This window comes from Dromaius novaehollandiae, chromosome Z, assembly GCF_036370855.1.
Source record: "Dromaius novaehollandiae isolate bDroNov1 chromosome Z, bDroNov1.hap1, whole genome shotgun sequence".
NCBI classification, from domain to species: Eukaryota; Metazoa; Chordata; class Aves; order Casuariiformes; family Dromaiidae; genus Dromaius; species Dromaius novaehollandiae.
The window spans coordinates 33,382,933-33,455,021 of record NC_088132.1 but is presented as its reverse complement, the minus strand read 5'-3'; the positions used below and the strand labels follow the sequence as shown (position 1 = coordinate 33,455,021).

Here is a 72,089-nt window from a genome sequence, read left to right as displayed (position 1 = left end):
TCAGACACCTCTGATTAGATAGAACTACAATGAAACATGAGCTCATACTTTAATTGATACTGCAGAGAAAGCTCAAGTCATTTCTTACTTCCTGCTCTTTCAAAAAAATACATAGTTAGCGCACACACACAGGAGACCAAAAAGTAAAACACACGGGAAACCAAAAGCTATATACTGTTGTCATATATTACAAAAGTATATACTTACGTTCAAAGGAGAGCATAAGGCTCATAACTCAAAGGACATAGGTCCAAGCGATGGAAGCCTTGCTAATCTGTTTCTAGCAGTACACACTATAATACACAGTTCAATACGTGAACTTTCTGTACTGTTAAACGTCAGCCACATAAAGAAGCATAAACCTCCTAAGAATGCGGTTTAATTTTAAAATGTCCATTAAGGTTTCTAGACAGCAGTTAAAAAAGACCAGGAAGAGGCTATAGTTCGTAACTGCTCAGAGATGCCTTTACCTTCCACCTTCTACATTCCTCTCTCAGCCTCCCTCACACACCTCTGTAGGTGCCAATCCACACTCACACCTAAAGCTTGTGAGTATAAAGCTTAAGCACACCCTTTTTATTTTCCTTTTTTCAGTAATCTTTGGGGATTATGATTTTCCCTGAGGCACACAGAACATGAGCTTAGTAAGTATCTGTCTATCTGGCAGCCTGCAAGAACTAGTAGTGTGCCATGCACAGCAATACAGAGAATGACTGATTCCAGTGAGGCTTAGTATAAACACAACACACAGTTGTGGATCACAGTGAAAACATAGATCCTCATTTGCTAAAATTGGTTGTTGTCATGCACCTTCCTACTCCTCCTCTATACTAACCCCTTCCTTTTCCCTCCTGTTCATTTCCTTCTGGATTGTCTCCATTCCTCCCCTGCAAGGATCAAAAGCCCATGCCTCCAGCATTAAAACCAATATTCAAGCTGAAGGCAGTCAAGTCATCAGGAGCTGCATTTCCTGCAACTCATGCCACACACTGTATGAAGTAGTAAAGGTGCAGCCCCACCTCGGGGAAACACTCAGGATTATGGTCAGGATTGCAGGACTATTAGTGAGGAGCCCCGAGATCTTGCCGTGAATTCAGATTTTTGCTTCTCCGCAGGTACGTGCAAAGTGTTACACTTAGTACACTACATTGCAGACTCTTTCTTGACACAATAAAATTCACCCCCAAGAAACTCCAGGCTTCCAAGTGTGGACTGTATTTTAGATAGTAAATCTAAAATTGGCTCTTTTGCACCTAGAAGGAACTTCAGTCTGCACTGCAAATACACCTTAAGCACTGAAGTCATAAGCTAACATATTTTAACTTCATTGAAAATACTGAAGTGCCCTCTTTGCGTAGACCACAAAAGAGCAACCAAATTATTTTTTCATGGTTTACAATGGAACACTTAAAAAAATTATTAAATCGCCAGAGTGATTTTACAACTATGTTCTTACTGAGAATTAAATAAACTAGTAAGAATTATAGCTTGGTTTAACCAATACACGTCTGTCTGGTCTAATGCCTGCAACGACTCACCAGTATCTCTGAAGCCAAACTAATCAGTATTAATTCAAGTTTAGCTTCTTGAGCATCTGCATGTAACCCTTTATTCTTGTACCTGTATAAGAAAACTAGAAAATCATTGACTTTTTACATCCCTCTGCACTTTTTTCTTTAATCAGTCATTTCAAACACCATGGTATCACAGCTACGTGACAGGACAGGCTGTGTTCCTCAGAAAGATTCTAAAGGATGTCATGGACTGCCTAGAAAAGACAATCAAATTATCTGCATACCTCCGTTCCACATGACCTGGGTAAGTCATGGCATAGTCAGAGGTAGAACCCTAATGCCCTAGAGGCTGAAGCTGTAAGCACATTCCCACAGCCAAGCCAAACAGCTTGCTGGATGCAGTACCTTCTCCTTCAGGAAATTTGTCTGAATTTTATTAGTAATGACCAAATACAGTCACTACCTGGGAAACAACTGGAGAACTATGGAAAACAGTATTGTTATTTTAATCTATTTGAGTCAGTGGAAACAGTCATTAAAAAAAAACCAAAACTAACATTAATCCACAGCATCCTCAGCAGCAACACCCAGGTAAGAACCAAGGAAGGATGAATTGTTTTCAGGCTTCAGGTTGTTTGCTCTCGAGGTGGTCAAAGTGTCCTGACAAAACAACATTTGTTAACTTCCTTCAAGCTGAATGAGCAGCAAAGCAGTTAGACTCTGTATTTGGTAGCACACAGGTATAGATCTAGCATTAAATGAACTGGCTTAGTTACCAGAAAAACTAGAGTTGAGTCCTTTATTAGCTCTAACTACAAGACTTCTAAATCTTCTTGTTGACTTTAATTACCAGTCCTTGCTTAAAAGCCATGCTAATTCCTTGACTTTGATGACATCTGTAACAATGAACCCCACAATCTACATGTATTTTATTTCAAATGAAAAGTTCCCCTTTATCAGTTTTGAATTCACCACTTTGATTTAACTGAATGAAACCCTGCTGTTCCTATATTACAAGACACAGACCATCTGTACCTTCTACTTCTGTTACAGTATATGTTCTTATGATATACTACCTTGTATATCCCAAAGCTTAAAGAGTTAAAAAAAAAAAAAATCCTTTTTTCAGTCTCCACTTCTAGGTATTTCAGTACCCCTAAACATTTTATCTGTAATCCCACTCTATCCTTCTTGAGATGAGCTAAATCATACTTCTGACAGTAGTCCAGATGAGGCTGCATCATTACAACAGTTGTTGATACTAGCATGTGTAAGTAACAGGATGAAGGTAACATCCCTCTTCTTTGTTGTTTTGACCCCAGTATCACACTGAGGAAGCTGCCTTCATGAATGCCTGTTTAGAAACCTACAAGCACAGGACTTTTGCCCTCTAACTTTTAACATTTGTTTTTGTCACAGCTAAACCATGACAGCTGTTAATACATTTCCTCTTCACATAGCTTATCTGCTTCTCTCTGAAGTTCTTCATAGCTTGCTCTACTCTCCTCTAAGTTTTTCAGCTGTGAGTTTTGCCACTCCTTCATTTGCCTTTATTCCAGAGCATTAATAAGTTAGACAACCCAGCACAACCTTAATAACAACTTTTTATGGACTGAAATACCACCACTTGATCCTTGTTCCCCACTAGTGTTTTTTTGATTCACTATTACTTAGGTCCTTCATTAACCCTTCCTTGACCCAGATCTTTTGAAGCCTCAGTTACGTAAAAACGATTTTCCTTGTTCTGTTGCATTTTTTTTGCAGATGTAACAGGCTAAAACCAAGAAAGTTCTTTGAAGAGAGTAAGCTTAGTTTAAATTTAGGCACAGCCTACGTAAAGGTAAGGGAGAGCCACATGGTAACAGTAGCTCTTTAGAGAACAGGATGAAAGTATAACTAGGTTGCTGGGATGCTGGATTGGCATTTTTTGTTACAGAAGATGCTGCAATCTGAGTTTCTTACTGTACAGCTGGAAGACTGGATGAGAAGGGCAGGTGGGGGCCCCGTGGAGATGCTGCATCAGAGGCTTCGCAGCTAGAGTTCACTCACTACAACATCGGCACTTCTTGTCCTCGTTTACACTTCAGAAGCAGGGATGCCAACACAGTACTGAAGGAGGGCGAGCGGCGCTCAAAACCAGGCCGGCTCCACCCGCCACAGCGCGGAGCACCTGCGAGGGAGGCCCGCTGCAACCCCCCGCCGCCGCCCGCGGTACTCACTGCTTGTAGGGGTCGTGGTAGGGCAGCGCCAGCCAGTCGCCGTGCATGGCGCGCATGTAGCCCGCCATCTCCTCGGCGCTGTGGTCGGACGAGATGAAGACGACCTCAAAGGGCGCGGGCGACTCGGCCTCCTCCAGCAGCTCCGTGTAGAAGTCGCAGAGAACGGGGGTGAAGTCGCGGCACGGGGCGCACCAGGCGGCCGAGAAGTACAAGCCCACCACCTTGTTCTGCAGGGCCTCCTCGGGGTCCACGCTACGGCCGTCCTTGTCGACGAGGAGCCGCCCGCTGAACACATCCACCATGCTGCTGCCCCCCGCCCCGGCACCGCCGCGGGCAGGGCGCCGCCGCCGGCCACCTGAGAGGACACAGCAGTGGCACCAGGCACTAGGAGACAAGGCGCCCCCCGTGCGCCGCCACGCCGAGATCCCCCCTTCCCGCCCCGCAGCAAGGCAGACAGGGAGCCGCGGCGAGGCAGGGCTCCCCCCGCGCGCCGCTCACCCCGCCCAGCGACACGGCTCCGCGAGCCGCCCGCGCTGCAACCCGCATCCCCCCTCCGCCGCGCGCTGCCCACAGCCTCACTCCGCCCCCTCACCGCCGCCTTTTATAGCCGCCCGCCGGCGGGGGCCCCGCCCTCTTTCACTGACAGCAAGGCTCGCCAATCGGCCGCCGCGGCAGGAGGGGCAGCGCCCCGCCCCCTCCTCGTGCCCGCGGGTCGGGGGGCAACGGGCCCAACGGTCGGCGAGTTTGAATCCCAGCTGCACCGGCAGCGCTACACGCTACCTCACGCCCCGCTAGAGCCAGGCGGGCCTCCAGCGCAACAGCCCTCTCTGTGCCCCTCTCAGCCCATCCTAGTCAGACCCTGCTGGGGTCCAACACATGGGTACGGCGCACCCAGCAGTGTGGGCGGGGTTATTTTTAACCATGTAGGGTCAAAACTAAATTGCACTCACCTGTGCCTTCCTAACTCTCCCACCGAACAACGTTTATCTACAGCTATAACACCTACAGCAAGCAGACACTGCTACTGTAGTCCAAGTAAACATAGCATTTTTCAAAAGAGTTTTTGGAAGTACAGCTGCTTCCTGTAGATTTTATCCTGCTAAACCTTATCAAACAAATAAGATTAATGCATAGGCAGGCACTAATAAATAGACAGATCAGGTGATTATCTAAAGCACAGGGAAGTATTAAGGTCAGTGAAATGTTTAGGGACAGGGAGCTGTGAAGGTAAGGCATTTGGCCAGGAAAGGATTGCCAGAAAAGCCTACTTGTACAGGGTGGTGTTTTAGAGGCTACATAGGATCAAGTGAATTCAAGCTGATTGTTTCACAAGAGGGAAAAATTATCCTCTTCATTCTCCTCATGAGCATACAATATTGCCTTAGTAGGCTATTACTTAAAACACAGCTTGATGAAAATCTGATTTTCCTCATTTTTCTGTAAATGCATAAAGGCAAAGTTGCCTTTTTGAGAAAGGAAAGTACATTTCAAGACTTCAGAAATTCAGTATTTTCAATAAGTTTAGTAAGTCAAACAGTCCAGTCTTTCTCACACCAACCAAGATCTCTGTCTTTTCACAGAATTGAACCTCTGTCTCTTGAAGATCTCATCCTAAGGGCCTGGATCTGCTTTGGCAGTTTTTGCTGGATGTACGCCACGAAATCTGCTTGTATAAGGGGCTAGCTATTCTCTATCCAAGCAGAAGGGAAAGTCTCATTTTATTCCAGAGCATTTATCATGTGTTTGGGTTGAATGTCTTTGTCCCACAACTGATACTGAGAAATTAATAAAAATATCATTATATTACACTTAGGCAATCTTTTTTCTGCCAAAAGCAACCTGGATAAAGGAAATTAACAGAGCAAGATTTGGCTGTAAGAGACTTCTAAATTTTAATTAAAGTGAAATGATGGCATGATAACCATACCTGGTATTGTCTCATTTTTGTCAATTACACAGTGACTAATTAAAAAAAATTTGAGAAATATCAATATCGCACAAAGAAGTGCTACTGCTTATACTAGATGCTTCAAGTTTCTAATCATGAAGCTACTATAGAAGTTTTTCAACTACGGATCCAACTGCATTCTGAACTTTGGATATTCGGTTGGTGTCCCCTCCCCCTCCTTTTTTTTTTTTTAAGCTGTAGCCCCTCAAAAAATCTGACAGTTTTACATTTGGAGACAACAGACTTGAGCCGAGTGTATATCATGATACAAATACTGAACATTAACCAAACACTTGTCATTATTGGCATTGGTTCCAGCCTAGATACACTGCAACAAAGTTCATGATAAAATGACATCCAATTTCTACATCTGACCATCTACTGATCATACAGCATGCTCTGGAAGAACTGCGGAGCCAGAAGTCAAAATTTTGAATTTCATTTAGTACAGAAATAAACTGAACCCAAGTGTTCTCCCTCTCTCCACCCCTTCCTTTTTAGACCTTTTTGAAATGTTCCCAACCCTGCCTTTGACTTGTTCCAAACTTATGCGGACTTAGCTACTCCCACTTTTTCTCCTGAGTGAGACAGAGAAATGGGATGAGCATTTTAAGAATTTGAGCATCTCAGAAGTTGCAAAGCAGCACCACAGAAGTAACACAGCTGCATTTTTTCCAATAGGCTTCATCAGAAGGTTCTGTTCACTTGTAGGACAGTGATTTGGGAGATGCATTCACCTGCCCATGCCCTTTTTTCCCCCCTACCCCTCCAGGCCCCCCCCCTTTTTTTTAAATAGTAGCCATGGATAATACAGATATCCAGCTAATGGAAATAGTGCTTGTTTCTTGTGCCCAAAAGGTCACACATCTTTTTTTTTTAAAAAAAAAAAAGCACAAAAATTTAGCCGGTATTATTCTGTTATAAAAGATTGTATATATACAGATTAATCTTTAGGACTCAGGGCCTTATTGCTTATGTCTTCGCCTAAATAAAACTTTTGCCTATGTCCTACATCTGACTAATCTGTAATTATTGTTCTGATATTTCACTGAACAGAAAAAGAATGGATTAGGTGTTTGGAAACCAATGTTTTTGATTCAAGTGCAATATTTCTCCATTTTCCTGGACTGTTAATGAGCTATGCTATTTGTCTGATCCAACTCCTCTAACCCAAGTATCTGTTTTGGAAACAGAGTGACATTTAAAAGCAAATAATCCTCCTGGCTCTCTGATACTTCCTTTCTCCAAGCTGTGACCACTGTTTTGCGCTGTTCCCCTTCAGACTCATCTGATGTCAAAAGCAGAAGACAAGTTCAGCTCACCTGGGCCTTCGGTTTGCCAGACTGTCTGCCTTCGTGAGACTGCTTGTGAAATAGGATGGAGTCATAGCCTTGATAGCCTGTAGAGTCACAGGAAAATTGAAAAATGCTCCCATATAAACTCAGGCTAACATAGGTTCATTACTGATTATTCCTGCTGATCTTTCCTTCAATCAGTGAAAGCCTTTTTTCCTCATGTCTTAAGTACTGAAGTGAAGATCCCATCTATATCACATCTACAGGTTGGAAAGCTGGTTATCCAGGTACAGTACTATACCATGAGACAAGGACATACCAAGATTGTCATTTAGGCCTCTCCTTCCCTGTGGGCTCGCAGGGAAAACTTCCCAGCTATGTCCAACTCCACGGCGAGAAACAACTGGATGCACAAGGGTGAGTGTACAGCTGTCTGTACTGAGGTTGCTGAAAATGTAACAAGGAGAAAAGTAATCTAAGCTGGCAGTGCATATAGCTAAAGTGTGATACTTTGCTGCTTCCTGTATTTGTAACTTGCTGAAAGCCTATGTGCATGCAAAGGCAACCACCATTTTCTGGTATTTCTCCTAGCTAGTACAAAGGAGAATCTCATATATGAGAAGAGATCTGTACTACCTTCCATAAATTGTGTCAGATTATTATAACACTTCCCCCCTCCCCAAGCATAGAAGGACTAGAAGAAAAAGGTTTAGAATTTGTTGTAAATTTTGTACGGATGGCTGTATGGCCAGAGCCTCATCCTGTCTGTGTAGGAGGCAGGCACATGCACACATTTAGCATATAAAGAAAACTAAGTTATTGGCTGATGTGCTTCAGATAAGTCTCAATGACAGTCAAATTAAACTTCTTAAAACTACTTAAAAAACAGCTATTAAGCATGAGAAACCAGATGCTCTTTTAGGGAGGCTTAATGTGATCGACTCTGCCAGGCCATCACATAGTCACAAAAAACCCAGCGTGAAATCACAAAAATTAAATCTTGCACCTACTTTTGATTTGATTGCAAAACCAGTTCTCTATGACACCAGCATGGACCAATATACAAAGGTTTGACTTGATAACTTATCTCAATCAGGCTATAGCCTGTTTTGGCTATGCTTGTTGTCTAGGACTATTCTTAAAGGCATTAACACTGTTATTTATTCCATTCCCTAATCTTCAACTGGACTGATAATAATGGAGCTATTTATATAGAGCCTGTGATCCTTTCTCAAGGGAGCATATTAGCTTTAACCAAGATGGCACTGAAAACTTGTAAACAATACTCATCCAGTGGAAACCCTCTGGCACATTCCAGGGTAAAATAATTGAGATAAAAAACTTCCTACCATAAAATATTCCATTTCTGGTTTTGCTAGAAAATAAGCTTTTAATTTACTGTACTATGTTAATGTGCCAGCAGCTAGTTCTATATTTTAATCTAAAAGCAAGACTTTCATTTTATTTGTACTTATTGCAAGGATGATCCTGCTTCCCTTGGGTATTTTGCTCAAGTTACCATTTAAGTTGATTTGCTTGTAAAAACCTGGGCTTATAATAAGAATTAAAAAATCATGTTTTCAATGATATACGGTAGTGCATTACAAAAGAGGCATGAAAGAAATGCAAGCAAAAATTGCTTAAACTAGCCAATACATTGCTGACTCCTATATACTGTAATATACACTCAAAGCAGCATAAGTCCATACTCCTGTAGTTGCAGAACTAATATTTCTATAAGTTATGTACATGTTAATATAGGAGAAGACCGAAGATTTGTCCAGGTTTTTTATATTAACATACCCTTTACTCTCTCCTTAGACTACCTTCTCCGTACCTGGCACTGTTTTGGGTAGTAAAGGATTTGATCCAATAACTATTTCCAGTAAGGAGTTCCTTAAGAATACATAAAATCATTTGCAGTGTGTGCACGACACTGGATTTTTAAGTGAAAGGGTGATAAAAGTTTCAGGGCAGATGCACAGGATTTCAGTTTGCTTATAATTCTCAAGCAGTTTGTAGGAAATACATACCTATGTAACACAACCAAAATTGACAAATCACTTATGCTTTTAGTGAAGTGATGAGTCCATCTCTAATAAGGTAGTAGCAATACACCTTCAATACCTTGAAAACAAACCTGTAAGGTAATTATATATCAACAGCTTAACCCCCTTCTTTAGTTCCTCCCCCAAAGCCAAGCCAAAGCAGATGAAATCTTTCCTTATCACTTCATCTTTAACTTTCAGGTGCTTTAATTACCATGAGCCACATGTACAGATCTTTTTGAAACCTATAAAAGTCTCCAAAGATAATTGTAAATAACTTTACAGCATATGTGAAGCACTTGCACAATAACAAATGTTATCTTACAGTTCTGTAGGGTCAGGATTCTCTCCTTAAAATTATGAAGAAGTCCTGTTCTGAATCCCAGTGGGGACTTTACCATACTTGAGATGTGTGCTGTTTCCACACAGATGATCTTTTATAAGGGTCAAACAGGTACAAGATTTTGGCAGAAAACCCAGATTTGTAAAGAGTAGTGGCTGCTTTGACTTATAATTAAGTAAACAATACCTGTTTTAATTTGTCCAGGGAAGCTGGAATGCTAGAGGGCATCTCAAGACAGTAACTCCAGATACAAACACCATAGCTCCTCTGGGACAACCACTCTCCGTGAATGTGTTCCCTTCATGCTGTCAGTGGATTTCTAATACTTCAGACCTGATTCGCAGAAGTCAATGGGAGATTCTTTCTGCAAGTGTTGATTGAGTCTTCATGGGAGGAAGAGGAGGAGAAGGAAAAAAAAAAAAAAGGCAAGTATTTATGTATCAATACTGTTTTAACAGCAAATGGAAACTCTTCTACCAGCTGGTGATTAAACTCACCTGAGAAGTGAGCAGACCACAGATTCTCAGTACTTTGGACATCAGTAGAGAAGATGAAACTGGAGGTCAGTCACGAACCAATTTGGAGAGGTTACAAACCTCACTGTCTTTCTCTGCTCTAAAAGGAGGTGCAGCCCTCACCAGCCCCCAGCTAGACAGTGGCTTTAAAGTACAGCAAACGTGATCTGAACTACATGAGGTTTCATTACTGCTGCTGTGTAACTGAAAGGGAGATGGAGAGAGCAGCCAACAAGCCAGCTAGGTAACAGACTGATGAAGATGCTGCCTGTGGACCAACATCTGACAACCTCAACAGGACTCCTGGAGGAGACTGAGCAGAGGGGGAAAGGTAGGGGTGTGTGTGTGGGGGGAGGGGGGGGCAGGGGGAGTTTACTTTTTTTAAAATCTGTATAACATGAACATATGGTTTGCTGATGTTCCAAGTTTGTGACTGCATGCTTGGGATGTTGATAAACTAATTAGCTGCTTAGGAGTACGTGGTAGACAATAGGCATACAAAATTAATGATACAACACAAAAACTGATTAAGTGTACTCAAAGGGGAGTGTTACTTGGATGAGAGCTTGTTGGACCTGTATTCAGTTTACTCATCAGCACACAGTTACTATGTACTCAGAGTACACAATATGTGTACTTAATTATACTCTAATTAAAAAATGAAAATGACAAACCTAATTAAGATTAATTTTGTTTGGGCAAAGCTAAATTGAAAGTAAACCTTGAAGAAGTCAGATTAGAAACTGACCTTGGAGCATCCACTTATGTGTGAATACTAGCCAGTCAGAAAAGCTAACCCCAACAAAGATGTCAACAGAAGGAAGGCCTAGAATAAAAGAAAAATCCCAGGGGATTAAAGAGTTTATATATATAGCGATGGTTGATAAAATTAGATAAACTAGTTGCTTTTTAATTCACTTTTGCAGTAGATCTCAATATGCTCTACAGGAGACACAATGATTATTTCTGTTATGAAAAGAAAGCAAGTGAAATTCTTTTCCACAGTGTATGCAGTGACTTACAAAAGAGAAAGAAAGCTTTTTAATCTCAACCCAATACATTAACTAATAAGCTGTGAAAAGAGACCAGTGTACAGAGAAGAAAATACTGAGCCAAAAAACTCTAATTTATTATGCACAATCTGTCAACTAAAATAGTTACTGGATGTTCATAAGGCTCCTTGGATCTGCCGCATTTGATGCACCGTTTCCTCAGCTGGGATCATGAGACCTAAACAAAGGTTGTTATTGGATAGTGAGCAGTAACAAGTACAATTCCTTCACAAATGTTCCTGCCTCTACTTTCCCTATGTAACCTGAGCACCCTCCAAACATGAAAGAAATAACAATGTTTTCTTAAGAAAGAAAAATAAGCCAAATAAATAGCACAAGAGTTCTGTAAATTATAATTTTATTACTATTATTCAAACTGCCAAGCATGTAACAACATACTGCAGCCATAAAAGGCTATTGTAAGCAGAGTCTTGCTTTCCCTGGGGAAAAGAGGTACTGGGACATAGCTCATTCTTACCAGGAAGAGATCCAGCATCAAGTAAGGATTGAATAAAAGCTGTAATAGCTGATCATTAACCAAAGCAGTTCATTATAGAAGATACCACTTAGGTAAGAAATATCCTCTTTTTTGAAGCAACAGATTTCATAACCCTTATAGTAAAATTTGGGATGTATCTGTGGGTCCCAGTTTCATATTCATTCTTGGCATAAGCAATCAATAGCACATATAGCAAGAAGAGTGCCATTACAAAGACTTATAAATGAGCCGGATTTAAGAGATTGCCAGGAATATTTTTCTTTTAACCAGAAAATACTTAAACCTATTAATAGATTCTCACTAAGCAAGAAATCCTTTATAAGAAATGCAACAAAACCAGGACTACATTCCTAGCATTGCTCCGTGGGCTGGAAATTACAGCAGCATTGAGCATTGAGAAATTAGCATAGGTATACCAATTTCTCCTTCCAGAACATAAAGCCCGATTCAGACATCCTTTCTGTCTAACTTTATCCTTGCTAGTGTGCATCAAATTGCCAATTAGTGTTAGATACTCTAAATGTCAGTACTGTACCATTTTTGAGTTCCAAACAGGTATGATAGGGAAGCAATTCTGAGTGATCTAATACAGCAGCAGCAGCATGGCAACAAGGAACAACATTTGTGCCTGCAGCAATGGAAAAATACTGAAATAAAATTCTGCTCAAGTTCACTTGAGTTCAGACATGCTTTCCTCTTCAAGTCTTTTGGCAGTCTAGTATAATTAAGTAGACATTTCTTTGTGATGAGACCTCTGACTAGCTCCCTCTCTCTCAGGGTCAAAAGCAGCTAACATTAGATCCTGCGTTTCTATACCTTATTAGAAATGTAAGACTAGGTGAAACTTCCTGTGTAATCTAGTTTAGCCCACTACAGTTGCCAGGAACCATCATCTAATCTTATTTGTGCCCAGAGTTTTTGCCAGGAGGAGGAGGCCTGGTCGTCACAAGGACTCTAGCAAGAGGGATTCCACAGTGTTGTTGCTAGTTCCAGTTGCTTTGCTTAAGTAACTTCATAGGCACATACAAAGTAGATGGGCTGTCTCTATCAATACACCCTCTTTTGGTAAGGCTCCAACAGGAGCAGGCTTCAGTCGTGGAAAGGACGACATGCATGTACTTCTGTCATTCTTGGTAGCAGCCTCTCTTCTATCTAGGTTGACTAAATTTGAATAATTTAATCAATCCAAATATTCCAGAGGAGCACTCATAGCACATAACAAATGGGTTTTCTGCAAAGAACTCAAGTCTTTCTTAAAATGAAGCTTTAAACCTCCTTGCTAGGTTTCTAAATCAGAGAGCAATGCCTAATACAAAAAAGTTAACTTACATATTTTAAAATAATCCCCAAATTTTTGCTAATGAAAATTGTGTATTATGCATTTTCCATATTTATTGAGAATTTAGGCTGAACAAAACCATTGACAGAACTAGATAGGGAAGTGTGATATTCATGTCAGAACATACAGGTAATACTTCTCTTTTAAAAAGAGACAGGTCTTCTCATGCCACAGCTCTTCCATTTCCATACTCTATTCTTAAACTCTAATGTGGAAAAGAAATACAGCAAGTGTCATTTGTCTGTCAAAGCAGATGATTTATATTGTAGTTCAGAACCACCTATTTTTATCATCCTCAGTATACTAATGACAAGGCCAGTGTAGTCTATTTCCTAAACACACACCTAAAGCTTATTTATGCATGCCACTAAAATATTTAATTGAACTCTGTGGTATTTTCAACCTTCTAAGAAATGCAGCATTTAAGGAAACATTTCTATTTTAGGAAAGTTACACAAGTGTCTTTGCCTAACCAGTCTTTTTTTTTTTTTTTAATATGAAAAAGAGGGGGTCATTTTAAACATTTTTTCTTCAATTTAGTTTGTGTTTGCAAATTATGATCCCTTGATATTAGGAACTTGAATTTCCTCACAAAGAAATAATGCAAAAAGTGAGCTAATTCTCTCCTGGCTGGCTGTATAGTAATAGAGTGTATATGGGCATGCACATGTGCACCCACCATGCAAGAAAGGCTATTTTTTCAATTATTTAGCTAACATAATCCATTTGAAGAGACACATTTCACACTAGACAATCTTTTTATTTATTAGTTACAGAGAAACTTTAGCTTTGGAGAAACGTTACACGAAGAACCATACTGATTCAGATAAATACTCTCTTGAGAACTGAAAACAGGTTGACAAATGAATTCAGTAAACATGGAATGTGCTCACTATTTGTTGGTGAAACAACTCAGTAATAAACATGCTGAAAGAATCATATGCTTCATGTCACAAAGCAGTATGTCTATAAAAACTCTATTGGTTTATTTATATTATCCAATGTCCTCAAATGCAAGTAGAGTACAGTAAGAGCTTTGGAAACAATATACAATTTATAATCACAAAGATGAAATTAATGCTACCTATTCTCTAAAAATGGACTTAACACATCCACATCCTACCAACGCTTATAGATAATAGCTTGTAAACAATGTTTACAAAGCTGTTCATAGCAATAACCAAAGGATTGTTTCAGCTGAATTGAAAGTTTTCTGTTAAAGAATAAAAAGATTATGCTGTCATCTCCCTTTACAGAAAGAACACTACCAAAAAGGCATTTCATGCATAATGGCATCACTTCAGCCTATCAAAAAAAAGTTATCCCTTGATCTTAAGGAGAGTTACATAGAATGACCTTATGTTTCATTAAATTATCATTTTAATGACAGATACATACTGTGGATGACCACAGACACAGAGCATACTTTGAATACTAAGCCTTGTTTTGTAAGTGTACCCCTGTTCCCATTTCCCATTATACACCTTTCATCCTTACCAAATTAAGGTCCAGGAAAAGAGGCAAGCCACATAAAACATTACATGGCTGACAGCTAGGATACTGTCCTGCAAAAAAGTAGGCTGCCAGTGCAGATACGTTGCAGCTCCTACTAGCAGCTTCTAATAGGAGTTTTGGCAGAGCACATTGACCCCACTGCAATCACTTTACCCAGACGGCTGCAGATGGTGTCCAGAGATTACCATCTCTGGCATGCTCATTTTCAATTGGGAATCTCCACTTTTGCTGCTTGCATAAGGGGAATGTTACTTTAATACTATGATTCATTGTTATTTTTATTATACACACTTTTTCTAACCACTAAACAATCCCAAGACCTTCCCCTTGCTTCTAATCCACAGGCATACACAGAATGTGCAATTTACCTAGCCTTTTGTCTCAAAGTCTTTAAAACTATTAGAAGTAGAGCAATAATTAGAAAGTAAAATACATAAAACATGGCCTGTTTCTTGCACTGAGAAAGAATGATCACCAAAAAATGGATAGATGTTGAAAACAGATTCCACTATGAAAGGGCTTGGGGGGAGGGGGGATTAAAGAAAACAGTGATTTTATTTTAAAACACTGGAATGACATTTACCTTGGGAGAATGCAAGATTTTAAAGACTCATATCACCTGTTTGGTCTCTCTGCCTCATGATGTTTTTCATATAATCACATAGTTTTCAATTAGATACAAAGTTATCTATCCTAGCCAAAGAAACAACAGGAAAAAAAAAATCATACGAAAGGTTGTTGAATAGAATAAATTCTTATACTATTTTATTCTTGCCTCCAAAGGAAAGAGTAACCTCATCCCAAAGTTTGTTCCAGGACTGAAACAGTTCAAAAGAGGAAGTATTTGAGTTTAAGTATCTTTATCTTCTTCCTATTCCAGAATGCTGGAAAAGGCGGTACGCAATTCACAGGTTGAGGACTCTAAAGCACATAGCTGTACCCAGTAGGACCTCTTTTACTGTCTTGCCCAAAGTCATTTTTCAGCAATCACAACACACCTGAGAAAACTATGTTAACTCTAAAACAGGTTGCTCTGGGGATGGTTCTGGGGCCAAGCTACAGGAAGAGATAACTGCAAAAAGGACACACAGAGGCAAGGACGCAAGGACCTGGACGCGCTGAAGCATCATTCTGGGTATATGGGCAGATTTGTTGTCTGTATAGATGGAGAGTTAAGTTTTAAAGAAGCCTCAGAACATGAGTCTTCAATACTCACAACAAAGCCATACCGCAGTCCACATCCTAGATTGGCTATGTCACAAATTCTTCCTCCAAGATGGATCTAGACCAGCTTGAAAACAAATAACTGAGACTTAGAAGGGGAAAGGACTCTCTCACTACCACTGCATATTGACACAAAGCCTTTCTTACCCATCATTTATCACCTTGCAAAGAGTGAGCTACACTATGGGACAGAACCAACCTCAATCTGGCCCAAGGATTAAAGGATTACTGCTTTAGAGTGAGCATTTGCCTCCTTATAGGAACTGTAGAGAGCCCAGACAAATCCATCGGACTATTCAGTTGCCATTGTCCCTTGCTGGAGCCTGCTCTTCTCACTGCCATCCCCACAGGGAGCTCAATATTTGAGATTTTTGGCCAGGTGACCCCATCACTCCACTATACCCTTTCCACCAGCAATTATTTCTGCTCCTTTATCTGGCCAAGCAGCCATGGAAGTAGCTAATCCCAGTTTAAAAATACAAAAAACAAGCCCAAGAGAAACAGAGAAAATACAGAAAAAAAGAAAAAAAAAAGAAATTGCATTATTTCTAAGAAGCTTGCCAAGGATATAATCAGTTAGTGGAAAAGCAGTTTACTTGGAAGGTGGAGTCCACAGGATTCAGTTTTCTCTCTTCAGCAGCACAGTGTAGTTTCTCTTATTCTTTATTGATCTGAGTGGAAAAAGTCATCAGCAGCACTTGCGTTTGCAATTTAGATCCTGTCTTGAATGCAAAGACATTTTTACTGCATAAAGGAACATCTAAACATAAAGCAGGAAATAAATGATGTTTCTGAGGGAGACGATCACATGCATCACAGATTTTCTGCAGTGACATTTTTAGCACTCCTCACACATTTTCTTTCCTTCTACACACTATTGTATTCCATGAATTTCAGGCAATTCTGATATCCCTTTCCACACTTTCAGATTAACCATAAATGAACAGTGTAAGGCAACCTTGTTTGTTGAATTGTAAGAATTCTGAATTTGGAGCACATCTGAGGTTAATTTGGCCATTTGCCTACATGAGACGTTTAAATATGAGAAGTTGCACATGTTAAACTAATTCTTTAGAGGCCAAAATGCTATGCATCTTCCCCACATACACTCTATTATGAAGTTAAGGACCAGCAGAATGCTGTTTGGATTTACAGAATTAAAGAGCCCTGTCCATCCCAGGCAATACTTAAGCCTAGATTTTTTCTTCAGCAGAATACAAAACCCTGTGTTTATTGTATATTACTAGCACCCTCTTAGTTTGCCTTGCTTTCATTCTCTTGGAACAAACCCTCACTCCCACATCCCGATTCAGTAGTTATTGGATCCATATATGCTAGTTTTCCTACCATCAGGAATTCTGATTCAGGGAACTTGCTTTTCCACATCAGTTTTCCAGCAAACTAAGACAGTTCTCACTTTTATTCTTTCTGTAATGTCAGTTTATTAATAGATAATTCAGAGTCTCACTAATAAATAATTTTGCATTAGGCTGAGTGAATATTTTTTGAAGGCAGAAAGCTGAGAATGGTTGCACAAGACCTGAGGTTAGCAAGGATTCCCCATGAGATATAGCTTCATCCTCTCCCAATGCAGTGTGCAGTAATATATGAGTAGCAAAAAAGTCACTTGCACAACTTGCTATCTCTGTCCTTACATTTTTGCGCATGATCTTTGAATGGTATTATAGATTTTGTTCTGAATCATTATAGATGTTCTGTACTGCTATTAAAGTTTGTTGTTCTTACAGCTTAAAAGGTTACTTTGCTTTCTAATTCATTAAATTCATGAGAATTTACGTTAGACATCTGCCTTTGCAAGTTAAAAATAGCTAAGAGTCAGTAATCCGTGTTGTAAAATCCAATTAATTTGAGTTTTTATGGAAAGCACAACAGTATTCCCAGCATATATGACTCCAATGGTAGGTCAAAGTGTGAAGATAATTTAAGAAGTCATCTCACGATCCAGTTCAAAGGTGAGTATATACACTACGTGTAGCTAGTTAGTTGCTCAGGATTAAAAATCTGCAGTGCAAATTCTGCTTTTAGTGTAAAACACATAAGGATCTCGCTTTTCCATATTCATATTTAAAGCACTAGAAGCCACTTCACATAGCCATCTTCCACACAAACTATTATTACACATCCTTGGAATAAAACAGCCCTCCCCCCTCCTGAAACAGTGGTTGTTTACCTAACATTGCATTGTTTTAACTTGAGTGTACATTTAAAGTAGTGTAAAATGTGCTTTTAAATTGCAATGATTATCTTAATTTAGGTGGAACATGCTTAAGAAAAAATAGAGCTGCTCAAACCAAAGTATGCATACAGAGGTCTATATTCATTGCCAGAGTAGGCTTCAAACAGGTCAGTCTTGTGTAGAAACCTGAGTAACAGTGTGGCACCAAGAAACATACAGATGTTTAAAAAAGGACTTGTGAAAGGGGACTTCATTGAATACAACTAAATTTAAGGACTGATTTTAAAAGATGTGCCAAAGTATACAGATATTTAAACTGTCAGGCTACAAAAGCCATTTACACAAGTTTTGTACAGCTGAAATTATGTAAACTATAACAGTGAATTGCGAAAAGGGACACACAGCAGAAATGTTAAGATCCAAATAGAATAGGAAAGATAAAGTGTTAAGCAGACATCAATTCGTTTACACTGGTGAGACCTCAGCTGCTGCATGTTGTGCATAAACTGCTTCCATACTTCAAATCTGGAAGAGAAATTAATTCAAGGCAGCTAAACTAGTAAAATGGGAAGAACAGAGCCCAGAAAGAATGCTTAGAAGCCTGATAACTTTTCCCAGTCTGCCAATCCTAAAAATGACTTTTAAAATGGTAGAATATCGATATTGGTGGTGGGGGGGAAAAGAGTTAAATGATATAACATGCCAAGGTAGGAACTTCCTTGCCGGAAAAGAAAACTAGAATCAGACTGAAAAAAATGCTATGTGTATAAAGCTATCATCATTATTTACCCAGCACAAGAGGATGAAAGAACATACCTGTCATTTCCTCAACCTTGTTCTTACTTCTCCTTTTAGTACTTCTCAATCCTAAAGTGCAGCAGCCCAAGGTCCTCTGGAGGACCCTTACCAAAACTCATCCTTTCCTAAAAAAGGAGACTCTGAAGTCATCAGTAGCTCAGTTGCTTGCAGCATGAGTATTTTTAAAGAAAAGTCATTAAATTAAAAATAGATACCTCACTGGGCAAAAACCAGAACAAGCTCTTTCTTTCTGCAAGTTTAAGCTCTTTATAGGCACAAGGAGGATTCTGACAGATGTGAAAATACAGTCCAGTATTACAGATTAAAGCTGTTGTGCCAGTGAGGGCCCCTCTCCCCACCGCCTGAAAGACATTATCATCTTCAAGGCATAGACCTCTGAGCTGCTTGTAAACCCACTCCTGAAGCAGCCCCTTTTCAGAGGCAGTTTGCATTACTACGATCATTGAGAACAAAAGTGTCTTTTTGTTTTTAGAAAGCTCCTTCCCCTGTGAAGGGTCAAAAGAGATGTTACAGGGCTAAGCCTAGTTTACCAGCTGTAATATAAAACAGATTCAGGCATTACAGATGTAAAACTTCAGTATCTCTGTTTTTTAACCATAATTTAATGTAGCCAGCTCATACAGATTAACATCTGCTTCTGGAATATGATGCTCTTGTTAAGCAAAGCCTTAGACTCTCCCTAATGAGAAGATGTGCAGAATGCAAGTCTTCAATGGGACCCGTTTCTTAGGCAACAGAATACAGTAAACAGGACACTGAACCAAGGGAACTGAAGAGGCCTGGATATTGATCCCAACTGCACAGCCAATACGCTGCACCATCTTCGGTATACTTCTAGCAGGCTTACTAAACCTGGTGCCAAATAAATGTATTTTGGCAGTATCCACATAGGCAGACTTTCTCCTTTAAAATCATGGAAGAGGGTGGAATAAGGAAAATCTCCTCATTTCAATATTCAAAGTCAGGCTTGGTAATTTACCCTTTAACAACATAAAAGAATTAAGTCTTCATGCATTAGTATGAACAACTTACCCATCTTAAGAAAATTTACAGCATTATGATATTACTCTCTTCGCTGCCCATCACCTCTAATTTGGCTCAACTCTACTTTTTTATAGCGAGTAAAATAAAATTCAAAATTTAGTTAAGCACATTAAGTCAAAACAGACAAACATATCACCTAAACACTGACAAATGCTTCTAGTGTTCCCCACTGCTGAACTGCTGCTAACAGCATGAGCTGTGGCGTGCTCTGGAAATAGAGCCTCCTTCACAGACTTGCATAACCCCCTGAAGGGGAGTTTTTGTGCCTTTGGTGAAGCACAGCTTAAGCATTATGCTTTGCCTCAGTCAAATTCCATCTTATCAACATTCATACTTACTTGGCAAAAAAGAATAAAGACCTGGTTTAGCAAGCAAACTGATTTCATAGGGAAAGTATTATACCAGCATACATGGCTCAACACTAAAATAATAAATCCTTTTTTAATTAGAAAACTGAAGAAACGGCTTCTTCACAACCTGAAATCACATCACTACATTTTGCTCATGAGAACAAAGTTTACAGTCATAAGTTGCACATAAAGGGTTTATTTTAAATGTTTTAAGGATAGAGTTACATCATAATTATAAAAATTACTTACAGAATTAAGTAACAGATTTAAAGTGTTTATACTTCTAAATGCAGAGAACAGGGAACTGTCTACATTGTTCAAAATAAAATAAAAATAATGAAACCAAGCTCTAAAGATGAAGTCATTATCTAATTTTAAAATGTGAACACGAAGACCTTTGAACTATACACATACCAAGAACCATCCAAATTGCACTAATGATGTAAAATACAAAAAGCACAGCATTTTCAAGGAACCAGAAACTGTTTTTAACCATAATTCTATTTCCCTGAAGTGACTGTAATCAATTCTAGCTATAAAGATAAAAGCCTCCATTTTTAAATAATTTATTTAAAGAAGGCTTCTACCTGTTACAATAAAGAGGGTTTTCCCCAAAGTATTTCAGTCTTCATGTAGTCTACTCCAACTTAGTTTAGGGTTTGGCACTCAAAAGAAAGAAGAAAAATGTAGTGTTTTACTAATCAATTGTGATTTTATTTATTCTTGAACAGAATACATGGTCCCTTCAAATGCTGTATGACACATACAACTGGAAAATTACCTTCCGTTGGCACTATGCTCGCCTCATCGGTGCATTTAATCCTACTAACAACCATTAAAACAGCACAATAAGCAAATTCACAAAAAACTGAACACAAAATAAAAACAGAACAAAACCAAAACCTAAACATTTTAACATGCAACTTTAGTTTGTTACATTGAACGTTCTAACCCTCTAAGCATGCAAAAAAGGATGGTCTGCATTTAAGTTTTTTTTTCCTTTTTAAAAGTTTTACATGGCAGCCTGACATCACGCACACACACACACACAATATACAACAATACTACAGCAGGTAAATGAGAAAGGCCAATAACTTTTATACAAAGATCCATGGCTTGTGCCATCACAAGCCCTGTGATAATTTTGGAAAGTAATGTTGAACCCCTAGAACAAGGAACCAACATTTAGTTACCAGGGTAACGCAAGCACTGCATGCAGATCTGAAACGTGAGCCTAAAACAAAGCCCAAAGCAGATGGGCAGGGAGTGGAATTAGTCTCAAGCCTCAAAAAGGTGGTTTAAGCTATCAAAAAAATCTTAAGGAAAAGGAAAAAGGGAAAAAAAAGGATGAAAAGAAAAACCCACGCAACAGACAATGGGGACATCTAAAAACAACCATAAAATTTACAGTTTATAGAGTATACTCTAATTGGCAGAATATGTGGTGTATTAAAGTGGCTTGCAGAAAACCCACAAATGCAAGCCTAATGCTAAAAATGTTTCAGTAGACCTAAACCTCAGATATTTCAAAACAAACCTTGTATTTCTTAGATGTATAGCCCAAAATTCACTGTACTAGGTTATTCACGTATCTTGTGTATAATCAATACACTCACTCATTCTTGTGCCACAAATATCAACTTGGGCTCATGGAGCCAGGCTCAGCTTTGAGATTTACATGCAGGACTCTTAAGAGTCAATAGAAAACACATAACAGATCTGCAGGATGAAAACACTGTGTTGCAAATCTGCTCACTTTGTTCAAAACACAAGGAACATTTACGACTCAGGTACTTAGTGCTTAAGGACTGCATTGAGAAGCTATTCACTGAAAGACAATAGCCTGCCTTTGGTTGCCCATGATGAAATACTGGACATAATGCAATATAGTAGCAATGGACAAAGAATTAAGGTATCATATTTATATGATGAGTATTTATTACCATTCAACAGCATAATGAGGCACAAGCCTTAAGGCTAAAATACGAAATCAGGCAAAAAAATTGACAGAAAGGGGCTTAAACCACTGAGTCTTCCATATCAAGAACACCCACAACTGAGGTCATCCGGACCTCTGATCTCTGATTAACAGCACCTCTCCTGCTATCCCTTCCACTAACGACATAAGGTTGGATAACTGTATTCCCTCCTTCCTTCCATCAACAGTGCTGTCTTCACATACTGCATTTCTGTGAAGCAGTACTTCGAAGCTTGCAGAGCTCTGCCTTAATGTAACATGACAATTTTGTTGCTGTGCTGATCATTGTTGCAATTCTGATACTTTTAAAAGCTGCCACACACACAAAAAAAGAAAGAAACTAACCTTGATTTACAGCTATCTTGCAAGATTAAAACCATGAAAGGACTCTGCTCTTGTGGGCTGCTATTTACATCCACAATCTAATGCAGATGACTGAACCACTGAGACTGCCTATAGCTTCCATTAGATAGTACACCACTGGCATGCAGAACTCTAGTGTTCATAGAATGAAATTCACGTTAACAGCATACCTCAAAGCAAGTACAATGTACACCACAAAAGGCAACAACAGGTTTAAGCTGTAGATTTGTCCGGACACTCCTTATGTGGAAAAGCCAGAAAAAAGAACATATTGGGAAGATGCCTTCTTGAACAAAAACAGTTAAAAAAAGAAAAAGTGAACGAAAAAACAAAACCAAACCAAAACAACAACAAAAAAGAAATGCAGCAGACTGAGCAGAAGGCAACAAATGCTTCTCCTTCTCTAAAGTAAGTCTTCAAGGTAAAAGGATTTTCCCCTCCCTCCCCTCCATGGGATTGTGTTTACCATGTGTAAGATTAACTGTTAGGCTTCTAAGTCCACACACAAACATTCAGGTTGCTAGGTTTTGATATTAAACGAGAGACTACTGATTGCCAATGCGTAGTCTGAAGTCTTCTGGAGTAGCATATATACTGTTAAATTTGTGGCACCAAGCACTTGGGTTTTGCTAAGAAGTGTGTATAACAAAACAAAGAAGTACAACATTTAGGATTGAAGGCAGCCTTGTTGCATGTATATTACCGGTTCCTACGACTTGTAAATATGGGCCATTAACCTGCATTTTCTAATTAACTGGTTATACAGATTAAATATATTTTTATAGTTTAAAGCCTTTTCACTGAAAGGTGCATAAGTCAAACACTTGATATCCTACTGCCCTGTGACTACTAAAAATGCACAAGTATTTCCATGTACTGCAAGTTCTTAAAAAGCTAAATTTGAAATAAAGTGTAGAAACACAGTAGATTGATGTTACTTGGGTTAGGCACTCCTTAATGCTGCACAAACCGTTTAAACCTTTCAGGAAAGGCACCTCTGACCCAACCCTGAAAACAAGGACTGCCAGTAGCCAAGAAATTAAATTTAATGTTACAAAAGAAGGCATATCAAAAATATCAAACTACACTTGCATGTGGCAGTTGAACAGGTGAGTGCAAGGTTGAAGAAAGTTAAAATCTATGAAAAAATTTAGATTAATGATTACAATACTAGATCAACTTTACACAGCTTGAATTTGCAGCTGTTCTTTGCTTTTAACTCCCTCCCGCCCAAATATATTGACTTCCTTCAAGAAAAGGAGTTCTTACACAAAATGTGTCACGTTCACATAAACTTGTTTGTATTATTCAGAACAAAACAGTTTTGCTGGCAGAGATTGTGGGTTCGCAGGGACATTTAAGCTTTCATTAAACTGGAAAGCAGTCAAGTCTTTGTGTCTACAAATTTTACATTTAATAGTTCCACAAATTTGGCAAAAGTTCACGATGACGTCTAGGATGTCTTCACCAAATCGTAGACATAAATATGGAAATCATCATCAAACTTGATGAAATAGACAGATGGTTTGGCTTCAACTTGATGAATGACCATGCCAGTCCTTTTTGAGCCATCTTCTTTGGCATATTCCACTTGTTTGCCTACCAGGCTGTCCACAACTTCACCTGGTTCCCGTTCTGCAGGAGGTGAATCATCTGCAACACAAAAATACAATGTGCTTTGGTGGATATTTGTGGATTTTTTAATATAGAAAACAACTGCAAAGTCTTAAGATTTATAAAGAAACATCACAACTCTTAAACACTGAACACACTCGATGCAAGTTGTGCTGTTCAAGCACCTATTGCCATGCTTCTAGGAAGTATGATCAGATTTTTTTTTCTTTGGTAATACTGCCTTTAGTTTTATTAAGTTAAAAATGACACTTCAACTAGTTAGATAAGTGTATCTTTTAACATAAAGGTTAACACACAAGTTACAAAAAAATGTAGATAATGGAACTTAAGCCCACAGCGGAACAAGGCATTGGGGCCCCTTTCACAGAAAAGCAGCCATACAAAACTGCTCCCCACACGCTTCATTCAAAATTCCAATGCAGCCATGCCACTCCAACAAAAACATATCTTCTAAAATGATAATAAATACAACTTCCATAATCAATAATGCTGCTGAAAGGGTTTTTTGACTCTGCACTGGAATAGATGCTAGATCTGCTCAAGTCTAACGGTATTATTTGCTCACCTAGTAAAATCCACTTGGACATATCCTCAGATCTTAGACAAGGCCTATGACAAGTCTGGATGCAAAAAGATGTGTTTGTATAACAATCTGCCAGTTCCCAAGGGGTTAGTTACAAGGCAATCACAGAACAAATGGGATAAAGGGTGCAGCATCATACTGGAGAACTGGAAACTAACCACACCTAACCACAGCCAACTTCGCCTTCCTTCTCAGCATGCCTTCTGTATAAACTGGGAGAGCTAAACTTGCGTTTTGCGTTCCAGGGAGAAATTTTATTAGTAATGGCCAGACATGCTGTGCCTTTTACTGTGGAAAACCCAAGCCTTTAAATTAACACTCTTGTTCTGAGTCAAGAATCTCTTGCAAGTTGCAGCTATTTTCCTTTCAATTCAGTGAGTTGCAAAAACAAACTCCAAAGGCAAAGAAAAACAATGGGGAGCAAATAGATTGTCTTGATATATTTACATTTAGAAATTGTTTTGTTAGCTCATCCTTACAAATGAAGTAGCATGTCAACTCTGCAAGTCTTAATGCAATCTGATATTATAATGACGAACACGCATACCCAATTCCAAAGTGGAACTGGTTTTTATGATACTTTTTTTTTTCTTTTTAAATGATGGTTCATTATTCAAGAGTATCTATGACAGAAAGATGTTTGTATTTCACTTGCTTTTCTGTTTCAATGATTCACTTCTGGTCACTTACTCAGCATCCTGCATTAAACTGCCTGCTAGTCAACCCAAAGCAGAAACTGAGAATAAGGCCAACAGTACTACCTCATGCAAACTGTTACGCTGTAGCTATCAGTGCTAAACTAGAGATTCAGATTGCTCCTTGTGCTCCCATGAGCCACAGACTGCAAACTATGATAGAACTGAGGCTGCCAAACATCTTCCCTAAACCTCAGTAAGTTTCTCTGTAAATTTTAGTTCTATTTCTTCTATGCATGCATTGCCATACATAGTTAGTATCCTCTTAATATCAGATTTCTATAAAGTACCTTCCTTGGCAAAGATGCGAGTTAAGCTCTTGCATTTTAGTTTATAAGGAATTATGAAGCGTTCACAAAGTTTCAGTATTGGACCCAGCATAACATTTTCCCCCCTCATCAAAAAAAAAGCTTTACAGTTATCATCTATATTTCAGTCTCTTCACATATACAAATACAACCTGAGAAGAGAAAAAGAGCCTAAGAACTCCTTTGAAAGTTCTAGCCATAATATTAGGGTAAGTTCTGCCAAGTTTATAGACCTACTCTCAGGTAAATTAAAATCCTATTTGAAAACTACTACCGTTAACATCCAATCATTGACTTAAGGACATAAAGCTAATTATCTGAAAAGTATTCAGATTCAGAAAAGGTAGCCCATGCTTCAGAGTGTCTTGGCAACAGAGATAAATAGTAGACAGTCTCAGGATGAGCATTAAAACCACTTAATCCTTAAATATAGAAAGCATGTAAGCTTTTTCCCTTATCTTTCTAAGGTGTAAGAAAAAGCTAACTTCAATTCCCTAAAAAGTAGCCTACTAAATAAAAATTTAAAAATACCTCCCAAGCTCTTTTTAATATTTTGGATAGAGAATACATTATTTGGAAGTGCCAAATCTTAAAAAAAAGAAAAAAAAAAAAAGAAAAAAAAAAATCTTGCTTCATTTTTTTCCTTTAGAAAGCTCACTTCTTCTTCTGTTAACATTTGCAGTTCATTCTTTTCAAGCCACAGGTATGTTGCTTTCTGTTAGCCTAGAAAAAAATCTAAAAACCTAAGACTACTACAGAGGTTATGCAAATAAGCCCCACCTTTTTACCCAGCCATCAGACTATTTATCATCAGTGCTAGATCTGACAGAACACAGTCTCAGAAACTCAATGAATGAATTGTAACTAATATTTAGGTAGTGCATTGCATAACCAGACAATACGATTACCTAATTAATAATTTACTTCAAAGCCAAAATTGACCATCGGAGCCATGCTTTTTAGGTGCAGGGGAGAAATAAGAGTACAATATGCTTTACAGTCTTTTACCCTCTTTTTTGTATTGGCTATCCAAATTCTGTGGAAAAAACCTTCTATATGAAAAGGAAAGACTCAAATCACTTTCACTTCAAAAGAGGAAGAAAAAATAGCCCTCCTAACCTATTGAAACATTTTTCCTACTAATATGTTTAAACATACAAGAGAAAATGAATTTTCAAAAGATTAGTGTTTCTTTCCTCCAAGAAGCTACTCAAAAATCTTTAAAACTGAAGAAGTCTACTCAAAATTAATCTGACTATATTAGTGGGTCCCAAAATATTATTCTTATGAGAACTGCCTCAGAAGTACAAATCCAGAGTTGTCTCAAGGTGCTAGGATACTTCTGTAAGAAACCAACAAGACTTCTAGCTTGTCAATGTCCATAAAAAAATTCAGAGTAATCTCTCCCACAGTAGTACGTATATCTTTTTCAGAAATTGGAATAATTACAGAAAACAATTTTCCTGTATTTAATGCATACCTCACCATTGATTAAAGTAAAATATTCCAACAAAACTTGTTTAAAACAGATGCATTTCCAGCTGCACCGTAACCTTTGTTAGTTGTGATACTTAAGGAGCTTGTTTGCAACTCCCTTTTACATTTTGTCAACTCTCCTTTATATTAATAAACCACAAGCCAAAAGAGAGCTGCCAGAGGAAAAAAAAAAAAAAAGAATTAACCGGTCTACTTACTGGAATCAGGCATAATGCGAAGGTCACCTTCTTTATAATCATCTAAGAGTTGGTACATGTACAAGACAGGATCTTTCTCGTAGGTAATATAAAACCATGTGTTCATAATAGGAGCTCGAGCCAAGACCATCCCCCTCCATTCATCTTTTGAGCCATCCTCTGTCTCAAACATATGTTCGACAGCTTTGCCAATCATTGTGTCTGCCAGGTGGGCATCACTAATTCGAGATGAAGCTGAAATGACAGCAGTTCATACATAAGTCCATTCAAAAGTACAGACGTGTCTTCACAAAAATAGTCTTTATCTAGATTCAGGAACAAATCTGACAAGCCAATTCACATACACAACAATGTCTATTCCAGTAGACCATGTTACCAACATGGTAACATGTTAAAATAATTCTTATCAGGACTTTTCCATCATTGTGCCCTCCAGATTAGACAAACTATCATAATGCAAGGTATTGAAGGGAGACCAATGAAGACTACAGCAATGAAGCTTTGTATTTTAAATACGTACTTGGAGATGAGAGGAGGTGCGGTGGAGGGGGGAGGGAAGGGAGGCCATCATGAAGCAGCTCTTTAAATTTATTAATGAAGGTTTTGAGTTTAGTCTCCTTGAACCTTTTGAAATTTAACTACTTCCCCCCCCCCCCCCCCAAAACCTGTAAACAATCCAGGGCTAATTATGAAAACCAGTAAGTCTGGTTTTCATCAGTCAAGCTACTTCACTTAGAAAACGCCTCTTTTCCATGTATATTAATAATCAGGGAAAGCACATGAGGAAAGATGCGACATCACTATCAAACACAAAGAACAGAGAACGTATAACCAAGACATTTCTCAGCTGGCTCAGAGTTTCAGTTTTAATAGAAACATCAATATTAACTTTACATAAGCATGTCAGGGATAAGACGCTAAGGAGGAGGAAGACTACAGAATGTACTGCATATCATTTAAAGACAAAAGACAGCACTATACTCTCTGGTTTCATCAAATCTTTGTGAAATCAAGAAAACTTAAACAGAACATCTAAGTTACCTGTCATGTGACAAAAATTAATTCAGCTAATAAAATTCAAATGTTCAAATGTTATCTCAGGGAAAAGTCAGGAGAGATTAGTGGAGAACATTTACTATTATATGTCAACATGTGTATGTGTGCATAAGAAAAAAAGCACTTACCAACTCTGTCTGGAAGGACTTCAAGTGCTGAAACTCTTTCATCTTTGTGCAGTTCTAGTCCATACACACAATCAAATCCATCATACTTTATAAGATAGAGAGAGGGATTTACAGGAACTTGATCAAGAACTGTGCCCTTCCACTGTGTTACAGGTCCACTCCCTTCTTTCCATCCATGCTGTATTCTGCAGCCTACAATGTTTCTTCGCGGCTGAGAAATAGGTTTGCTTGGTCCCACATTGTTTCTATGCTTTCTGTACACAGATACAAACATAACATTAAAAAAAGTACATACTCAAAATTCTACTCTGCATAAGAGCTATAGGCTTTGTTTTCAGAAGGCAAGGTTTACATGTAATAAGCCAAAATTATGAAGACACATTAAGTTCTAATGTGTGTAACAGCATACCTTACTCAAATTAGAGTATAAAGCATATTATACTCCACTGGAAAAAGAAAAAACCCACACTAAAAAGCAGTGCAACACTTTTGACAGGCTGTATAAGGTTGCTTTCATAATACTAGCTCTCAAAGTGAGTTTGCTGCAACTCAAAGACCTATTTTAGCCCTCACTACACTGAATGTCAAAAGTAAAACTCACCTGTTAAAACCCTAAATCAAGTCTCAAAGAGCAAAGTTACCGGAGAGTATTACAACTTCGTTACCTCATTGCTCCCTGCAGAACAGTAAACATAATACTCTTACCCCAGAAGGAGGAAACCAGTGGAAACATTAGTGGTGGCTGCCTAAAATTCTTCCCAGGTATTTCCCCCCCCCCCCCCCCAACCTGTGTTCTCACCTGAGAGAAATTTAGCCTCCCTCTGCACTTACAGATATCTTTGACTTCCGATGTTTTCAAAGACACATGGTAGCAACAACATTCCTCTAACATTCCTTTTTAGCACAAAAAAATATGCAAAGGGAACAGCAATAGAAGAAATGCTCCTTAAAACAGAAAGCGGATTAAATACACTTTTTGCCCTTCCTCGGTATTTTCTGCTTCCTTTTTGCAACTTGCACTGAAGGATTCCCTCGGGTGAGCATCTGCTGCTGTTCTGATGAGCAGTCCCGGGAGCCATCTGACAGTTTCATACCACTGAAACAGCGTTACCCAAATTTTATTCTACCCAGTTATTAAGAACAGAAATTGACAGTTTTCAATACAAACAGAAGACACATATGATTATTGCTACAGTATACTGCTGACAAGATATGCCCATTATATATATATTTTTGCATGTTACAATACACAACCATTCCTAAAACAGTATTTAGAGGGCTGTCCGATTACCATTCACATGAATGTTGACTAGTTCTAAAACAAATTTCTGAATTAGTTACCACTTGTAGCATACTTCATTTAAACAGCAGTTAAATATGCACAACACACTAGCAAGCTTAAAAGCAACATCTAAAAAAAGATTGTTCAGTTTCAGAATTATCCATTATTATCAACTGCGGAAAACAACACTCATCCTTAGATTACTGAGAGTGACCAAAAAGAAATGTCTCCAGCAACGATGAAAGCTTTCAGAGCAGAACAGTCCATGTATGATAGAGACCCAAAAGAGACAAACGGCAATCGTACCAGGGAAATCTCATGAGCAGTCTTACAGAATAATGAAAGCACTATAGGATATTACATACATAATGCTGAAGATCTAATGTAACTATCAAAAACAAGATGTGCAATTTCTTCAGCGGCTTGTGCCCCCTCCAGACTTTCATTCTCCATGAAGATGAATCTTAGCAAGGAGCACCACAGCACTTTTTGCCTACTTTCACTTTTGTCGTGACGTGATCTTTTCGACCAAAATCAGCCTGCAGTTTCATGAGTAACATGTATTCCTATCTTTGATAACACAGATTATTCTAGGAATGTGAACCTCTTCCAGTTAAAAGGCACTCCCCCAAGGTTGGTTGTAATTTTACACAGAAACTTTAGCATTTTCAAATTCTGTACACCTCAAAAGGTGGTTTAGTTTTTACTCTGGTCTTAACTTTTTTTCCCCTAAATTATAGAAGCCTCAGTAATATTTTACTATCAAGAAAAAAGATGAGAGATCTAGTCCTTGGGCACAATGAAAATAAGTTTGTTCAAGCTCATGGCCAATTTTACTTTCTACATATAAAGCAAAATACTCCCCACTGTTTAAAATGAAAACAATTAAGTGAAAAGCTTCACAGCCACTTTAAAGATTATGATGGAAAGAGTATAAAACCGAGTTCCTACTGGTAACTACCTGTTAAAATGCCTTGCAGTGAGCAAAAAGCATAAATGCAGTTACAAGTCAAGCACCAGCTAGGTGTAGCAATTCAAGTTTTTCTTTGTCTGAAAGCTTTACTGCTGAACAGCCATTCATTCTCATTTGGTTCACATTGTAAGAAATATGATTTTCAAACTAGTAAATTACCAAAGAAAAACTATTTTTGCTTGGATCTGAACTGCGATAAGAAAGAAAACATAGGTTTCTAACTGACAATGAGTAATAGCTCCAAGTATACTTCCATACTCGACAACAGTAACCAAATCAAACCTCTCTTTTCATCTCAAAAGCATGTTATTTCTGTGATACGCAGAGTAACACAGACATATATAGCCTTTTGAGATGCTACAGTCAGAAGAACAGACAGTGTTTTCCTTCTGTTTTATTAGAAATATCTTTAAAATTCAACATAATTTCATCTTGAAGATTGAGATAATAGATTTCCCTAGATACACAGCGCCTATGGAGCCAGGAAAACCAGATAACAGTAATTCCTGCAAATAGCTCGCAATGCATCAGATATGTCCTCACTGTAATTGGCCCTTTCATCCCAGTAAGTTTCAGAACCTCTTCCTTATCTTGAAGGCATTAAGCTGGTAAGTAAAGCCCTGCTACACGAAAAAGTTTCATTAACAGAACCAGACAGCTCACAAATTTAGATACTAGATAGAAAGAACAAAGTCTTCCTAGTTTTTAAGGCTGTATTTAAATGGCACTCAAACTTTTTTTTGGCAGGTGCCACTGGAAAACCAGCGTAGTGCAGAACTGCTTAGGAGTGACAGCAACAAGCTACTCTTTCAGGGTTGTGCTTAAAAGGCAAACTAGCATTTATAAGAGGAGGATAGTAATTCCCAATAAACTATCAAATTAAGTTAATTAGGTATCCTATTTTTCTTCCTGCTTATCTCATCTGAGAAAAAACACCACACACTAGAATTAAGGAAAACATAGAAGCATGAAAGAAAACTATACTCCGCAGACATGCAAAAAAGGTACAACTGAGAAGGACAAAACAGAAACCTATAAAATATTACAGAGTAGAATAGCAATGGTCAGCACAATTTCAGTCTTTCATTGTGCTGAGCAGAAAAGTTATTAAAAACAGGTCCCGAAACTTACTGGAACAGTGATGTTACTGCAGAGTATCCATCACTACTAGCAGGACAGTGATCAGAGAATTATTCACTACTTTTCACAGCATTCAGACTATGAGGCATATAGGTTGAGGAAGAAGTTTTAAAGCACTTTGTGCTCCATGAAAAGCCATCATTCAGTTGTGAAATTCATTTTCTTAGGACACTGCAGGAGCCAAGATTACAAGTTAGCTTAAAGTGGGATCAGAAATTCACAAGGGATAAATTCATTGGTAGTCAAACTCTAGGTACAGCCTCTGCCTCAGAGTTCTTGAATTGCCAGCTACAAGAAACCTGAACAACATATGAGGAAAGGATTACGTTTATACTTGCACTGTCTTTTAATTTATATTTACACTCTTTCCTTATGCATCAAGGGTGGAAAGAACAAGAGCCAAGAGACCACTGACTGGTCTAACATCAGTGGCATCACCTTTATATTCACAGAGACCATCACTAACCACTGACAGACCGCCCTGTTGCAGCTGACCTATAACCATGGGAACCCCTTCAATTAGGGTCAATGCTTAACGACCATTTTAGTTAAAGAAAGTCTGGAAGACTAATCCACATGGCTCATTTGATCACCTCCTCAGCTCCTGGACCATGCCCTCTTCCATCCTGTCAGCTCCTCCATCACCCTCAAACTTCTGAATCCAGTTTAAAATCTCGCCTAAGGCCTTCAAGAGTCACCAAGTTTGTTCCTCTTTTCTTTAAATAATTAACATACAAGTTTTCATAACCAAATCAATGACAAAGTATGCGCAACTAACTCGTCGTGGTCTGCAACAGCTCTGAGTATTATCAGCATACATTTTTAGACAGTTATATCCCACTTGTTTACTATGAACGCATCTAAATCACTACTTACTGTTACCTGCACATTTCAAAAACGCAAGTAACATATCAAACAAAAAACTCTATACTAGTCTCTTATTCTCAGAGAAGTGAGTGAGCAGAAAATGAAGTCACCTCAGTCCGATACAAAACAAAACCTTCACTAAACATTTCTTAAATCAATTAAACAAGGCCGAATTAACATAAAACAGAGCTGGGTGCTTAGATTAAATGCCCCAAAATCACATGACGTAGGACCACAAATTAATATGCCCCATAAAAGCCTTTATGCTAACAAAAATACAACCTGTTCAGGTATTTCAAAAGTGTTTTTATCAACAACAACAACAAATCTAGCCACCCTCAAGTACAAAAGGCAACCCACCTCTGATAGTCTTCCCATCATATACTCCTTTCTCTGAGCGGTTGGAAAAGAACAAGAGAAGTTAAGTTTTAACCAACTCTACCTGTCTCTAGACAAAAAAAGTTTCTCTCTGCCTTGTAAGGAGATAAGCAAGAATGGATAATGAAGAGTTGGTGGAGGGGACTAGGGTATTTTTACATCAAGTGTTGTGTCTGGGAAACAGCTGATAAATACTCATTCAAATACATTAATTGTAGAACATACACCTGCCAGACAAATTACTTTAGGTTGATGCATGTTGTATACCACCACTGCAGGACTTTATACTTAAAACATAACCATTAGCATTTTAAGAAGTTTCAACTTCCCCAGTTTGTTTTAGAGTTCTCCCACCAGAGACATAGCCAGAAGCAACATCTAACTGTTAGACGCTAAGATCAATTATGTCCAGACTATTACCTCTGTTTTCTCACACTTACTCATCAACATTTAGCTGCTACTATTTCAAAATGTAGTAGGGAAAATAATACATGCCATGACTATATAGGATAAGCAGGTATCCTTTGCACACAAACAGCATCTTACAGAAGTGTTTCAGTATGCTCTTTATTAAAAAGAGTTAAGAATCCAAAAACCTACAGTTGTAGTGAATCAAAGATTAAGTATTTCTAAAATTAAATCTGAATTGGGTTTTCAGTAAGCATACTTCACATGAATAATTTTATATTGACCTGATGACAATGTATCAGGTCTGTTCTAGATAGCAGATATCCTAGAGTAGCAGTTCATATGTCCAATTCCCTGCTTGCAATGCCTTCTCTCCGATTTCTACAGGAAAGTACAAAATTGTTTTCACAGGATAAATTTCTCCCAGAGTAATATTCAAAACCACTTTTAGACCTCTAACAACAAAACGCTGTTTCTACCGCCCTCCCAAAAGAACTCAAGTCTGACTGTACGCACATATACTAGCTGAATACAGCTCAAAGATTTTCAAGAGCAAAGAGACTGGAACAATACAGATGCATTGCTAGAACAGTACTTTCAGTTACTGAGAGCTATACTTTAGCAAAAACGTTAACAACTTACTTGTGGGAAGTTCGTTTCTTCATCATGCTGGCAGAGACTCCTGCATGACCTACAATATAAACGATAATGGAATTACTGAAAAATAAAGTGTGTTTATACACAATGTGAAATAAAGCTACTTACAATGAACCCCTGCAATGGGAAAGCTCTGGAGGGCTGGCAGGGAAGGGGTGATGTACTCATGAAGCTCAGGGAAGGATGTAGGGAGTGACTGAGCACCGCTGTTGCAAAGAAAGCTCAACACAAAGGTGATCGAGGGCAGTCTTTGCTCTAGATAACCCGCTGTATCAGTCAGGCAAACCACCTGGCTGTGCAACTGCTTGTCCCAGAAGAGTTAATCAAAAGGATGCAAGTATTTGGTCTGCCTAGCTTAAGACAACAAAGTAGGTGGGTGCACACATGCCTGAGCCCAACACAGTATTTAAGAAAAAAAAAAACCACACACACAAACACACACAAAAACCACACACACCAAACCCACCAAACAAAAGAACTTTGAAGAGAACAGGCTTGAGCTGGCTTCAACCCACATATTTCTTCCTTCCCAGCTACCGGGGACGCTCAGTGTCATGATGGTGAGCATATTATACACATCAGTAATGAGAATCACATTTATATTGTGATTCAACCATATATTGCAATTGTTATACTCAACTAAGTCGAATTTGTACTTGCGATTTAAATACATTGCTATATCACTCTAAGTTGAAGTCCAGTGTAACAAAGAACTTCAAAAAAGTAAATTTGGTATTAAACTGTAAACCCTCCACTTGTGGAATACCTAGAAGAACTCAAAGAATACTGGACTCTGACACATATGTAACTTAAATGTCTATCGGTAAAACGCCTCATGCACCTATAGATCTGTGTTTAGCATTCCATTCCGGGATTCTTATTCACACCTACAGAGAAATGCATAGAGTTCCTCTACGGGTCCAAAAAACCAATTCTGTTAAATTTAACATCATGTGCGCGTTCCTAACATAGCTTTGGCATAAATATTTTGAAAGTTAAATTTCATGATAGTTGTAGTGTCACACAAGACAGTCAAGCACCGAAAACACCATTAACCTTAATTTTCATGAATATTTTAATCTTTGGATTTCAGATGGAGAAAGACGACATATACAAAGTGATGTAAACACCAGAATTAAAATAAGACAACAGCTGATGTTTCCAACAATCAAGATTGTAACAAATCCACGAGAAGCAGCATCTCCAGTTGTAGTGACAGCTGGAATGTTCAAATCTCAAAAATGAAGCCTTCCACGCTAACAGCTACAGGAAAGATCCTAATTGCAATTTCAGACTACTGCAAGTAATTAGAGCTGCCCTTTGAGCATGTTCGTAAGAACTATTAGCTAGTAATGAAAATTAAAGATATCACAAGAAGTTTGACTAGAAACCCAACAGACTTGGGAGCTTGACTGTTATTACTAAACAAGCTTTCTGATCATATCATTAGCCAGCTCTTTGGTATATGAGAAAAAAGTTTAAAAGCAATTCTTAAGAATCTGTTCTCACACAGTGAAAGAACAGTCTCATAAGAACATGAGCACACAGATTTCATATTTTACTTCACTGGCTGATGAGATAAAGTAAGATTTTAGCTAAATCAGCTAAAGTAGTTAAAACAGTATATAGAAAGCATCCACATATTCTGCAGAGTGACTGAGCACAGAACTTGTTTTCTGTCCTCAGCTCAAGTACTCTATGAACATTATATAGGGCATAAGAAGAAAGGTCATAAGCAAAAAACTTTCCAAAATGAAGCTGTGCAAACTACTGGGAATGGGTGTTACCCCTCTTCACTAACTCCTCACCTTGGGCACCTCTTACTTTTGGTAGGATTCAAGCTCTACAGCCAGGTATCTTCTCACTCAAGTTCAGTTATGTACAGAATTTCCTGGCTAAGATCTTTATGCATGAACATAACCTACTTACAAGAAGGGACTACAGCAAGGTACGTACACAATATCCTTACATGTAACATCTTTTAGTTTTATCCTTAGACAGTAAGGGCAAAACCAGAATTACCTGATGATCTGCCTGCCTCAATCTTTCTTTATTGAAGTGAATTACTTCAGCAATGTAGTTCTTCCATTTTATTTTAACTGGAAAACCTCAATAACCCTACAGATTACTTGTAGGGCCCAAGTGCAATAGCATCCACATAGAGCATGAGTGGTTTCTAAACTTCAAAGGGAGGAGAAAAAAAAAAAGTGTTAAGATGTCAACAGTACCTCTTTCTTTCTCCCTCTGAAAAACATCTTCATTACTGCTAACAAGATATACTCAAGCACTGTACCAGTAAAATCCTTGCAATCATTCATCAGTGAGGCTTTTGAAATCAAGAGTATGATAAAAAGTATGCATGATAAAGTATGATAAAAAAAGCATTAGAATCAAAGTGCTTACAGAGTTCAAGCACATATACAGAAAGACAGTTTGATTCAGCAGTTGCATTGGCTTAGTAGCTTCACACACAAAATACACCAGATATCCCTGCCTGATCCCCTTTCAGCCAAAGGAAAGCTAAGATGATATCTGGGTAAAACAGCATACCAGAGCTGTCTCAAACTGCTTCTTCTTCCATTCATTATAAAAAGCATCTAAAAGAAAGTAATGCTTTAAAACAATAGCTAAGATAATTACAGATTTTTTTTTAAAAGTATCAAACAAATACAGTTTTTATAATTCAGAAAACTGGTTTCACATTTGCAAAGATCATGCATTAAATAATGCTCTAACCTTCAAAATTGCAGAAGATGTACTCATTCCCATTTGTACGACACAGGCATGCAAAAGACCATTTTCCGAACAGGGGCTTACACCAAAATCCGGAAATGACACAAGAAGGTCCCATGTCCAAACAGACAAGGAATTTGATGTGCAGCATATAAGCACTGTACATCAGTGGTAAACATTCAGTGAACAACCACTGTCACATACAGAGGAATAGCTATGGACCACAAAGCACCTCTATTACTTTCATCTTTGTTGTGAAATATTACCTGACTCATGTCAAGATTAAATGCTTGTTTCAAGCAGTTAATGTAAAGCAGTCTTTGAATGGCTGCAAGCGCTATTCCTTCAAAGCTGCAAAGCTCATTATAACAAGTTCACAATAATATTTAGAAATGCCGTTTGCTTTTTCTTTTCCCTACAGGAATTTAAAGATGAATTAGGATGCTAAATTTCTTCTTTTGTTTTAGGATAGCTTTAGTCCTGTTTATTTCAGTTTTTCTTAGATTACAGAAAGAAACAAACTATCAAAACGTAAGACAGACATAAATCTTATTCTACTAAGGAAACAAGTCAGCTGTGCAGAGGACTTCTTTCCCAGTTTAGAATTGCAAACAGCTTGTACAGTTTCTTTAAAAAGATCTTTATTTGTAAATGCTTATTTTAATGAGTAAAACCTAACCTAGATGCTGTAAGTATTATATCTTAATGACTCAAGACATTTGAGAGCAGATAAAAACTCTATATAGATATATTTAATAAATATAAAAATACTGAACTAGAATATTAATGTTTTTACAACAACAAAAATAAATAAAAACATTCTGGTTCCAAAGAGCAGGCGTCTTGATGTTAAGTAATCTTGTGGGAAAGGGATTGCTTTGAAGGAAGAGTCTACTTTAAATTAGTGTTTTTGAAGAAGAGTTTGAGAAAGAAGGGTAAAGGATAAAAGTGAAGACTGAAAATATGAAGCAGCCAATTCTAACTCATTGAAACAGAAAAAAGAAAAGCTCTACCTAAGCCTCATCTTATACCAATACCAATTCACAAGCTTCTACCTTAGCTGCTGATCTCCTTCAGCAAAAAGGCTGCCAAACATAACAAGCAAAGCAGCAATTGTGCTTATACGAACTCTCCTGAAACCCCTAATACTGTCTAAACCTTGTTCATTTATCACAGAAGCATAATCAGCATTAGTCACTGTCAATTCACAGCAGAAAGGCATTTAAAAATTTCCCAACAATTTCAAGGACAATACTGTCACACAGATCTTTCAACAGAAAAATTAGTGTACCAAGTGTTTTGGGGTCAAGCAGAGTTTGGTCTCAAGCAGTAACAGGACTTCAAAGATGTTAATACTAACTAGAGAATAGTGGAGAATTACCAGATTCTGTATCGCATGAATGCCATTGATTGCAAGGGTTTAAATTCACATCCTTTATCTCCTTGTAGCTATGGAATGACAAGCACCACAATTCTAACTAGAACACTCTGAAGCCCCATGTTTTTAGACGAAATAGAATTCAAGGTCAACTTAATTGTACAAAGTTTCAGTTTTCTGTAAGAAAGTTATTACTGAACAAAAATACTTAAAGTAATTGGATTATTTTTACACTTCTTTGTTAAAAGCAACACACATTCAAACATTGATAGATCTGAGGAAAGAAAAACATTTATTGCTCAGTCTCTCAGGACTACAAAAATAAATATTTTTTGTAATTGAAAGTCAACTCAAACTCCAAGTCTTGAGCAATAGAATTAAGTATTTAATTGTCAGCTTGGTCAAAACCATGTGCTTTTTGAGCCTGGGTTAATTCTGCCTATAATGGATTCTTAAAATAGATCCTTAAAATTCAACAGTGAAGCTTCCGCCAAACCTTATTTCTGAATCCTTCTACCTTCACTCTCACAGAGAAAGAGGAACGGTAACAGAAAAACTTTATTTCAGACTGTTGAGTCAAAGGGGAGTGCACATTTTGGCTCAAGGAGACAGGGGAGGGATGAGAAACAGGAGGACAGAATAGGCATAAGGATGGGAGAAATTATTAGCAATGTTTTTATTGTTGTCACATTAGATGGTACCCTCCACTCAGTCCCTCAAAGTCAGGTGGCTTCTTAAAAAACACACTACAGCATCTTATTTCTCACAGTATTTGCTGTCTTCACAACAGGCAAAGCTTGACATTTTTAAATTATATGGCAGAGGCTGCTGCAAGAATACCATATAATCACACAGGAATTATTCTTGACCCAGTGGCTATTTCAAAATTACTTTCAGGGACCCAAGAAGGCTGTAGACATGTTTATTCACACACTATTCGACCTAATATTGCTCAACATCAGGTTAAAGAGTTGGGGGATGGAAGAGAGTTCTTTTAATCAAAACAGACCAGGAGCATAGTGGTAAAATGAATTCCTGACTCTGCCAAAAGATCTCACTACAATTTTAACCAAATCACATCTGGGAGTGAGGTCTCTTATCCTAATTAATAGGGGCAATACCAAAAGAATTATACTTGCTTTTAAATTGAACAAACAACATAACCAAATATGCTACTTAATGCTTTCTAGCTTTTCTCTTTATTAAAATATTACTTTATCTCTTCAAGCCATCCAATAAGGACACAGATTGTTTCTGGCCATCACAGTTTGTTACCTCCCAGAGGCACAGAATCTCACCAACAAGGAAGGGCTGTACAGGACCATGACTTACTTCTACAGCATGAAACAAGAGATGACTCGAAAAGGCTAAACGTAAATATATACACAATATGGGTAATCATAACTTATCTTACAGTCAATTATATTAGATGGTATTAATGGGGGAAAAAAGAAAAAGCACATTTCTCTATTAGGGGGAGGGCCATCATGCACTAACTAGAGAGGCATGGGCATGATGCCACGCACACAGCAACTGGCTCAACTACTGAAACCGTATCCTAGAAATCTGCTCTGTATTTTAACAAAATCGTAGAGGCTACAGACACACGCTCTACTGTGCTCAGTAACTTTATGTTCAAAAATCTCATGCCCTATCTTTATTGTAGCCCAATGGCTATGCAGTCTCCTAACGATGGCAACCTGTTGCACTCTTTCCTAGTATGCATCTATAATTAAGCAATGTACAGCAGATGGTTTCTGTCCCCATCCCATCATACAGAAAAAGGTAAAGACCTAAATACTAACTGTTGCATTTTACAAAGCAAAAACAACATCTAAAGATTACCGAGTTCCATTATAACAATGATTTTGCATGGGGCAGAATGAAGGTGCCAATTAAAGGGTAAGCTATAACAAAATAATAGTGGAAAGTGTGACCAAGTCTATGAATACACTCCCTCTCTTTTTTGTAACAGTGTTAGGAGGACAACAGGTAGTGAAATTTTCTATTCAACATGTTAATACGGTAAAATTATCTAGTTTAAATTAAAACAGAGGCCGAAAAATTACCCTCCACATAAATTTCAGATTATGACATGTCAGATCTGTGTTGTAGAGTTATTGCTCATTGTATATCACAATTAGACTATTAGATAAAAAGTTTTACCTTGAACCTTAAAAACCTAGCACCTGAATTCTTTGAACTCTCACAGTACCCAACTAAGGCTTAGAAGTAACAATACCAGAATAAAGTGGCAGGTCAAAGCTTGCTTTCCTTTCTTTGCTCTTAATAATTACAGTTTTTCTTCCATAGACATTCTAGTGGTGTCAAGAGGAAGGATGACTCATGTTGGCTGAATGAAAAGTCACTGAAGCAAGTACCTAAAAGTTTGGACTGGGTCTCTCCTTTGAAACTATCTATTAAAAATACTTGCAGGAGTTAAAGATTTTTCAGATGACTGACAGCAAAGTAACTTTAATGCAAGCTAATCACAGGTAAAAATGGTTTTAGAAGTTACCAAAAAGCTTTCAAAGAAATCTTCCAGTGTCAGTTACTTCAGTTCTGAATGAACTGGGCAAATAACTGAAAGCACCAGAATGAAATATTGCTTGTGTATTTTTAAAATTATCTGAGTTCCCAATTTTATATAAAATTCATTTGGTTTCATGCAATTTTTTTTAGGAAAGCACCAATAGACCATTAGATGTACTGCACCATGTGTCTACAAAGTTTTTCCCTGCACCGGTCACTAGCAAAATTCTGTTGCAATATGAAATAGGAAGGGCATTTTTTTTCCACTGAAAAACAGGAAGTCATTTCAGAAGGGGAGGAAAAAAATGACTCAATAAACAAAGTTGCATTTCTCAGATAAGCTCAACCAAAAAGCAAATAATTAAAGAGAAGAATGAACAACATTCATTTTTAACATTTTCATCCCCCAAATACTACTAGAATTCTTGACTTAAAAACGATAATTTCTAGTCCCTGTCCTGCGTACTAGTCCTAGCAGAATGCACAGCTGAAAAAGTCCACCTCAGCTTATACAGGACCAAGTATCAGCATACAGAACAATTTCTGGTTGGTAACTTGATTCTTTCATTGTCAGTGCTGATAATCCTTATTATGAAGTGCACAAGACTAAGATTCATTAGTCTATCAAGCTGTAAAACTTTGAATTTGCCTAACCAGTCATAAAAGTTGAGTGGTTACGCTTATTTTGGCTTTCCTTGAATAAAGAGTTGCTTTAAAATACTTTGACTAACCTATTTCAATTTAGCGAACACATTTTGTAGTAATAAACTTTGCACACATTTAGAAAAACCTTTCCAAACTGTTTGCAAGAGATGCTCTTTCACAATTACTAGCTAATCCACTTCTACCAAACCATTAAGAGTGTTATGGCAACTTATAAATATACGGGGAACACATTATTCCACTGTTTACTCACACCAACACTTCTGGAACAAGCAATAGAGCAATCTTCCTCTAAAAATGTCAGCCTACTTTTACCACACATTGTTTTCTTCCCTTTTTAGAACTGCACTTAACTTACAGTTCTACTAAGACTTTGATATTATAGGCTACTAAATATTTCTTTTATCTAAATCTGTACTGCTAAATTAAATTTATGTATGCCTTTTCAATTCAACAGCTTACATAATGAAACTAATCATTTAATAAATAAAACAAAGAACTTCATAAAGCCATTAGTACATAAGAAAGTGTACAGAATAAGAACACTTTTTTTTACTCACTAAAAAACCAAAAACATCTCACCTGCATCAGCTCTGGACCGCTGACCTGGCGATTTTCCAAATGGGGTCTTCATTCATCTGTGTTTAAGTGAGCAGCAAAGCTGCTGGACTAGGGTGAAAATCCAGTTCTTCCCAACTCCCAAAATATCTTCTTACTCTTAGAATAGGACAACTACTTATTAATCCACCATCCAACCACGGATTTGTTCTTCATCAAATGTAGAAGAAGCACTTTGAATTACAGTACTCTGAAAAACAAAACAGACAAAGCATAAACAGCCTGATTTGAGACTTGGTTAAGATAAACATTAAAGTGAAACAAAATGTTTTTGCTTTCAATGTTCAACAAGATGTCACTTCATATTCTGTTATTCTGAACACATTCAGCAAAGAGGGCAGGTAGGCAAGACAACAGCCAAACAAGTACTGGGGCTGGTACCTTTCCTCATGTACACAGTACAAGTTCCATATACTGTAAAAGAACAGTAAAGTAATTAAAGACACCAGATAGTTATGCACAGACAGGAGTACATAGAAAAACTTCTTAAAAGGCATTTAGTTGAGTACAGCTTAGTTGCTGCCTAAACCAGAGAAAACTGCACTACCTTCACAAGAGGTAAAGCACAAATAAACTACTTCCATTTGTTAAAGATCAAATGCTTCAAACCCATATAACAGAATTACTTCTCTACAGATAAGTTTAAAAAAATCTGCAGGGGAAAAAAAAGATTAAGACTTAAATGATACCAAACCCACAAATTCTACTGCAACTACTTGACTTGCCAGTTCATTGACCAAGTCACTAGTTTATAGTAGATCTGCAGAAGTAGTTGGTGATCCTCTATACCTAAATTCATTAGATTCTTCAAACATTCCTCTAGATGAAGCAGGTAAGTGAGGTCAACTTTTTAAAGTCCTTTTCAGGACTTCAGTTAGAGACACTTTCAATCACCTAAAAAAGCTGCAAGCATTACAGCAACTGATTTCAGACTAACATCTCTAGACAGCAGAAAATTTATCCTGATTAATCCATTCATTTCTATGCTGCCCGCGGCTAAAACAGGTTAGGTAAGCTCTTCCTTCTAGCCTGGTTCCCTTAAGAAAGGCGACTGCTGTAATCATGCTCTCTGTATCCCGTCAGTCAGCGCTGGCCGAGGCTCCCCTGCACTTCCTGCCTTCCGACAGCAGCCTTGAAAGCTGCTGTCAATTCTGACAAAAGTGTGACCGAGGGGTCAAACACAGAGGAAAGTCCTTAGTGTCCCGGTGGCAGGAGAAGGTGCACCTTATGTTCGTGCCTTATTGAACAACGGAACGTACAAGGAAATGCCTTGAGGTATAGTACAGGTATGACAGAAAAACCGCATTTACACCTTCTGACACTTTGCTAGTTCTTCCGTGAATCGTATCCACTAGTTACTGGGAATATTAGAGCAATATAGACAAATATTCCCAGGAATAAAGAGCAATAGACAGACAAAAAAGATTAAATACTAATTGCTAGTGTTCCTAGTTTAAGCAGGCATTTGGTAATTTGTAGTTTTCGGAAGGATCTCTATATATATAAGGAAGAGGAAGCTTTTTAGGCACCTACAGCCAGGAAGTCATGAGAATTTGGGAGATTTAAGTTAAAAATCCATTTAAAGGAACTTAACAGTTTTTCCACACTCCATCTCTCCTGAAAGCTGCCCATTATATACAATAGCTGGGAACAGTACCAGAAGAGCAATAGTCAAGGCTTAAAAAGCATCTGAAGAAACAAGAGGAAGCAATTACTTTCCTGAACTATTTAACCACAACAAAAGGTAAGCACTTTTTTTCTACCAAAGCCATCAAAAACATTTTACTATAGATTAAAACATTAGTGCAGAGGCATCTCTGATTACTGAAATCAATTCTTAATTCAGAGCATTGGTCTGATATATTTCCATATTCAGTTTCATAGGCACTGTGTACACATGCAAAAAACCACCACTTTTCCTCCAGATGAGATACTATGGTTTAGAGAGAACGCACTTTAATATACTTTTAGAATTTAACTTTAAAAAAAAATGAAAAATATTAAGACTTAGCAACCAAAATCACTTTTCCAGTAAGCTGTTGACTACTTATCCAAGAAGTTGAAAATATTTTGTAACATCTTTATGCATTATGTTCCTCCCCCCCACCCCCCCAAAGATTTCCAATCCGTGGCAAACAATTTGTAAGGTACTGCACAGACAGACACTTTAATTTCACTGGTTCTGTAGCTCTAATTATCAAAAGATAAAAACACAACAAACAGGTTTTGACTTTCTACTAGTTAACAAGTGTTTCATTGGAATCATCTGCCCCCACTCTCTACTACTGCACGAATTTGAAATCATACCTCTTGAAAGTAAAAAAGCGCTCTCTAATTCTTTGAAGTCACAGTTCATTTGCTAACACTTAATAAAGTGTTTCATTGTGCTCTCTGAACCTAAGGACACAAGACTACTCAAGTGAGAAACTGATTCACCAGCTCAAACAGATCTTCTAGAAACTAAGCCAGTAACTTCCACTAATTCAACACTAAGTTTCATTTACTTTCTGCAAAAGTTGTAAGTAAACAGTCCTAAAATTAGTATTCTGAATTCTTAACATTTCAGTTTCACACTGACAGCTCCAGAGACACTAATAAGAAGAGATTAAAAACAGATATTCTAAAGATAATTTGATGTACTTTGATAACATCTTGAATTTTAAAATATACATAACTAAGTCTCACTTGCCATACTAAAAATAAGCCAGAAAAACATACAACTTTGAATCTTAAATATGAACAACAAAAAGCACATTTAATGTTAGCATGCATATATTGCAAATCTTTAATACGGGAATAAAGGAAAAAGTCAACTCATGAAATTCAAAATCTTTTATTACGACATTTTATTATAAAAAACAGTATCTAAGAATACCATGTTCAATATAAAGGTACAACAATTTTTAATGGGTTTGTGACATACTAAGTAGCAACAAGCCATACTGTTAAGGAAGAATGGAAATTCCTTGTTAGAAGGATGTGCTTAAGTTGCCTTACGAAACAATCTGTTTTGAGCGTCATTCTGTTAACATCATTAGAGTTTAGTATTTGAACGATCTGAAGTGAGAAACTGTTAAGTCTCTGAAATATTTCAGTAGGACTTCTGAAAACAGAAGTCAGCCTTTTTAACAAAAGCCTAGCGTACTAAACCCACTACTTTGTTCTTTCATACAGAAAACAACATATACGGTATTTTTGGATCCAACCTAACACATCCAGAACATATTAGACTGTCTTGACCCACTACCAGTAGCTTTCGACGAGGTGTCCCGGCCTACCAGTCATGGCACTGGTTGCCCACACCCTCACACCCGGGTCCCCAGCAACTCATTTGCAGGTTTTCACTTGAAGACAGACGTGCTGCTAATTAGCCGTCAGCTCCAGCCACTCACTGGCCCAGGCATTTGGCTTGTCCCCCCCCCCCCCCCCCCCCAAAATCCCCCAAACATACTCAGTGTGTTCTTCTTTTTAGGTCAGAACACATTTATAAAAAAACTGAATGTAGCAGCTAGATGAATATTTTGTATCGTATTGTTCTATTTATTCTGGATTTTGAATTTTTAAGATGTCCATCACACTAGTTTTAACTAGTACAATCATACCATCAGGGTAGGGATAGGGAGGAAGGCAGTATCAGAACAGGAGAAAATACAAGTATTGCCCTATGCTTAATTCTTTTTCTTTTGTGCAGCATGAAGGCAAAAGCAGGAAAAAAACAGCATGGACACTCAGCATGCGTAAACAACATAGCTTCCCTCATGAACTGCTTTAACCCCTTCCATAAACCTGTAACCAATTAGAAGCATTAAAATAAAGTCTTTGTTACATGAGTCTTTAACTCCATGAAAATATAGACATTTAAAATAAGTTTCATGCTCGTTTCTCCTGAAATTACAAGCATTTCCTTGCAACCCACAGCACAATTGTTCACTGCCTGCGACCTAAAGCTTCAGGACCCTACTACCAACACTGAAGAAGGAGTTACATTATATAGGACAAAAACATAGCTGTGACAACACACAACTGTAAAACCAGGATATATAGCTCTCTGGTGCTAACTACAGGCTTGCAGCTTCCAAGGCGGCCGGTTCCCCGCTTCGGCGCCATCAGTGCGCAGGCCTGCTGGCACCACCTAGTGGGCTCCCACCCTTCCAGAGTGGCATTTAAATCAGCTGCATGCAACTCGGCACCCACGTTTGCCAGGATAGTTCAGCAGAGGATGGGCCTAACAAGTCACAAGGCTGGTCTTTTGTGAGAGGAGTCAGGCTCAAATGAAACAGGTCAGTGCAAGAGACTTCCTGGTAGGCGCTATTCTGATTTCCGTAACCCAACGTGGATTCTGATTTCTGTAACTCAACGCAGAACTGCTGGAGTACATTTTAGTTGAAGTAGTATAATGGTTTGGGCGCTAACAAGTCGGATGAGGCAGGTGTGTTACTTAGACTCTCAAATTCTTCTAATATGAATAGAAAGGATGATACTAAGCAAGTCTTCTGCATGCTCCTCCCTCCCACCCCCCAAGACACCAAACAAGGTTAAAATATCCCCTAAAGGATATTAAAATATAGGAATAAAAATATACACCTGCTCTTAGTTTGTGTTAAGAGATATTGCGACTTTGCTGAAGCATTAGAATTCAGCCACTCACTCCAAATCTGCACAGAAGTGTCCTACAAACTCACCCAGCATATCAAGAACAAGAACTTCCCTTCCCATCACTGGGTTTTAGCAGGAGCACCATCACCTGATGCTTAAGAAACCCATGTTCACAGAGCCTGCTTACTGCCCAGTGATTTGTAGCTGACAGCCACAAAAAGCAACACATTTCAACTATAGATTATCAGCTGACAGACTCCAAATCAAGCACTACTTTCCCTCCTCTCTGATATCCTCTATGGCTTTTCCTCTACCCATAAATTTATTGTTATCTGCCCAGAAGCGTATAGAAACAAGAAGCACTAGTATACAACTATGTGTATACACATATATACAAATATATGTAAAAAAAACCCCAAGTTACATTTACTCTAAGATGCTATATTGAGGCAATGGTACATTTTAAACAGATGGCTGAAATAATCTGAAGTTTGTGCAAGCTATTCCTTGCTGATAGGGCTATCCATACAAGTGGCTCTTGTTGGCAATGGGATTATAAATGCTGCATGATTTCTGCCAAAGGGGAAAAAAGATTGTGCTAAAGTTCATCTGTTTTCCTAGTCATTTTCATGTTGAAAGAGAAAAAAGAAAGAGGAAAAAAGTACTGTACAGATGCTTTTAGTAAAGGGTCAGTGTAATAAAATTCATTCTACCACAGTCACAGTTAAAAGACCTTAACAGTGAAATCAGGAAAAAAAAAAAGACTAGACTATATTCAAATAAATACAAGCTTTTATCTTCAGCACATACATACACTCACTGAACTCTAGGGATCAGTTTATAATACTTTAACAATCCAGGAACTGAATAAAAATGTTCCATATCTTTTAAGAAACACGAACTTGAAGCATGAGCATAGTTTTGAGAACACATGCAACCCTTGAAGACTGCATTTAAAGTTCTTAAACAGGAAAAAAAAAAAAAAAAAACAAACGAAAAGAAAAAACCCACAAACCACTCAACTAGGCACAGAAATCCCAAAAGTATCATTTGCACATTTCCTGCCTGTACTTGTTTTTGCCCTTGAATTAGCAAGATTTAGTTGTTACCGAGACAGGCATAGTACTAAGACACTATAGTTTGTTCTCTATTTCCACTGAATTTTCCTCATGACATAGAAATCCTTAAAGCGCTCAGCCTCTCTCACTTTATTCATGTTAGCATTTCAGAGGAGAGCATTTCTGCAATAAATTTGAAATAAACTGAGATGGATTGTATAAATCAGTCATTTTGCAAAGGCAGCAGCAAGAACTTCATTACAGAGTTAGTATTACAAAACAGTATTTAAATGAAGTTGGTTAGTATTTTAAGTTTCAGGGGCTCAGTGGCCACCCTCTTACACCATTTGAAGGGCATCTCTCACAACTAGTTTTTAGAACTGCCATGCTACAGTTAAAAACATCAGAGTGTGAAAGCACAGGGTTCTCACCAATATCACGACGAGCCTATTTCCGATTCAAGAACTAATTTATTACAGTTTAAGTGCTAAGAAGATACTTCCTCAGAAAGCTTATAGAATGGTTTTTAGCCTAGTTTGTAGCACACTTACGCTTGCATAGCTAGTTACCCTGGGAGACGCAAGGCACTGAAGCTGTTAAGTGTGTTCTTGTCTGCATTACAGTATCCATCTTTCAATAGCCCGGAACAAAAAAGCCAAGTAGGATTTTCCACCTTCTATGGAAAAAAAAACACCCAAACAAACAAAAAATCCAAACCCAGAGTGATTACATCTGACACTGCCGTCCTGGACAACTGCTCCAAATTAGAGGAACAACACGCTATGTCCAATTCAAGGACCAAGAGCTTGGACATATTTCACTGGCATCTGCTCCTTGAGCAGCCTTGGATTAGTGGCAGAGAGATCCATTTCAGGAAGTTAATTCTAAGCACCCTGCAATGAAGGGTAGGGTGTTTGTCTCAAACATTCACAGAAGTATGCATCTCATTCTTAAAATAAAATCCACATGTGAAAAATAACCATAAAATATGAGATTTCCCAAATGTTTTCCAGCCCAAGAATACAGTGGATGGTTCTGACTAGTGCTGCACCACTGAAATTCATTACTGAAGTTTCTCTGTTTAGAAATCAAGAACTGAAGGAATCAAAAAAGTCTCCTCAGGTATTAAAAACTGTTTTTTGAAAGTTCAGGTATATAGAACTGAACTCCTATTTTAGAGGCATAGCAAGAAGGCATTTTTTTCCAAGCACTTCTAAATCCCGCTGCAATCAAAGGATTATTTCAGAAATTCTGATCACTGAGACAAATTAAGGCGACATCACCTCCTCCACATCTCACTCGTTTGATGTTTTGGTAGCCTTAAGTGGGAATTCCATATCCAACATGGATGCAGGATTCTACCCTTAGAAAGTGGCAGCTTCCAGAAGTGACATACAATATACACAATTCCAAAGGATTCTCAAGAATAGCACTGCATTTACAAGCGCCAACAATTTCATGCAGTAGGTCACAGGTGGAAACACAGAATAAACAAACTGTCCAAGATAAATTGACCTCAGATGCCTCAACTGGCAGATGTGGTGTTAGCCTGGCAGAGCCCAATAGCTATCTGAACATTCATACAGTGAGAACACATATGTACCTTAGATATAGTTAAGGCTTACCTTAAACAAAAAAATCTAGATTAAAGCTAGCACAGATAGTTAGCCTTGTAATAGCAGTTAAGATTAGGCAGTATGTACTGCAAGACAGCCTGTATGGGCTTCATCTTATTTCTTTCTCTCTCAGTTCTCTCCCACCAATCTTCATATCATGTTTTATCTACCTCAGTGTGCAGACATCCACTTCTGCGCATTACCATTGTCTTCAACTGCTCTTCAGGTATACCCTTAGAGAGAGTATCTGGCTTTCCTGCTTTGCAGAATCTTTCATGTGGATAAAAACAGTATTTTCATCCTGTTCAAAGGCATGATTTAACATTTTAAAGCATGTCTGAACACACCATAAGAGAACTGGTATTTACCCTCAGGGTTATAATGCCCCAGGTTGTACCGGTCTAGCTTTTCTATTTAATCTTCAGTGGGGCAGGCAAGAGCTCTGAGAACAGGCTGTCTAAAGATTCCTAGTGTGCAAAATCAGAAATTGTAAGTCTGATCCAAAGAGACATGTAAATATCCTCTTAAATTTCCTGGGTATAAAGGTAGGTAGGAATCTCAAGATAACCTATTAAAAACCCCATTTATTAACTCACAGATAGCTCTATTTTTTTCAATTAGTACAAGAAATCAGTGTGCAGAAATCTTTAATGTGCAGTTATGACAATGAGATCCTATACTAGAAGTCTACAGAGCTAAGAGATCAATGCTTAACAAGTTTTTCCATCTAGATATTTCTTTTCTAGCATTAAATTAAGGTCAGAGGATAAGGATAAAGGATAAAATTGATCAAAAGTTTAAAAATTTAACAGTTAAGGCACTTAAACAGAGCTGCATCTATCTTCATGCCAACTTCACAAAAGGTCAATGGACTACTTTTAGAGAGCACCATAACCATCAGACATTAAGAACAGAGTTAAGCACTCACCAGAGTTAGCCGTTACCCTACACTGACTGCCACCCAGAGATAATGGATTTGAATCAGATGCCTCTGCCACTTAACAAGAAGATCCTTAAGTCATCATGTTCTCAAGTGCAGGCTTGACATGACACCTCAGTATCTTCAACACATTTTGCAGCAGCAAAGTATAACTGCCAAATAATCAAGAGCAACAAATTTGAAACTGACATTATTGAATAATAAAAAAAAGGTATAACAACTTCATCACTTGGGTCATATATCAGTCACTTTATATGTTCAAAATTGCTCAAAATCACTGAGTACAGATTATTTTAAGAAGAGAGCAAGAGTCATTAAGAGTAAGAGAACATAGCAAAAAGAACCTCAAGACACATGTTTTTAATCAGTCATCTAATAAACAAGCTTGCTTCACAACATATACGTTAGAACTGGAGGCCCTTTTCCCTTGATCTTTTTACTCCAGCAAGTGCTATGCTACTATGAACCCTATTAAAACACATCCCAAGATCAAGTTATTACAGAACTGCAATATGAACTGTCATAACCTATGCTATTGTCACTCCATCCTGATAATAAAACTGTTCAGATTTTACTTAGCTTTTATATTTTGCAGTAATAAAAAACATCCATTCAAAGAACATGCAGAGTAACAAAGCAAAGAAGCAACGTACAACACGGTGCATCCTGGAAACAACGTATTTGACTCTCATCCAAAAACTACATTTAACAGTACAATTTAAAAAAAAAACATAAACACTGATTTTACATTCAACATTTGTATACATACATTCCTTGATAAATTAAAAAAAAAGACCTTTTAAAATTATTTTTGAAAGCTTATTTTTCTGTGTAAAGGGTTTTATTCTACAGAAGGTTCTGAAAGATTTCTGTTGCTCTAAAGTATGTCGCTAGATCATTGCAAGCACATTTTTAAACTAGAACCCTTAAGTGCTTACCACACACAATACGGTGCTATTAAATAAGAATTAAATATTGAAGGCAGTCTTGCACGTTACATTTAATTCACTCTAGTCACATGCAGCTTTAAGTATAAAAACAACTAATTTTTCCTCAAGTTCTTTAGAGCTCTGCTCCTCACACAGCTCACAACGCAATCAAGTGCTTCCATCGAGGCTGTCAGGCTACGTCCCCGCTGCTGGCAGGACCTAGTTGCCTGGCTCTACCCACACACATTACACATCAGTTTTCCTCTCAGACTGGCTAAGTCTCTCGACCTGCCAAAACCATTTGCTGCCAAACCACAGTTGCCCAAGCTACCTGCCACTCCAGAACACTGAGTTCAAGCAAAACAAGTCCTTCACTTCTTTCTGAACTTGGTTTGAGACCTTGCTTCCCAGACACTGCCTACGCAAAAGCTTTCTGTATTGTCCTTTTCCCGACTTCAGCTTCCATGCTTCATTTATATAAGTAATTTTACCATCTCTTTCTAGAAAAACTCTTCCAGTCATTTTACAGTGACCAGTCCAATCACTCACCCAATTTTTCTACATGTCAATTCTTCATGCCAATATTCTCTTGGGATCACTGCAGCAATTTCCCCCTGTCCCAGCCTCTTTGCACAGCTAGCTGGAACATATGCTCCTCTGTGGTTTCTGGTTTCTCAGTGAGGGTTACTTGTCACAAAAAACTGTTGGCCATCACTTCTGAAAATCTCTGTATTTCAGGCAATACCCAAATCATGTAAAAAGAGTATAAGGCCTAACAAAAAACATAAATACAATACAAGTCTTTCTGGTCTTCAGCAGCACAGCAAATGCCACACTGCCCAATTACGGTTACAATTCTACCCAGCCCACACACTGCTGGATAGAAAGAATACATACGGGGGACTTTGGAGAGCTTCGCTGCCAAACCCCAGTAGGGTCTTCGCTAAGCACGTGTGAACAGCAGTTGTCCAGTGCTTGTTTGTCCAGAGTTGAAGAGGCTTTCATTAGTAAAAAGAAGCTACATCCTTACCAAAGATGTATGCTCTTGAGTTTCATCACTCTGCTTTAAAAGAGGAGGCAGTAGATCCAGAAGGCTATAGCCTCTTTCTCTGGAAAAAATAAACAAAACTATTTTTTCCTACTTATATTATTATGAAGACAATTAAGCGATTTTGGCTGAAATCTTCTTAGAAGTTGATTCCAAATAGCTTAAAGCATACATCCAGAATGAGAGATGCAAGTCCTAATGGCTGATCTGGGGCGGTCAAAAGCAACTGCAAACAAATGCTTTCAAATTTAAGTATGAAGTAGCTTCCAGCATAAACAGGACTGTGGACAAACTCACAGCACTATTTTCCCCCAGTACCACAGGATTCTTCTGTGCCTTCTTTAGAAGCCTTTCCCACCCGCTATGGCGTGCCCCCAGCGTGCCGTATTCACTCCAAAATGAAAGGACACAATTTTTCATCCTTAATCTTAGAGCAATGCAAATTTTGACTAACGCCTAGCTGCTGGTGTTTCCATGATTTTGTTGTAAAAGGCACGTTTCTTTAAAGCTTTAGAATCCATGGTCTCTCCTCTCTTTCCTCTCATTTACAATTAAATCCAGTAAGCCACCCAAATTCGTTAACAAGCCTAAAACAGGATTCAGTTCCTCAGCTGTTACTTCAATGACGATCTAAAGGTGGTTATGTTCCCTAACATTTCAGCAGCTTGTAATTCACTAACAGTCATTACAGTCTAGTACCAGATCTTCATTCAGGAATTCAACTGTCAAGAAGAAAAAAAAAAAAAAAAAAAAAAAAAAAGAAAAAAACACACACACAACACACACAAGAAAACCCCCACACCTTCACCCGATATTTAACATATCAAGTCATAACTCACGTTCAATTAAGTACTCAATGCTTCCAGCCAGCTAACAGGAAAATGCAGCCATGCGCAAACAAGCGGAGTGTTCGGTGTTTTTTAATTTAGGAAAAATTCACAGGATTTGGCTTTTTTTTTAATTTGATTCAATTTTAAACTGAATAGCTTTTGGCCAAATTCTGAAATGGATCAAAATTAGTCAGTCTTCTTGAGAAAAATAAGCCCCACTCAATACCCTCCACATCACTTTATTAGCCCTAATCCCACCAGTCTTTCTCCCTTGATAAGTGAGTATGTAACGGAAAACAGTTGGTTTTCTCACTGTTCAGCAGCCAGTGCTTATGAAAAGAACTAATGAAAGTACAAACATTGTTCAGAATGAATTTTAAGCATACATACCCATGCATATACAACTGTTTACAGCAAAAAAACCTATACTTGTTATGCATGTGAGCTCTTCACCTTAAGAGTCTGAAAAGCAAAACAGGCTCTACAACCAGGAAGAATTTTATCTAGTACAACCAAAAACAAATTAAAATATTAGTAACAAATATGACAGATAAGCACTTCACAAACATTAAGCAAGTGACAGTCAAGGTACATAGCATGAATAAGAATCTATATTTCTAAAGAAAGAGCAAACAAGTTTTCCTACTTTATAGGACTGACAGGCATAGATTGCCAGAAAGGAAATCCATTCCTGTTCCAAGTACAGACTTTTTTTTTTTTTTTGGGGGGGGGGGGGGGGAAGAGGTCTTGAACTGATTCCCATCTATGGAAGATGATCATATAGTATCTTTCAGACCTGCTTACCACCTATTGTTTTATTGAAACAGTGTATATGTAAGCATGACTACTACCTACACATTAGTTTCTTCTCTGTTCTCTGCAGCTGAAGAGGTTTTCAGAGCTGGAGTGTTTTCTTACATCCAGTACTATCTCTCTTCAAGTTTGAGATATGCCCTTTTCTTCTACATAGCGTGCAACCTGTGACAACAAAAGCTACTGGTATTAAAAATGCTTCAGGTACCATCACTGTCCTTCTGGAGGCAAAGCGTTCCAGCTGCAAACAATATATTGAACACTCAGGCAGATTTTCCAGAAACTCAGCACCTGCCTCTCATGCTGTTTCTAACAGGATCTAAGCATTTCAAAAATCCATCTCCAGCTTCAGCTGTTCCTAGAGGATCTTCAGAAGCACACGTATACCTCATGGTAGCTAGCTCCACTGGCAACACATTGGGTTTACTTATTTTTTGTTTTTTGGGACAACTGGAAAACCATTGTAATTCTGTCTTGGGCATGCAAGTTGCATCACCCTGTAAAGCAGTCAGGCATAAGGTCAGGTCTTTCCTGTCCTTTAAGACAGCAGCTAACTTTTCCGCCTATTGCCAAAGCTGAAAGGTCCTCTCAACTGCCTGTGCTAAACTCCCAGTTTTCATCACATTTAAAATCTGTCTACCTGAAGAGTCTAAATTCAAGTTCCATGACCCATGCAAATACTGGTTGAGTTCTCCGAACCCAGTATAATTGCCAAGCAGTAAAAGCTAACATTGTGATTTAATGTAATCTTGTTTCTATTGGGGGGGGGGGAAGTGTTACAGGGAAAAAAAAAAAATCCATTTATTAGTAAAGTTAGAGATGAAGAAAATGTCTCTCCTGTACTGACATAAAGAAAGATGAATAAGACTTGGTAGGAAAAACCTCTCTCCTTTCTATTCCCTTAATTTCCCAGGATGCTGGCAATTAAGTTATGACTTCACTGACAAGTTAGCGAATTTTATTTCTTCCATTAGGAGCCTTAACACTTAATTCTTCTAATATGTAGACAGCTCAATCTCCTAATAGAGTATGCTAATCCTGGCCCTCCGTAGCGAGATGATTTTTTCCACACTGCTCAATTCTTCTCTTGATATAACTTAGAACAAAAAGTTATCCTAGCTTTTTTAGAGAGGACTTTTTCCTCAACAGTAAACAATATGATCCATACAACCCCAAGCCAACTAAAAAAATGTTATGCAGAGCAGCATACCATAACTAAACTCTTAAGTTGTATTTGATTTTCACCATTTCTTTTTGCTAATTTTTCCTGGGAAGAAAGTTACCAAGTCATACAGAAATGAGACAACAATTGTGCTAAAAATGTCTATGCAGCCTACAGATTTTCCAATTATTTCTGAACTGTTCTGCATGCTGAAGGCTTCAGGAGACTGATATTAAATGCGTTCCCCCTCCCTGTATCATGTATAACAAAATAGCAGCATAGAGAAGTAGGCCTTGAAGAGTTCTCAAAACAGTCATCTATTTCAGGCTGCTTCCTTGATGGAAGGTTAAATTGATTATAGCTAAATCATATTTTCCAAGCTTTGTGTTTTCTGCTTACTATCCTTCTATAGTTTTCAACTTTAGGGGGGTTGTTTTTTTAAAAGATTATGCAGCCCAAAAACATTTCTTTTAAATTTTATAAGCATACTTTCTTTTTATCTTTCAAATCACTAATTAGAGCTTGAATGAAAACTAATTTGAGAACATGTTAAGTATGGTTTAACAGAACTCTGAGACCACATAAGAAATTACAGCTACAAGAATCATCTACAGCTGAAGAAACTAACCCTTCTAATGAAAACTACTGCTCAGGACACACCTATAATCTGTTTCTTATGCTACAGCTTCCATAAGGAGGGCAAGGAAAGCAATGAATAAGCAACATTTTTCATTTGAAGGCTAACTGATCAAAGAAACAAAGCAACTTTATCCCTTTTCAGATCAACCTAAGAGATGCTTTGCTGTTTGGTTCACATATGGCAAAGAGTTACCAAACAAGTTCTGTTGCTAATACCGTGAGAAATAAATTCATTCCATCTCCCTAATTTTTCGGCACCTACCATCCACCAAAAAAAAAAGTCAATACTTTCAGAAGTTTTACTGGTATTTCCAAACATGCTAGATATTTTAAGTAAAAGCTTTACTGTGGTAATAAACACAAGGACTTTTAAAATCAGATTTTTAAAGTATTTGGATTTTATAGAAGACATCTACAAAAACACAGGTTGGCAGATTTTGCAGGGGCCTGCACATAAGTAGCCGTATGCAATAGCCAGCCGCCTGTTCTGATACAACTCCCTCCAACGGTACCTCACTGTAGTTAAGCAAAACACTCTTCTAGCATATTACATTTTCCTCCCAGAAATTCACAAAAGCTTTTGTTACCATTGTGACAGATCCTTATGAAGCAAAAATATATAAAACTGTAATAAACCAACTAGTAAATAATGATGGGTAAAAATCTTTGAGACACATTCTGGTATACAACAAATACCTGAAAAATCACCACATACTAAAGTGTCTGCAAGTATACTTCAGCACCTGCATGAAAACAGCCAAATAAACATTTAAGTCAACCAACTTCAACAGCAAAAAAAGTCTCCTCTACCCTCACAAGTTTTCAGTAACAGCAGTTGGTTTGAAGGACACCTCTTATCCCTCAACTAGGCAAGCAGTGAAGTGTGGTTCCTTAATTCTATGGTACGGCACAAAACAATCCGAGATACAGGACAACTCGCTATCAATTTACAAAATCTGCTTCCTTCAAGAATCAAAGATTGCCTAATAAGTTACTGGAAGCCAATGCAAACTCAGAAAGCAAGAAGTTCCCACAAATAATTGTAGACAAACTCGCCCCATTCCAACCTACTGGGCCAGTGACTAATCTCAGCACTTACAATGTTCGGCGCTCTCCGAACTCACAGGAGAATGAATCATTCCTTCTGCATTACAGAACAGGCGAGACTATCAAAACCATTGCGCTTCAACAAAATTTGTGAAACTTTAAGCATCTATAAAATAGTCTATCAGAGCTCCATGATAAATATGGCTGCAACTTGAGAGGTTATGTCTTAGAGACAGACGTCACTAAAGTGAATTACAAAGTAGCTTTTATACTCATTTTGGTATTAGATATAAGCAATAAATTAAAACACTTCTCTGAAGTTTAAAAATCTGCATGGCATACAGTCTCTGCCACATCTGGATATACTCATATACACTAAATAACCAGGATCTTCACAACGGCTCTGAAAGTGGAAATGCACAAACAAAACTAATCTCCCCTCCACCTCCCAAGAAAATGCGCTAACCAGAGGCCAGCTAATTTTTCCATTTGGGAAATTAAGAAAAAAGAAAAAGAAAAGAGATGGACACAGAAGGGATGACTAACTGTGCTGTGCTTTCATCAGAACACAGGTGTCTTTATTAAGCTTTAGGTAGTTTTCATCCTTTGTTTTTCCACCAAAAAAATGCAACAAAGTTATTAGGGATGTAACCATCAAGAGACATGTCATTTAGACCAGTATTGCTGTGTAGGAACTAGCCTGTCCCTGTCTGCAGCTTTTCAAAGTTTTTGATCTTCTCTTGATGAATATATAGGGGTGCCTGCAAAAGAGAGGATCTTGGTTGGTCCAGCTCCACAGTTCACATGTTACAGCTTCTCTCATCGTACTAGGCTTTGAATCAGCGGGAAACACTTTGGAAATCTCTGATCAGAGCCTTCTTCATTACCTTTAATTATGTGCAGCTCTATATGTTCCTGGAGTTCAGAAAAAGTCCAAGAAAGGCCTATAACCCACTACTGAAGGAACTGTATAAGTGGTTATGGAATATATATCTGGAGAGCACTAATTTTTAAACACTAACCCTGAAGTCAGACATGCTGATTGTAAGATAAGTGATAAGCACTATATGTTCACTAAATCCAGCAAGCTATCAATGTATCAGTTGATAGTTACAATTAACTATAGGCACAGGAAAGGGGGGGGGGGAAAGCTGGACATCAACACGTGCAGACAAAAATTAAAAGCACTGACACAAAACTGAACCGACAGAATCAGTAAAGAAAAATGAAATTCCCAAAGTAAGAGAGTTGGGAGTGGGAAATTACACAAGCGTACCATAATCAGAAAGTGATGGGGGAAAGCAAAAAAGCTCTTTTTAATTAAACGTTTTGAGTTTAGTCTTATTTTAAGTAAAACTAGCTTTCTGAAATTTCCTCCAGGTTTCAGGGGAAAAGGACAGCTACATGCCTGCAACTTTAAAAATAAATAAATAACACAGAAAACAAATGAAAGCTAAGCTCTCCAAAAAAAAATATATTGCAAACAGCCTTGCAGTTTTGCTCTGGTTTTGATGGCTCAGCTCAACAGTAAAGCCAGCTATTAAACATTTGTCTAAAATTAAACTAATTTAAATGTAATAGTTTCTTACTTGATCTGCCTCCCACATTAGCAACATCACAACCAGATTCAATAATATTTGGCTAAGGGACTGAATGACATTTTGCCATATGCCTGCCCTACGAGGAATTCCTTGTTTCCCATATTAGTCCAAAAAACACATACTAAAATTGAACACAAGAATCCAAAAAATTAGATCTGAAGGTTAGTATTAAAAACATGCATTGGCTGTTCCGCTGCATAGGAATCAGGCTACAAGGGGAGGAAGAGTTGGATAGTGCCAACCGAGCTTACAAAAGCTTAATTAAAAAACAGAATGTAGTCTTGTCAACATATAATTTTAAGTTCCATATGAATGCATACATAGATTTTTAAATAAAAACTCCAACTTCTGGTTTATTTCCTTCCAACAGCTGGGAAGAGCTAGTAAAACACTTACCTATGCACAAACCTTTCACAGTCATTCTTCAACACAGCTATACTAATTTGGCAAAACCATTTTGCCAATTATTGCAGAATTATGCACACCTTTGATAGTAGAACACTAAAGACATACGCATAATGCCTTTCTAAAAACTTCTTTTAGAGCAGTACTCTACACCTCCTTCATGCAGTGTGGATAAACAAGAACCCTTTTGTTTATTCCGAAATGATTTTTCTATGCCAACAGAACAAGGATTAGGAAGGGTGGACTACAGTTTGGTGTCAGTATTTTTCTATCCTTCTACTATGGAACCATTATAAACAGCAACAACAGTTTATCCAACTAGCTTTAAAACCAGGGGTAAAGTTCAACACTTTTCGGGGAAATTAAGATATTACTTCATTTCTATTCATACCATCACTACGATTCCTCCTGTGACTTTACAAAACATGCCAGAATTCTTTGAAGCACAATGACTTTTTAAATCATCCACATATTTCTTCTTACAGGTAATGCAGAACTAAGTGCTGAGTGAGCCTTGTACATCTTCCAACACACTGGCCGATCATTTCATAAATGCACAGTACTCCATACTTTAAAAAGAAACCTTAAAAGGTAATGCTTCCATCAACAATTTAAAGATACTTACTATTGATTCAAATCCAAGAGAACCTTCCCTGCATTCCTTTACCCTTTAGGAACTCAGAAATCCCAATGTAATCTTAACACTCTTAATTGTTCGTCTACTTCAAATTACCTTGCATTTAACCGCAGGGCAAGAACATGCACAGGCACCAGGGTAACAAGCTGTCACGGGTCAGCTGATGCAGTGTAACTGCCTTACATTGCACACCTCTGTATCACAGCAAACATGCAGCAGCTTAGCTTCTCGTTATTAAGAGATAACCATCCTCCTCTTCCCCTGAACCCAACGATAAATGCACAAAGATAATTACTACTCAGAATATGACAGCAGTACCTTATTACTATAAGCCATGTGTTTACTACCATTCTGTGGTAAATGCAAGTTAACTTCTAGTAGCATAATGCAACTACTTTGTCCTGACTCAATCTCTTACAGATGGAGTTGACTCAAATAATTTATTATATTTGAGAGCAAATTTACACACAGATTGGTTTGATAAGAGTGCTGAGGACAGATCTCAGGAATTAGAAGGGGAAACGTCTATTTTAGAAATATTCTGTTTTCTATTCGAGCGTCTCCTCATATATGATACTTAGGTAATTAGCCTTGTTGTGAGGACTAAGTTTAATTGCTGTTGTGTAAGTCTGAGAAACATTGCTCCAAAACCAAAAGGATCACCCAATCATTCTGTAAGAAATGGCCCAGGGCACATCCCTGCTGTTAGAGAAGTAGTGGAATGGTAAGTTACCACCACTTAGCTAAGTCATCTGTGGGGGATTTTTTAATTAATCATTGTAAACCAAACCCTTGGGTTCAGAGCTCTTCAGCAGGCTAACTGATCTTTCAATGATGCTTTGAGCACTAAAAAGCATTTAACAGCCAGTTCTCAACTACCCAGCCTAGCAGACACTGATACACACACGAGCCAGCTTTGTGGGAACCTAAGTTTGACACTGTATTTTAAAGAGGAAATGAAAAAAGTAGATCTGCCATTTGACAGTCCAACTTCTCAACCTTTTGGCTCACCAGAGGTCTGTGGACCAGAAGTAATAAACTGTTCTAAGACATTTATTTTGAGACCTTAGAGTCTAGTACAGCGAGAAGTTGCCACTGCAACACTAAACTGAAAATAAGCATAATTAAAATATTTTCCTAAGCCAACCTTAAGAATGTGAGGTCATTTATTTTTGTAACAGCGAGTATCTCGCTGACATACTTGAAACAAAATTTCTTCTACTGCAGCAGGCTTCTACAGCTGCATTCATGGAGGGCCACAGTAAAGAACATTTCCTGTTTCCCCACATTCAGAGGTGACACAGTTCATGCTTCAGGAACCCTTGATTGAAGTACACACCCAATTACTGTGGCTGTTTTATAGCTAACTTACAATGTATTGCAACATAATCACTATTTGTCTTTAAGATAAGCAGTGGCAGACCAGCAAGTTGGGGGAGAGGACCAGAAATTGATCTGTCAGAAGACACTAAAAAACAGCGTTTGGGACACTAACCCAAAAAATTATACATCAATAGTTAAAATTGTGCTATGGAAACTACCAACTAGTTTTAAAAGCAGATTCAAAATTCTTATGACAAACTATTATTCAAACTATTATTATTGATCAGAAGATCAAAGTGTTTGGTCTGAAGTTCAATCTAAATAACCAGTGAAGATACTGACAAAGAAAAAGTTCTTCGGCACCTAAAAATAAAACCCCACAAAATATTTAAAGGGGGGTGGGTTAGAAAAAGCAATTACAAAGCATTAGTTCTGTATTCAACCAAAAAAACAAAACAAAGCTGTCCTAAGAGCCCATTTATTCGTAGTTTTGAGACACACATGCCTAAACTTCTCCCATAATCAACACCACAGTAACTGCGATCCTGGTAGAGTTTTATTACAGGCAACAGGTTGGGCCTCCAACCTCCCCAAATGCTGACTGCCTCTCCACTGGTAAAAACTTAACTCTCTTTCTTAAATCAGCTGGGAGGGGGGAGGGAAAGGGATTAGAATAAAATCATTGGGTAAATTAACACTGAATAAGCATCCTCTAGTCGCAAGAAAATGGGACAATTTCACTAAAAATTACCAGCAATGAAACAGTAAACATGAACATTTTGCAAACTGATGCCTGACACCAATACAAAGATCCAAAGCATAAAGTAGTTGTGTGTTTTCCCTACAGACCTGATTATAAGAAAAGCTTATGGAAGTGATTAGGCAATTAAAATCAGTGGCAAGTTTCACCCTGTCTCTGCATGATTAGGGGAAAAAAAAAAAAAAACAGCACTTGGGGAAATGACCTCTTGCCTTTCACTGGTGACTTGAAAAAGATGAGTAACCAGTCATCGAGTGAATTTGCCTTAGCTATTTTCTTCACCTCCAGTCATTTCAGCTTAGATTCAAAGTAGTTTTTAATGTAAATACATTCAAGTAACTGTTTACACTGGGAAAGTAAATCACTTAAGCAAAAGCATTGCTGTGAAGAAGTAGGACTCTCTTGCCATGGGTACTAACCAATAATGTGAGCTGGTACTTTTCCATATGAATAAGCAGAATATTCACCATCTATGATGTTAATAGAAATCTCAACCTGAAGAGACTATCAACTTTAAATGGTGAATAGCATTAGCTTGCAAAGTTATAAAATGTAGCAACAGCAAGGCACCAAAACCAAAATCCAGCACTATCTTAGGAGCTCTAACTACAGCTGCCTATGCTAGTTTTTTCGATAAATTTGGAGGGTGAGTGAAAAACGGTTCTTAAAAGGCGTTACTTGAAGACAAGTAGTTAAGCCGTAGAGAAAAGAATTCAGAGACCTGTAATACTAACCATTTATATACTGTAGCCAACACTGGAATCAGCAAGGGCAATGAGAAGAACTTTTTATTAAACTTCTTATTACACTGGGTTTTTCTCCTATAAAAGGATGAGAACCCTCAGCATTGTAATATCACATTATTTCTCAACTCAGTAACATTTCCTCTATTTACGTACACATCCTTCAGACTTTTGGTGGAAAACAAATAACACATTTTAGATAAGTAAAAACGAGGGATGGGGGAGATGTCAAGCTGTGAAACTGATGGCTCTTCTTAGAAGGGGAGGGAAAAGCAAAGAACAGAGATCATGGAAGAGAAAGGCAAAGAACTGGCTCTGAAACTAATGGATATCTGTACATTTATGAAAATAATGAGAAGCAGAAGATCTTAAGGAAATATTTAAGAGGACAAAGAACTGTCTCAAGTTATTTGGTGAAAAGTTATTTAGTGGATTGTGGGAAAAGGTACTTTCTGAGAACACCTGCATGAGTTTATCAACAGCTTTGGCTTGGAAATTAGGAAAACTAGTTTAAGCCACAGAATTTCTTTTAGCTGCACTGCCAAAAACAACCTGTAGCTCATGAATTCACACTATATTCAGTGCTCATCCCCCTTGTTAGAGTGTTTTTTTTTCCAGAAAGCAAGATACCTGGTATCTTGGGAAAACACTACTCCCTCTGTGAACTGGGGCACTATTTGATAGCATTTACCAACACCTAGATGTGAGACACAGTTCAGTACAGAAACAAGATAATTTTATTTTGGAATTGTACTTCAAAAGATTATAAAACTGGAAGGACTGCCTGTGAATAAACTTGTTTGGCCTTGAGTAAATGCCTCTACAGGAAAGCAAAAACGGCTGCCTCAAATATTTCTTCTTGTCCGATAGTAGCAGAGAGGTGAAAAAATAGTGGCAAGAAGCCGCCAAGACTAAGAATGAAGACCACCTTGGAATCATTTTTGCTCCCTACCATACTTTGCCTGTCCTACAGAAAACATAGAAAATGTTCCTAAACTTTGATAATAAACTCTAGTCAACAATTCTGCTTCTAAATTACTTTATTTATTGTGCATGAAGCACAAATGGAAAAGAAACAGGATAGTTCATTAAGACAGGACTTCAGAGTGAGAACTTCTATCAGAGACAAATACAGGTAGGTCACCATCATCTTCCTTTCAGCTTGGAAATCTCTGCAGAAAGCTTTAGGTCTGACCAGAACCAGTTTCACTAGCATAAACACTTAGTTATGCGTTACACTTTGTGAGATTTTGCATGAGTCTAGGTACTGGTACTAACAGAAGTAGCAAAAAAAACCCCCAAACTTGTGAAAATACAGACTTATTTGCAGAAAGGAGAGAGTAATCATCTTGTAGTATCTGAAACCAGCTCAACTGAAGGGCAGAGAAGGGGGGAAAAACAGAAATCCAGAAAGGGAAAAAGTCAGCTATCTTCCAATCTCAGATTGCAGGGTCTCTCTCCCCTTTTAATCAGGCAAGGCTTTCTAGAAGTCTACCCTATGGACAAACAGAGCACACACAAGAACCACCACGCCTTGGCCTTTTAAACCGACCCCTGCTTCATATTTGATCTTGCTCCACGCCCACCCAAACACACAGCCTCCCAGAAGTGGGTAGAGGCCCCAGCACGGCTGAAAAGGAGTATGTCTGTTCGCAGCAAAGAGTCCCTTCCCCCCACTTTTCCTCCCTCAATTAAGTTTTACACAGCTGGGGGAAAGGGGAGGAACACTCCCTAGAATGACTTCATACAAATTCTGTTCTTCAAGTAAAAAGCTATCCATAACACAATGTGTTTCCTCTCCCTATGTCTGAGGCCAGTTATTACCGTGAAACAAAAAACAAAAGCAAAAAGATGCTTTCTATTCATTATTACAGCCACATTCCCTAGTCATGAAATAACGTAAGTTTGTCTTACTATTCCCTCTATACATGCCAACACAGGTATAACTGAGGGTAGGAATGAATCCCCCCAAACTTTAAAGTGAATGGTTAGGATAGCACATGAGCCAGAAGAGAATTTGTTTGCCCTCACTGCCTTGGGGCTGTCACCTAACAGTAAAGTATGCTCTTACTGACAAAAGAGGGGAGCAGAAGATCAAAGATATGTAATTTGCAACCACTTATAACAGGAACAGGACAGCAGTCACCTGAGGTGCCCTCCACAGCCAGCAGACCAGGAGAGCTTTCCATGCTGATCCACTTCTGGAGCAGCCTCTTCCTCTTCCTCCCAGCAGCGCAGAGCCCACGCTGGGGCATTAAGACTTGCCTTTGGGAATGCTCCCCTATCTGCAAGATGTCAAATGTGAGTTTGAAGATGCAAACCCAATGCTCTCCACTTTCCAAATACATCAAGTATCTGCCTACTCCCCAACTCCAAAAGCATTTAAGAGCCACACTTTTAAAAAGCCTTTGCATCGTGTGAAAACCAGAATTTTCTGCTAAGCTGTTTTCTGAAGATACTCCTGTCAGCATATATTCTGACTGATCAGATCTCTCATCACTGCAGTTCCATCAATGAATGGTGAACCAGCCATTAACAAATGTTTGCATCTTCTTTCAACATTAAGACAAAAGTCTCACAAAGGTGATTAAGAAAAAAAAACCACGTACATTTAATAAATCTCTCTGCAACTGGAATGGTTAGAGATGGAAGTAGTGAATTAATCTCTGAAGTATTTGCTTCCATTTTAATTTCTCTTCATCATTTTTACCACTGCCTAAAATACGTAAAATTATGGAACAGGATGGGCAAGACCATCCAGAATCGTATCAAGGTAATCGTGCCTTTTGAGCACAAGATGAGTTAGACAGCCTACGTTACAAGCCTTTTTTTGTGCATGCGTGTGTCAGTCCTAGAAAATTGAATAGAGACAACCTGCTTGCCAAACATCCTACAGTTCAAGTTGAAGACCAGAAAGAAGTTACAGGCATACAGAAGAGCACAGACTCAATACCCCATCGGTACGATAGGTACTTAGCATACTGGAGACCTAAGGACTGTACTGCCTTTAGAGGCCTTTATGTTTGATAAGGCATTCGAAAAAGGATCGCAAGACATGTCATTGTTCCAGAACATGCTTTCTTCTATGCTGCTTGGCATGCAACACTTACACTAAAACTAGAAAGCTGGGAACTTCCAGATTTAAAAATCTCAACAGCAAACGAGAGAGTGCACCATGGAGTTAAGCTACCTTTGTTCAACATGCTATGGAAGAGTTTTCATAGGAAAAACACATATTAAGCTAGGAAAGTGATTTCTGCAACAGAAATAGTTATTTGATTTTAACATACACCAGACTAGAAGTCTGATGTCTGATATGTCTTTCAATTATGTTTCTTAGGGTAAGAGGTCACAATCTAGTAAATTTCATTTTTTACATTTAAATGAGACTAATACAAATTCAGAAAAAAGTCATATAAATGAGTTTTGAAAGGGAGTAAAATTAAGATGTACATAGGTTAAATTTTACAGAAATCAGCATAATGGCATAATCTTCTAGAAGAGCTTAGTATGCTTTAGGAGAAGTCAAAGAACATTACTGGAAAAGAAAGTCATGGTTACTTTTTCAATTTACAAACAAGTGACAGCATCCAGGTAGAGCAGTATGACCCTAAGAAGCAATACCAGCACTAGATGTCAAGCTGCCAGGTAATGTTATACTTTACAACCTAGTCAGCACAGTAACATTGAAACACAATTAAGTTAGAAATGTTCCCTGTGTTCTTAATTGTTCTGGCCTAGTAGGAATGGGCGGGGGAAACACACTAAGCAACACAATGGAGAGAAATAAAAGCCTTAAAGGTATGCACTCAGAGGGAATTGTCATCTTAATGGGCAATTCCCAAAGTTACGCCGTTAGTTTGTCAAGGTTGGGAACTCGGGATTAAAGACTACCTGTGAACCATTAGGAAGACACTCTGGAAACAGCAAGACAGAAGATCCACCAGTGACTAAATGCAGCAACACATTTTACTGGAGCACTTGAAGAACACTAAAGCATTTCTGAACTTGCCGATACAAACAGTCTTGAGAAACTTCAGCAGACAGACAGGCTCCCAAAAACTCTGACACCAAGTCAAACAAACAAACTCCAGAAGCAAGTGTTAGGAATAGTCAGGTCACTGCACACCACTCATCTCTCCCAAGAAATGGAAGTGCGGGGATTGAACCCAAGACACTAATTAAAATAGGATACAAGAGTACACCAGCTTCAACACACCCAGGGAAAAGAATCTGCGTAGAGCTATGACAGAAGAAGCAGCAATGAAAATACAGAGATTACCTCAAAGACAGCAAGTGGATTCAGAAAATCAGCCACCATGACTGAATTTTTTTCCCTACACAAGGCTACTGCAAGTCATCATTATAAAAGCAACCAGACTATTAATGAAAAACACAGTAACAATAGAAAAAGAAAAAATACAGTTCTGTCTTGTTCAAACTACCATCTGTAATTGAAGGGTCTAAAGTTCAGCATTCAATCTGTTTAAATTTAGTATCTACTAGATCACTGAAATCCATACAACTGCTCTTGAAATTAAGATCGACTCTCATCAGTATGTGTAGATGCAGACCTTGAATACCACATACCAGGATATTCAATAACATAAGAAAAAAATCCTACAATACATCTAAACCACCTTGCAATAACTGCAAATATTAGAATGTGATTAAGTAACATTTAAGTCTAATACAGTCATCACAGTTCACGACAATCTGCATGTATTTCATCAGTTTGTGAAACCAATAAAGTTTCCAAGTAAGCAAACCAAGCAAGATGTCATGTAATGTTGATTTAGAGGAGTTTTGTAACATACATTATAGAAAGAAACATACAAATGGAATCTCCATTCATAGAAACATTCTCAATTATCCTCTCTGATAGCCAAACCAATTAATCTCCTAAATTCTGCAAGTCATCACAAAATTCACATTTCAGATTAAGACATAAAGTTAAATCCAACCACTATCACACAGTGAATGCTGTAGTAAGTACCTCACATCATGGAATTAAATATCACCATTATTTCAAAGTTACTTCAGTAATTCTCATGTCCATTTTTCATCAAAATCAATGGTTCACAGATAAATACAAATTTGTTAATTATATTGTTTCAGGAACTCAGCACCTGTCTTTGTCACAGATGTGGATGGAAGCTATCTGGACATTTATATAAGAAAGGTCATATTCCCCATTCTTTTAAGTCATGTGGTATGCTGACATCTAGGCAGTTATTTTCCTTGGATAGCAAGTGGGCTACATCTTGATATGTGAAAAGTACGAATTAGGAAGAGCAACAAGCAAAAAAGATCACTATTTGCCTTCAGATCATAAAAAGTACCAAGCCCAGAAGAGTAGTAAGACCATGCAAATGAGGTAAAAAAAAAAACAGACAAAAATAAAAAAATTCTCTCACACCTCATATCAAAAACAAGGGATCTAATCATCCAAACGAAAAATGAGTTTTCATGTTAACATTTTTCTCCTTTGGTTAGGCTTCCCTGTTCTAAAGCTGCTTTTTAAGCCACTTTATCAAATCAGTTTTCAGCCTCATCTACAAAAACATACACTCATGCTATACCATCAAGAAGTCAAGTTTGATCTTTCTAATACCTGGGGGAAGAGAAGGAAGGAAGAAAGCAAGGTGGGAAGGAAGGAAAAAAAAGAAACAAAAAGAACAAGAAGTTCACAGCAGTAGGCCTTTAACATCAAAAAAACCTGGCTGTTCATCTTCTTCAGAAGAACAGAATCTTATTGAGAATTATTTGTCAAAAATTAAGCAAACAACAAATTACATTTAATGAACTTTAAAACAGTTATTGCATCAGCAGAATGTTTACAGATCTCAACATGTCAAAGAGTTCAGCTTGGCAACAGCTGGCAATGAAAGATAGAGAATAAGAAGTCGATGGAAGAACACTATTGAGTCAGAAAAACAGAAAAACAATGAAACGTAAGATGAACTGTAAGTGTTCTGGACTTCACATTAAATGGAAATTTCACAAATATGTAGAGCTACATTTAGTTATGATTTGTTCTTCGATCAAAGATTCACTGAAACATATTTCCCATGAAAAGAAATCAGTTTGTTTCTGACATCTTCCAGCAAGCCCATCACAGTGGCTGTGCACTTCTTGCAGTCTTTTTTTGGTCCCCCCTGAGCTCATTTCATAATATGAGCAAGTGACCAGTTTTAGAAATGAGGATTTAACAAATACTTGGGCTTTTTTAATTTTGGCTAACCGTAGCCTGGCATTATCCACAATGACAAGCACAGTGGAGTGTTTTAGTGGCATCAAAGGCACAAAGATTTGGCAGGTTCTTCAATGAGATCAGCTTTCCAAGGTATATTAAGGAAGATCAACAACACTGATTTTTGACAAACTCATCTAACACAACCAAGGTAGGAAGGAAAATCTTCCAGGTATCGTACAAAAGAACAAAATTACAAGTTACAGCAAAGATGCCATAAAACAAAACAAAAAAACCCAAAACAATGACAATTAAAACTTATAAACCTAATAATGTGGAGCTGAATTTTACGGAGTAAGATTTCATGACTTTTTTATGGATTTTTTTTTTTTTTTTAATGGAATAACTCAGTTCTAGCAGCAACACTACCATGTACTAGAGTAAGAAACATCAAGCCTATTTTGAAGTGATTTTTTTCAGTCTAAACCCATTATCCAAACGGGTTCTTGCGGGTAGATTGTTTATTTTTATTTTCTTTTGTACAATTGTTTATTTTTAGTTCTGGAGCCAAGAGGACCAGCTTAAGTATCAAAAGGACTATTCAGAGGGAGGAGCTGCATATCTTAGTACATTTTACACTTCTAATGAGAAAGTCAGTAATAGTAATAATCTCAAAATTTGGCTGTTTTAACAGTGAACGATAACATATCTACCACTGGCAAGCTATTCCAGTGGTTTTACCAATATTACCTTCTTGAATAGGTGGTTAAGAGGTTAAAAAAAAAAAGTAACTGACTGCTGCAGGAATCTACTGACATATCAAGTTACAGACTTTTGCTCAGACTTTTCCATCTAGAAGTAGTACAGTTGGCTCAGGAGCCATGACGTAGATACACATTCCAAAATGATCTTGTAACTTGGATAACTCCACTCAAGTTTTACGTTGTTGTAAACTCAATATTACCATTTATTTTCTCCTCACCTCCAATTAATCAACACTTGTTAATAGGGATCACAAAAAGCAGAAGGAAAAAAAGAGTCACAGACTGAAAGAGTATTACTAATATGATACTTAATTCTAGCATTGAAGCATAGTAATTATTTACTTCTACCTCAGTAAAAACTATATGATTATGCTATGCCAGTGCTTTTCCATTTGACACCTCTCAAAGCAAAGCAGCCAAAGACCACGGAGTTAGGGCGTTATTTTAAAGGCACTACTCAGATATTAACAAAAGTTATGGCTATCGATGTGTACATGCTTTGAATAAAGACTGTCTTTAAATATAATCTTCGGAAAAGAAACCATTTACTATAAATTACAGTAACACATATGCCTAGAGAGCAATAGAAAGCATCATGTCCTTTGCACCTTGAGCGTTTATCCTTAAGTTACAACCTGGAAATAATGCTGTTCCACACCAGATCATTTTAGATATGTCCAAGACACTACCTTCAAATGTTATTCTGGCTTTACGTCATAAAAAAGCAATAAAATATAAGCAGTTTTCATCGAAGCCAGAAGGGGGTGCTCTGAATAACTGAGGTTGGGGGGTGTTGAACTGAACATTTGCCTTGTGTTAGGAGAGGTCAGAAACATGCTGCCTTGCTTTAGTTCAGTAGCACACTTAAGTTCACGATGCCATGCCTTTTCTACAAAACGTAATTTTAAAAAAATTTAATAAAAGGAATCTGGAAAACAGGAATGGTCCCTTTAACAAAAAAGGAAACTGCTTCGTTTTGTGCTATTGTCATCACAAGGGCAAATTAATCTGTGACAGAAAACTAGCAACACAAAGAGACCTGGCAAGTGTTAATTCCAGGTTTGTATCTCATGATCTGCGAGCTATTTAAGATACTGACACCGAGATATAGGGAAAGCCAAGAAATCAAAAAACCCTATACTATAGTTTTTAACCTACACAATGCCTATTCTGACATAACTAGTTCAGCTCTTTTTAAACGTGACTGTGCTGAGTTGATACCTTACACTGAACTGCACCCTAAAATGAAAGCAGCGGCCCCAGACCATTCTGCCGGTGTAACACAGTATTTCATCCCTGCCAGCACTTTGGTGCATCAGCCTTCCCCCACCCAAAAAGAGAAAAAGATACGCACATTCCGCCCAAGGCCTCCCGGCGGGGCTCGGCCAGCTCCCCCCCCTCCCGCCCCCGCCCCAGGCCCTGCCAGGCTCCCCAATCCCCTCTGCTTTTAGGTTTCATTTTGTTGTAAACAGCAAAACGAAAGGAGAGAAAGCTTCCAAAGCGAGGATCCTTACCCTTGAAATCCCGCCATGCGCGCAATAAGGAGGGTGAATTGTTTTTCCTCTCCTTTTTTTTTTTTTTTGGATGGGAGATGGAGGGGGGAGGAGGGGAAAGAAACAAAAGCCTAAACGGAGGAGCGGCTTAAGCGGCGGAGACCGAGGGAGAAGGCGGAGAGCCTGGTGGAGGCGCAGGGCGAGCGTCAGCCATGTTGTGTGTGTGTTGGTCCAGTATTTACAAACCTGCAGCTGCAGCAGCGCTCGGAGCCTGGGAGCGAGGGGGGGAAGGAGAAGGGAGGGAGAGAGAAAGGAGAGGCGGGAGGAGAGGGAGGCACGGGGCGAGCGGCGGCGGGGCGGGAGGAGGGGGAAGCGGCGGCAGACAAAGGGAGCCGGCGGAGCCCGAGCGGAGCGCGCACACGCACACCCGCACACACACTCACTCGCTCGCTCACACGCACTCGCGGCGTGTCTCGGGCAGCGGCGTGTGCCAGCCCGGCGCCGCAGCCCGCCGGCAGCTCCCCCGGCTCCAGCCACCGCGGCGCGGCCTGGCCCCGCCGCCGCCCTCACGCCCCCTTCGCCCCGCTCGCTGGCGGCGCCGGGGGGGCCGGGGCATGCCTCCCCCCGCCTCCGCCTCCCCCCGCCGGCGCTATCGGCAGCGCGGCTTATCTGCCGGCGGCCCCTCGGCGGGCCCCAGCCCGCGGCACAATAGCCCGCGCGGGGGAAGGGGGGTGTGCGGGCGGCAGCGGCGCCCTCCCCTCCCCTGCGGGCAGGCGGGGGGGGCACGGCCGGGGGCCGGGCCGGCGGCGGCCCCGTCCCCCGCCCCGAGGCCGGAAGGGTGGGGGGAGCCGCGGGGGGAGCGACGGCGACAGGAGCCCGGGGGGCCCCACGGCCGCCCGCCCGGCAGCGGCGGCGGCGGCTTCCGGCAGGGCGGCGGGGGAGGGGGACGGAGCCGGGACGCCGCGAGTGAATAAATAACGTCGGCCCCGGGGGAGGGGAGGAGAGGCTGGGAGCGGCGGCTCCGGCTCCGGCTCCCCCCACAGCGACTCCCTCCGGCTCTGCCCGGTACTGGGCCGGGCCAGGCCAAGGGCGGCGCGACGGGCTGCGCTCCCCCCGCCGCCCCTCCCCCGCCGTCCCCGCTCGCTCACCTGCCGGCGGGACGGGCGCCCGGGGGTGCCAGGCGGGCGGCCCGGGGGTGCCAGCGCTGCGGCCGCCGCAGCGCCCCTGCCTCGCCAGGCCGCTCACCTCCTCCGCGGCGGCAGCAGCGGGGACGGCTGCGCCTCTCGTCTCGTTCGCCCCCCTCCGCCGTCGCCGCCGCCGCTGCCTCCTGCTCGCCTCTGCCACATTTGGATCCCCCTCTCCCTACGCGAGCTCCGCCGCCAGGATAGAGGCCTCCTCACCTTCCTGCCAAATAGTGAGCCAACCGCATCGAGCCGTTCAAAACACAGGGCCGGGCCCCGCCTTCCCCCGCCGCCGCCCCCCTCCCTCGCCGCCGCCGCGCA

The 72,089-nt window shown here is 38.7% G+C and overlaps 2 protein-coding genes across 3 annotated transcripts in view; both read right to left on the bottom strand.

Moving 5' to 3' along the window:
* Positions 1 to 4,396, bottom strand: part of LOC135324764 (nucleoredoxin-like protein 2) — a 9,751-nt gene extending 5,355 nt beyond the window's left edge. Inside the window, exons 1-2 of the mRNA XM_064501668.1 lie at positions 4,326 to 4,396; positions 3,734 to 4,088 (exon numbers count right to left, since the gene is read on the bottom strand). Of these exons, the coding sequence (XP_064357738.1) occupies positions 3,734 to 4,035 (302 nt within the window). The 5' untranslated portion in view covers positions 4,036 to 4,088; positions 4,326 to 4,396. The remainder of the gene's footprint in view (positions 1 to 3,733; positions 4,089 to 4,325) is intronic.
* Positions 4,397 to 20,097: 15,701 nt separating this feature from the next.
* LOC135323474 (spindlin-Z) lies at positions 20,098 to 71,873 on the bottom strand. 2 transcript variants are annotated; one of them, XM_064501992.1, is made up of 6 exons: positions 71,736 to 71,873; positions 41,955 to 42,180; positions 34,052 to 34,100; positions 28,362 to 28,615; positions 27,178 to 27,411; positions 20,098 to 23,915 (listed from the first exon to the last, which is right to left on the bottom strand). In XM_064501992.1, the coding sequence occupies exons 2-6, from the start codon at positions 42,004 to 42,006 to the stop codon at positions 23,716 to 23,718; spliced, it is 789 nt and encodes a 262-aa protein (XP_064358062.1). In that variant the 5' UTR covers positions 42,007 to 42,180; positions 71,736 to 71,873; the 3' UTR covers positions 20,098 to 23,715. The 2 variants fall into 2 exon arrangements, with proteins under 2 accessions (XP_064358062.1, XP_064358063.1); XM_064501993.1 differs by lacking the exons at positions 41,955 to 42,180; positions 71,736 to 71,873 and adding exons at positions 29,333 to 29,457; positions 32,984 to 33,016 and having other exon boundaries at positions 34,052 to 34,099.
* Positions 71,874 to 72,089: the final 216 nt, after the last annotated feature.

What these genes read in the sequence shown, in the direction of transcription:
- LOC135323474 (XM_064501993.1), bottom strand. Translation starts at nt 33,004, where the DNA reads ATGATGGGAAGACTATCAGAG. An exon ending in AGTCCTTCCAGACAGAGTTG is followed by an intron (nt 27,412 to 28,361) that starts GTAAGTGCTTTT and finishes CTGTCATTTCAG; the next exon opens with CTTCATCTCGAATTAGTGAT. An exon ending in TCGCATTATGCCTGATTCCA is followed by an intron (nt 23,916 to 27,177) that starts GTAAGTAGACCG and finishes TTTGTGTTGCAG; the next exon opens with ATGATTCACCTCCTGCAGAA.